The sequence below is a fragment of the Amblyomma mixtum genome, chromosome 2, assembly GCF_055824585.1.
Source record: "Amblyomma mixtum isolate Tamu chromosome 2, ASM5582458v1, whole genome shotgun sequence".
Taxonomy (NCBI): domain Eukaryota; kingdom Metazoa; phylum Arthropoda; class Arachnida; order Ixodida; family Ixodidae; genus Amblyomma; species Amblyomma mixtum.
Window position 1 is genome coordinate 3134319 of NC_143013.1, and position 71461 is coordinate 3205779.

General features: G+C 44.0%; 3 protein-coding genes across 5 annotated transcripts; 1 reads left to right on the top strand and 2 right to left on the bottom strand.

Annotated features, from left to right (window-relative positions):
- Window positions 1-7195: 7195 nt before the first annotated feature.
- Window positions 7196-44993, bottom strand: eIF2Bdelta (eukaryotic translation initiation factor 2B subunit delta). 2 transcript variants are annotated; one of them, XM_089570299.1, is made up of 14 exons: window positions 44890-44993; window positions 44343-44428; window positions 42514-43632; window positions 42043-42085; window positions 39798-40022; window positions 36172-36292; window positions 30794-30908; window positions 28760-28836; window positions 27447-27549; window positions 22439-22566; window positions 17696-17787; window positions 17505-17590; window positions 11785-11965; window positions 7196-7614 (listed from the first exon to the last, which is right to left on the bottom strand). In XM_089570299.1, exons 2-14 carry the CDS (start codon window positions 44352-44354, stop codon window positions 7412-7414), a joined length of 2505 nt encoding a protein of 834 aa, XP_089426425.1. In that variant the 5' UTR covers window positions 44355-44428; window positions 44890-44993; the 3' UTR covers window positions 7196-7411. The 2 variants fall into 2 exon arrangements, with proteins under 2 accessions (XP_089426425.1, XP_089426426.1); XM_089570300.1 differs by having other exon boundaries at window positions 44343-44392; window positions 44890-44979.
- A 1851-nt stretch (window positions 44994-46844) lies between these two features.
- Window positions 46845-51592, bottom strand: LOC149358245 (3-oxoacyl-[acyl-carrier-protein] synthase, mitochondrial). The gene is made up of 2 exons (XM_089570301.1): window positions 51480-51592; window positions 46845-48410 (listed from the first exon to the last, which is right to left on the bottom strand). Exons 1-2 carry the CDS (start codon window positions 51495-51497, stop codon window positions 47067-47069), a joined length of 1362 nt encoding a protein of 453 aa, XP_089426427.1. The 5' UTR covers window positions 51498-51592; the 3' UTR covers window positions 46845-47066.
- Window positions 51593-52155: 563 nt separating this feature from the next.
- LOC149358246 (CAAX prenyl protease 1 homolog) lies at window positions 52156-69587 on the top strand. Of its 2 annotated transcripts, none has more exons than XM_089570303.1 (10): window positions 52156-52547; window positions 52624-52770; window positions 54800-54883; window positions 54968-55084; window positions 56218-56370; window positions 58734-58875; window positions 60621-60772; window positions 65527-65637; window positions 66885-67028; window positions 68741-69587. In XM_089570303.1, the coding sequence occupies exons 1-10, from the start codon at window positions 52365-52367 to the stop codon at window positions 68957-68959; spliced, it is 1452 nt and encodes a 483-aa protein (XP_089426429.1). In that variant the 5' UTR covers window positions 52156-52364; the 3' UTR covers window positions 68960-69587. The 2 variants fall into 2 exon arrangements, with proteins under 2 accessions (XP_089426429.1, XP_089426428.1); XM_089570302.1 differs by having other exon boundaries at window positions 52158-52547; window positions 65512-65637.
- Window positions 69588-71461: the final 1874 nt, after the last annotated feature.

Consider the following 71461-nt stretch of genomic DNA (forward strand, 5'->3'; position numbering starts at 1 on the left):
GGAAAAAGGTTGGTAGATAAGACGTCTGAGAGATTTTGCTTTGGTACATAGACGTTCAGACTTAATCTGGACATCTATGGGAGGTTGGTGGTTTGCTGGGTAACTTACGTTCAACGACGCCAACGACGCGCTCGCTTCGAGCACACTACTACCCGAACGTCCGGAGCGCCCGCTTCTCAACGTCGCCATTTGTCGGCGGGAAGATGAGGTTTCGTATTTGGCTTGGCAGCTTGGCTATTGTCGGGCATAAGATGTGTATTCGAGCGTAGCAATACTACTATTCTCACGGCAAAACTCGAAGTGCTGTTAAAATTTCCATTCCAACCTAATATTTGTGGCAAATTTACTGAAGTGACACGCCATCTGTCAAACGGTGTAACACGCTACTTGTCAGGTGTCGTGTTTCGCCGATGACGACTACGACGCGGAACGCAGGAACGGGCGCCAAAGAGCTGCGCTCTAAAACGCGCTATTTAAAAAACGTCATCTGCGCGCAGACGAGAGCATCGCGACGCAGCCGCCGATTCAGAGGCAGAATACACGTTTTCGATCCAATAATAGCCAGGCCAAATAAGAAACCTCGTCTCCCGGCATTCCTCTGCTCGCCGTGGATGAAGTACTGTCGTATAGACGGTGGCGCCAGCTTTCCCTCTAGGCAATATTGAGAAACTTTATGAAGTCCACAATACACTACAAATCCCTCTCCCATACTTATCCTATGCCAGCTGAGGGCACTATAATCCAGCAACTTCCCATCCTCATCTGCCCATCTAAATCTCTGCCACGCTCCAGACGAATTTCTCTTCGAAATCGGTCAATCGGCCTTACGGTCAATCGGTTATTTCTTTTCCGTATTATACACACCCTGCCGAAGCCGCCGCGGTGGCTCAGTGGATATGGCGCTGGGCTGCTGACTCGAAAGGCGCGGGTTCGATCCCAGCCGCGGCGGTCGAATTTCGGTGGAGGCGAAACTATAGATGCCCATGTACTGTGCGATATCAGGGCACGTTGAAGAACCCCAGGTGGTCGAAATTTCCGGAGCCCTTCACTACGGCGTCCCTCATAGCCTGAGTCGCCTTGGGATGTTAAACCCCTATGAACCATAAACAAAACGATATCTAGTTCAACTCGTTTGTTCACCAACCACCTATGCTCTTCTATTCTTTCCATACCTTGATTTAACTTCATGCCTCTCCGTTATCCTAAAAGTTTCTGCCCCATACAGCGGAGTACAGTGAAAACAGCAGGCTGTTACTTATGACCTCAAAATTCTCTACCAAGCTTACTCTACTGTATAACAGCTCGTGTTGTATCTTGTCTCCCACTTTCGTCCTCGTTTTTGGCGCTAACTACATCATGAATAAGATTCAACTCGCCCAGCTTTCCACCTCATTACTGTACACCGCCCTTATTCTCCTAGCCATTTCACTCTTATGATGCGTATCTGCCTGCGCTAGATGTGCAACTGTACCTTTACCACTTCCAATACCTCGCTGGCCACCGTAAACTGTTGCTCCCTTTCTACACTGCCGAATATTAGTTTTCTTATTACTAATTCGTGCCCACACGCAACGCTGAGCAGAGGCCGAAACTTAATTCCGTCCGCAGGAAACCGCCCAGCTGTCCTAACGGCGCTCGAGAAAGATCCTAGACAGCCTCCACAGGCGGAGAACGCGATCAACAGCTCGCCGGTTTCGCACCACATTTTCCCGCCCCAATCGCGATAAAAGAGCTAGCTTGGGAAGCAACTGCGAACTTTGTATCAGCATGTTAGGCCCCGAGCGGGCTGATGCGAAAACCAAAACCCGAAGCCTTCGTCAACGGAGAAAGTTCAAAAGTGCACGGCTCGTAACTCACCGCCGCAAGAACCACACGAGCCATCACAGGAACCGCAGGCGCGCCCTCTAAGCTTGGTCGACAGCAAGTACAATAATAAAGTCTCTTGCGCGCAGCTTCCGTTGAATAAGAACGATGTATATTAAGAAAGTAACATTAATCACCCCCGGGGTCAAGGCGAGATGAAAACGAGAGGGAATCGGTGCGAGGGTGAGGGGAACCGGGGCAACAACAGATATCGCGCCTCGACGTTCGGGGGCCAAGGCAGTTCAAAGCCTCTGGCGTGTAAGTAAGAAAAATAAATGAATAAATCAGTAAAGACACTTGTAAAGAAGCGAGCGGTTGCGATGCGCAGCGACGCCAGGCGCCATCGCTCGACACTCGGGGTTCGCGGAAAGTAACACGCTACCATGTAAATAAACTGCTCTTCTCTCCTCCCGAGTTTTGTTCTCTCGTTTTTTGCTTTTTTTCGTTTTCGGCCCTCCAGCTCCCGCGCTTCCTCTGCGAGGAAGCAGGGATGATTTAGCGTCCAAGGCTCGTACAACGCTTACACACGCTACTCCGGCAAGGGCCGAGAACCCGGGCAGCGGCGTGGCGGGCGCGGTTCCGTTCAGTGGAGCGAAAAGCTTAACCAATGGCGTGAACGCGAAGGAACCGCCGCGTCACTCTGCTACTATGCGAGGCCTGTCTCGCGTGACCGTAAACCGCTGGAGAGATACGCAACCGACAAGATTCTGACCAGCTTGTTTCGATTGGGGAGGAGCCACCATACCGGAAAAAAAAAAAAAAAGTCGCTGCGACGGATTCTGGGAGTACACATACGCCCAAAGACGCCGAACAAGCACCAGTATTTTCGGAAGCCCCGTCCTTTAGGTAGCTTTTGCAATACAGCAGTTAATTCAGCTAGAAAATTTCTTTGCAATCCAGCGCCATCGACTGAGTTATAACACAAACGCACTACCAGGTGCTTGCTGCGCATGCGCTGTGGAGAGGTAGGTAGCGCGTGTTACTGCGCAACAGTTGCTCTCCTATATCTGCGCTATGCAAAAAACGTCCCATTACATCTGCGGCTCATCGGCCGAAAGTAGTAGATTTAACACGAACACACAGCCGCACACACGCCCTTCATTCCACCACGCTGAACAGAACAAGCTGCAACGCGAGTCCAGAGAAGAAGCAGAGACTTGCTCCTCGGTAGAAGAGGCCAGCGTGTTCATACTTCCCTCTTGCATCCGCCGGCGCCGAAGCGGAGAGATCGTGCGTGACGAACGAGCCCATCTTTCCACGGAACGTCACGTCCGTGACAAGTGGCCCGCTCACCGAGTGAACCCGAACATCGCGTCTCGAGCGCCTTTGTTCTACGCTCCTTGCTTACGCCAGCGACCTCTGCTGCAGAGTACAGCGGATGCTACCATCCGCTCGCCCATCTTTTTTAGCAACACTGGCGTCCGCGCGTTGCCATCCCTTGGTTGTTGCTATGCTGTCTAAGCCCATCGTTCACGTTAAATAACTGCAAAAACTTTTTCGTGGGCAGGCTGCACAGCCACCCCGCGCCGACTCTCGAATTCTAGGCATGCAGCTGCACTGTGGAGAACTAGGTGCTACAATAATGCATTCTGTAACTCTACAAAACTAACAGAATGTGCCTACCAATAGGTTTCTATTTGCTATTGGTGATAAAAATGTCTATTACATTAAGCTAAGAAAGTTAAAGGTGCACTGAAGAGGAATCTGAACTCGTCTTTTTGCCGCGGGAACTCGATCTACACGTTCCGAGCATTCTTAGAAACTTCGATTTAATTAGGAAGATCAGCCACACAGGGCAATAAATCGAATTCACGTCCGGCTCCCGCCTTTTTTTTTTTTTTTTTGAATTCTCCCTCGTACGGTGGGCGGAGGAGTCGACCAACGCGTGGAGTGCCTTGCAGCCAGCTCCGTGGAGGCTTTGCTTTCGCTTTAATTAGTTTTTTTACGTTTCCGTGAATAAATAGTTTCATTCGCAGATAATATAGCCGCAAAATAAGCCCGCAGAAATAAAAATACGCGGGGACTATTTGCTTCTACGGACTACTACGTATTACTCCGCCGATGGCAAGACCAGATTTTTGATACAGTGTACTGTATTTTTGAGCCTCTCCCGGGCGCGGCCATTTTGCACCGACTGGCGCGCCGAGGTGCGGCGTTTCGTTGGGGACTGCGGGGCTGCGGCAGTTCCGCGGCCGCGCCTGCATATAGCCGCGCTTCGGGCGCTAAAAAAACATTGTCGAGCATACTTCCGCTGCGTGGCTGTGTTGCAGGAAGTATTTACGTTATCAAAGCGATAACATTGACGCGTTTTAATGACATTTAGTTTGACATTCAAGTTAATTGTGCCGGCGCTTAGAACGCGCTCGTGCTTAATCGAATTCCGTCGGTGCTCCACCGCAAAGAAACTTTTTATTCAATATCAAGAATTAGGTGTGCGGCTAGTATGCAGTTCCAATTCCCATGCACTCTTATTCCTTCCTGCCGGCCATAAAGCCCTAAATCCCCCCCCCCCCCCCCCCCCCCCCTTCCACAAACGGCTTTCTTGTCGCCGCGCCAGTTTATCAACAAATTACCGCTGTGAGCTCAACTGAATCGCAGCGCCAACAGAAAACAAATTTTGTCATGGTTTATGCAACCTGGTGCATAAAAACGTACTTCCGCTTAATTTATAAAAGCTTGAATAGATATGAGCAGCTAATCCAGCTTTCACTAATTCTGAGGTCCGAAGTCGCGTTATTTTATTCAGGAGCTCTCGCCGCGTGTGAGAGCATTGCGTAGGCGTTTGGCTAAGTGTGGAAAATGTAATGAAATCGCGCATATTTTCCTATGAATAATGTAGATACCGCACCGCTGCGGTGGCTCAGTGGTTACGGCTCTCTGCTCTGGTCCAAAAGACGCGGGTTCGATCCCGGCCGCGGCGGCCGAATTTCGAAGTAAGCGAAATTCTAGAGACCCGTGTACTGTGCGATGTCAGTGCACGTTAAAGAAACCCAGGTGGTCGAAATTTCCGGAGCCCTTCACTACGGCGTCCTTCATAGCCTGAGTCGCTTTGGGACGTAAAACCTTAATAAACCAAACCAAGCTAAGGTAGATACCAACAGCAGAAAGATACTATATAGATAAACCTTTCCCCAGATACCTCTAACATGCGTGCGGAAAAAGCAGCTGAAATCGGTAGCGGTCGTGCTTACAATCCTCTGCATGAAATGTGTTTAATGGGAACAAGAGCAAGCTCAGCGCAAGGGTGCCGAACACGTACATGGTGATCGAAAACACGCGCTCCGTCGGGACAACCTTCAGTCTGCAGCTCGCCTATCCAGTTACTACTCCACTGAGTCAAATCAATAGATCTACATTCTGATGCATAAAATTATCATAGATGATATCGCACGTAAAAGGCGACGACAAACGACACGACAGCGCAGAAATCTGCTTAGAAGTGCCGGTTTCCAGTCCGTACACTACTTGGTCGACTACACTCGGATGTCACGTTAACGAGTAACTGCGCACAAGATAACCGCAGCACTGTCTGGAAGAGGGCAAATGTGAGTAGTGACGCACAGCACACACCCTCATACGTTAGCTGATGGAGCACAAAACGGCAGAAGCGAACACGTAAACATGCGTTCTATGCACGGCGCCGGCGCGACCCGCAGTCCCTCGGGCCGCGCGCGCCGACAGATGGCGACTGGCGTCGAGAGTAGGCGCGCGTCCGCAGCCTGCGTGCGAGGGTAAAAAAATCTGGTCTTGGGACTGGGTGAAAGGCACTGCCCGCGTTGGTCGACTCCGCCCACCGAACGAGGGAGAATTAAAAAAAAAAAGGCGGGAGCCGGAAGTTAATTCGATTTAATTAGGAAAATCAGCCACACAGGGCAATAGATCGAAGTTTCTAAGAATGCTCGGAACGTGCAGATTGAGTTCCCGCGGCAAGAAGACGAGTTCAGATTCCTCTTCAGTGCACCTTTAAGTCCCAGTGAGAAGCAAGACACCAAGTTCACAGAACCTGGTTAAAACTTTTGTGGGAACTTGAATTAGGAATGCCACGGTGCACAAAGGAAAATTAACTGTGCCTCCAAGCTTGTATTCATTGTGTTATTTCTGTATGGGTCCACTAAAACTGTTTGTGCTCCAAGTGTGCTCAGTCACCAAGTCAGTACACACTTTGAAGAAACATGGCACCCCGCCCTCAAACCAGGACCAGAAGAAAGAAAGACAAGTCGCATGTGCTGTCCGCAGACACAAAAATACCCTGCCACTAGTTCATCAAAATTAAAAAAAAAATGCTCCAATTAGTGTGCTACCAAAAATCCAACTCAAACTTGTCTGACCAGCAACTTTCATTTTAATTCAGCTGCTAATCATAAATATAGGTTCTTCTCTGCACTTCTTTTTTTCCCCCTTGATCCCTTTCCTCATGGCATGGCTCAAGTGTTTGCCAGAAGTGAGACAGCTACTCTGCCCTTATTTTCCTCATAACCTCTTGTCACTTTTTACAGCTCACATCAGCATAAACATGTTCTGTGCTACAGGTGTCTCCTATGTACCGAAGCTCAAAGAAGCTCGAAGCCAAGTATATCACTGCTAATTCTTTTGATCACATCTTCTGCACAGATTTTTAATAGTTCTCAGACCTAGTATGGGGACATCTTCATGTACATTATTCAAGCTTTTACATGAATTCCGCTCCAATGTACTAAAAGTGTAAAATGAAACGCGAACAGCGAAATTAGAACAACTTCGCCAAGGAAGGCTGAATTCTTGATATGTACTTTGATGGCACAAAGAGCACTGCACACAAGTGCTGAATCTGCCTTTCCACCCACAGCTTCCACCCTCGCCGTTCGATGGCGTTCTACGTCACACCAGCGGTAACTCGGGACGTTCCACGTCCGCCGCTTACGGACGTGGGTGGCGCTGATGAACACTCTCAAGGTTAGGTTATTTGTAAACATAAATACCCCCGAAAGCAGAAGGTTTGACAGCCGTCGCCGTAGCTCGGAGGTAGAGCACCGGACGCGTAATTCGGAGGTCGTGGGTTCGGATCCCACCGGCGGCATGTGGTTGTTTTTTCTTCTGCTTTTCTAATCAATTTGCTTTAAGCGACAACATATTCAGTAATATTCTTACTTGATCAACACCACAAAAAAAATAAATTAAAAAAATCCCCTGTGCTCCTTGGTTTCTGTGGCTGCATTTCTTTCGATGCTGACAGTACATAGCTCTCTTCTAGGGGTGTACCAAGGGTTAATTCGAAATTCCTTAAACACATACAGGTAAATTCATCTGGGATTCTAAATGCAAAAAGAATAAAGAGAACCCACTGCTACAAAAGTGCACTGTGCCACAAGACTCATTTATTATCATTATCATTGATCAATATATTACACACCACGAAATAAAAAGCAGAACTTGCTTTTTAGTCACGGGGCCGCCTGTGAGCTCTCACCAAAAAAGGTCAAGCCACAGGAAAGCCGCCATGTTAGTGAGGACAAGCAGTCTTATGCTAGTCACCACAATGTCCCTACATAAAAGGATCCTAAAAACACTTCTATTGGCTCGAAGTGTTCCGCATCCGCAACACCACAGGCACAGAGGTGCACGGCAGGATGCCCTTCTCGGTGATCACCATGTCCACAAACTGGGGCGCTGTGACGTCGTACATGAGGTTCAGAAAGCTCAGAGACTGCAAGTCCTTAAAGCCATCAGCCTTAATGTGTGGTGGTAGACTGGACACAAGCTGAGATGTTGGCCCTGCAAAAAGAAACAGAATCAGTACATGAACCTAATTTTTTCCCCTAGAAGCTTGCCCTTCAGTTACTGCTGAGTACATACAAAGCACATAACTATTTAGCTGCCAATGCCTCATTGCAACCCTATCAGGGAGGCTGATGTTTGTTCTGCTCAAAAAGGTGCATTTTTTTTTTAATTGCGAAAGCAATACTACTTGCACTTTCACGCCGTTGCCGTGCCGCGGCCGGTGACCACCATTGACCTTCATTTCACCTTGATTGCATTAGATTGGATTACATTAGATTGGATTAGATTAGATTACATTAGATTGCATTGGATTGGATAGGAGTGGATTGGAATAGATTATATTAGATTACATTACATTACAGTGGAGTGGATTGGAATAGATTGGATTGGATTGGTTTGGATTGTATTGGATTATATAACCGATGCATCACCACAAGTCTAACCACAAGCACGACCACCAGCTACACTGCCAGCTGTACCATGGCGTATGTATGGATATTGCTTTCGCAATTACCGGGCTTAACCAAGCTAAGCCACAGCGAATTTTATTCCGAGGAAATTGGATTCAAAAACCGAACACATTTTTTTCCACCATTCAACTCAAACTCATGACGTCATTAATGAAAAGGACTATGTGATCACCATTCAGAAGTTAATAGCAGTTTGAATTAGCCTCAGGTGTTTGCTAGCAAAAAAATGTGTTGGTGTAATTGCAGTTTGCTTGTGAAAACGGCTAGAGGTGGCGATACCTGTACCTAAATTTTTGGAGTGCAGCTTTTAGAAGCCCGTTCATGGGTTGAGCCACGTCACCGCCATCAGTGTAACAGAGACAAACCACAAATAAACAAATAAACACTGCCGCTACTGGGATTCGAACCCACGGCACCGCGAACAGATCAGCTTTGCTGGCCACTGCATGAGGGCGCTAGGCTATCACCGCAGTTGATCACGCCTCACGTTAAACTGCAACACGCTCTCACGCTGTGCGTTGCATACCGTTGTCTTCTTCTACTAATACTGCTATCGAATTAATATACACATTCTCGTGTGCTTTGCATTGAACATTGTCATCTTCATCAACTAATACTACTATCGAACTAATATCGTCGTCAGACGTGCCGACGACACAGCAAAGAAAAAAATAAGCCTACAGAGCTTGAGACAGACAGAGCTGTGCTCAAATTTCGAAATAGGGAGAATCCTAACCATCCTTAGAATTTTTCTGGCTTTTCCAAGGCAATAAAAGCTCTCTCCTTACGATCAGAATGTGAGAATCTATCGATGCAGGCCAACTTCAGTTCATCTTTAGTATCCCAAAGGGACATTCACTTGTCCGTGGGTGCTTAAGTGGCAAGACTGTGAACGAAGCAGCTACATAGTAACATATTAACATATTACCTCTACCCACAGACTCATTAATGTGTAAAACTGGTGCGCCGACTAAAAATGAACAACAGGCATCAAAATGCACATGCTAACCGCAAAAACAACTCTAAAAGAAGTGGCAAAGAGCAGTGTGCACATCAAAGAAATCAAAGCACGTCCTAGCACAATAATTGTTAGTTCAGCAGCAACTGTTCGGGAAAATGAAATAAAAAATTCACCTGTGCGTGTGGTAACATCTTACAGCAGTCTACCAGGTGTCCCGGCTAAATGTAGTCGAGCTTTTTAAAAGAGTGCCCCAGCCCCGCGAAACCACTTGGCCTAGTCTGCAATATGTTTTGCATTCTTCAAAGTTAACTAATTAGAAAGACTAATTGGATAACTTTGTAATCATTGGCTTGAGAAACAAAGTGCCAAGAGAGAAGTTGTAGATCGTCTTGAAAAGCAGCTAGCTGCGCTGTTTCCATCAAGGTGCAATTTGTGTAGCTTTATTTACTGGCCTTCAATGAAAGCTATAATGTGACCAGCTACTGGCTCACATCTCTGCCCCAGTGCGCACGCAAAGCCTCATCGGGGAGAGCACTCCAGAAAAAAAAAAAAAAGGATTTTGTTCTCTGAGACACATCTTGGAACACTGAAGTGGCACCTTTGTCAAGTGAAAGCATTTTCTCATTGTGCAAGTTATGGTTTAAGGCCACTAACAAGCTACATTGCATAAATGGTAGCTTGGTGCAAAGAATTCAGTCAGCTGTTTTTCAAGACAGTCTAGGTGGTGGCTCAGTGGTTATGACACTAAGCTGCTGACCCAAAAGACGCAGGTTCGATCCCGGTTGCTGTGGTCAAATTTTGATGGAGGCGAAATTCTATAGGCCCGTGTACTGTGCGATGTCAGTGCACGTTAAAGAACCTCAGGTGGCTGAAATTTCTGGAGCCCTTCACTACGGCGTCCCTCATAGCCTGAGTCGCTTTGGGATGTTAAACCCCAATAAACCATAAGCAACTTCTGTACTGACACTTTGTTCCTGAAGAGAAAAATTAATTAAATTTAGCTCATTAGTAAAGTTTGGAGAACAAAACTACTCCTGACTAGGCAAGGCAACTAACTCTCAAGAGATCTCAATTGGTTTCACGGGTTTAAGACACTCCATGCTTTTTAAAAGCTTGGTTACATTTACCTGGGACAGCTGCTTTATGCGTTCACACAAACATTCGTCTCCAAGCACAGCAGGGTAGCTGCACACATTGAGTCACAGCCAGGTATCTCATCAGCACTGATGGCCCTGAACAGATAGCCCTTTCCTCAAACTAACAGATGGTATACCATCTTTCTGAACAGACGATCTCTGTCCTAGATTTGGTTCATTGGTTTATTGGGGTTTAATGTCCCAAAGAAATTCAGGCCATGAGGGACGCCGTAGTGAAAAGCTCCGGAAATTTCGACCACCTGGGGTTCTTTAACGTGCACTGACATCGCACAGTACACGGGCCTCTAGAATTTCGCCTTCAGTGAAATTCAGCCGCCGCGGCCGGGATCGAACCCGCGTCTTTCGGGTCAGCAGCCGTGCGCCGTAACCACTGATCTCTGCCCTAGGATGCAAGCAGAACTGACATAATTCTCCTGCAATCAGAATGTCCAAAATGCAAGTGTTACAAGCCCTACCCCATGTGCTATGAGACGCCAGTTTACACTGAAAATCCCCAGATCACCCAACATTATCTGGAGCCCTCCATAATGCCTACTGTTTCTTTCTCCCTGCCCCTTCCTGCACAGCTCCACATCAAGGGAGACAGTTACTGCTTTCCTCGTAACCAAGTACTGTACACACTGGTGCAAGGGGCCCAGCTTTTTTTTTTTTTAAGGCTTCTGAAGACCACCACTTGCACAAAAGAGAAATTTTTCCATACAATTTTTCCAACTAGAGTGGGACCCAGGTTATGCACATCCGTTTTGCGCAACAGCACATATTAGAAGACGAATCAGCAAATGCCTGGTGGATCGTATGAAGAGATAACATGTTGAAAATCTGGAGGGAATGATGAACATTAGGAATGATCCATTATAAAACAGGCTGGCAGAGATTACTTAATTTATTTGTAGACATAACATCATCCCAATGTACTCTGAATAAGGTTTAAGGCAGAGACACGCACATACAGCAATGCAATTTGGCGCCTTGCGCAAAAGATTCGTGACCGTCAGTGCGAGGCAGATCTTGTGCCGCTGCTTTTCCGCCCACTTCACTGCTGAAAGTTCTTCAGAAAAAACTGTACCTTCATTTTTATGTAATGCCATGTTATTGCGTTGCTGGTAGGTGCCACGGGATCTGCCATTGCTCTCAGCCAATTTTTTTTTCTACAATTTTCGGATGCCATGTTGGGGAAGCAGCCTTTACACAAGTGTATATAGTATTACTGTACTTATTATTTCAGGTACTTTCTTCTTTTTTGACAAGTCCTCGAACTTAATCTAGAACTGCTATCATGATAAAACATGGTAGAAAAGATATAAAAAATATAACAAATATTCTCTGTCTGTGCATAAAATCAATTAATTCATTCATTTCAACACCGAGAATTAAATAACCAATGCTTTTCACTGGACTGAAAGGCAGCAACTACAAATGGCAGTAAATAGGAGGGGTAGAGCCTATTTCTCTTTTTGTGACAGGAACCTCCCAAATGTGCGGAAAACTTGCCCAGATCCAAAACCTCTCACCGAAATTGCACAAGAAAAACCCTCGCTGCTCACAGAGGCTTTCAATGCCACCAGGTTACACTCACCCAGTTCGTTGAGAGCAAAGGAGTCGGTAATGACTCTCTCAGAAAACTTGTATGTCTCGCAGCACACCAGCACGGGCACGTTCCTCGACTTGGCAACGAGTGCTATCTGAGAGGTACCAATGTGGCCCATCACATAGCCATTAGCCAGGAGACTACTGGCTCCAAGTACAACCTTCGTCACCTGAAAAAAAGTAAAGTGTTCTACTAAAAACAACAGTGCAGCTTTATCGGATGAGGTTAGAGCTGCGAGTTTCTGTTCTTGGACCGCTACTCTCTTTAAAATATATAAATGACTTGCCACATAACATTTCTTCTAACATTCATCTTTACGCTGATGACTGTCTCTTATACGAAATAATTAATGTCCCTAATGATCATCGTCATCTCCAAGAGTCATTTGCTATGTTTTGTAGTTGGTGTAGCAAATGGCAAATGAGAATTAATTTCGACAACCATCCTCATGTCTTTTTGTAACAAGTCTTCCGTTTCCCTTTTAAGTTACTCTTTCAATGGTCGTGCGGTAGACAGGGTTTTTCAGTATAAATATCTTGATGTCATATTCACGCATAACATGTCTTGGTCTAATAACCTTGATTAGGTATGTAATAAAGCACCCAAAAAAACTAGTAAGCAAACAAGAGAAGGGGAATGAGGGGCTCGTTATAAATATGAGAGAAGCCAACAGCCACAGAAACCAAGGGGCAGAGGGGATTTTCAATTTATTTATTTTGTGCTGTTGTTCGATTTTAGAATATTACTGAATATGTTGTCGCTCAAAGCTAATTTATTAGAAAAGCAGAAGAAAAAACAACCACATGCCGCCGGTGGGATCCGAACCCACGACCTCCGAATTACGCGTCCGGTGCTCTACCGCTGAGCTACGGTGACGGCTGTCAAATCTTCTGCTTTCGGGGGTATTTATGTTTACAAATAACCTAACCTTGAGAGTGTTCATCAGCGCCACCCACGTTCTTAAGCAGCGGACGTAGCACGTCCTGAGTTACTGCTGATGTGACGTAGAACGTCAACGAGGTCGTGGGTTCGGATCCCACCGGCGGCATGTGGTTGTTTTTCTTCTGCTTTTCTAATAAATTAGCTTTGAGCGACAACATATTCAGTAATATTCGAAAATCGAACAACAGCACAAAATAAATAAATTAAAAATCCCCTCTGCCCCTTGGTTTCTGTGGCTGCTGGCTTCTCATATTTATAACGAGCCCCTCATTCCCCTTCCCTTGTTTGCTTAATTGCTTAGCGAGGGCCTCGGTTCTGGCAGCCTTGACGCCATAGGAAGCATAAGAGGGTTCTCACGCAGCTTCCACCCTCTCCGTTCGATGACGTTCTACGTCACATCAGCGGTAACTCAGGACGTGCTACGTCCGCCGCTTAAGAACGTGGGTGGCGCCGGTGAACACTCCCAAGGTTCGGTTATTTGTAAACATAAAATACCCCCGAAAGCAGAAGGTTTGACAGCCGTCGCCGTAGCTCAGCGGTAGAGCACTGGACGCGTAATTCGGAGGTCGTGGGTTCGGATCCCACCGGCGGCATGTGGTTGTTTTTTCTTCTGCTTTTCTAATTAAGGCCGCGTCGCGGTAAAAGCTTGTCCTCCCTGCTTGGAGGGAGCCTAACCGACTCTGCAGGCTTTCTAAATAAAAGTTGTTCTCTCTCTCTCTCTCTTTTCTAATAAATTAGCTTTGAGCGACAACATATTCAGTAATATTCTAAAATCGAACAACAGCACAAAATAAATAAATTAAAAATCCCCTCTGCCCTTTCTGTGGCTGTTGGCTTCTCTAAAAAAAAAAAAACTAGGTTATCTACGACGCATGCTACCCAATTCATCAAAAGACACAAAGGTACAGTTGTATGGAACTCTAATCCGCCCTGTTCTTGATTACGCAGCTGTAGTGCGGAACTCATACAAGCAGTTTGAAATTAACATGTTAGAAGCAGTCCAAAAAAAAGCTGTCAATTTTATATGTCATCGTTATGATCACGATTTCTCACCCTTTTCTACACTTCTTTAATTGAATTTAACCATGCTCTCCACCCGTCACCACACTGAATCACTAAAACTGTTACATTGTATCGTCAATTCATTTCATTATCATTTTATTCCAACATCAACATTACAGATGCTGATGGCCGTGAACAAAAAGCCTCTAACTGGGCTTGACGGGGTTCACAGCCCTTAAAACATGGCATTGGTAACAAAAATAGAGTACAAACACAATGCATCAGACATGGGAGGATCTGCTAACTCGGTAAGGCTGTCAGATAAACCCTCCATTAACTTTTCACCATTATCATCTACAAGAAGTCATCACGAGCTAAATTTGATACCGTATTTTGCGCATGCTAATTTGTTCAAATTCAGTTTTTTTCCCGTTCAATAGAAGCCTGGAATTCTCTGCCTGGGTCCATTCGTTCATGTCCATTTCAAAGTTTTGTAACTGCCACTGAAGAAGCATAATAGCTGAATATTTCTACCCTGTCGTTAACAGTTCCTTTCTTGTTTGATATTTCTTTTGTGAATTGAACTTTATTGTAGTGCTCACTTCGTACATTTTGCTGTATCTTGTTACCTTGTTGCGTATTTTGCATTTTGTGTTTTTCCCACTCCTGCCATAGTGCATATAATTGCACTGCAGTATGTATAAATCAATAAATAAATAAATAAATAAGGTTCTGGCAAATTAACCATTCTGGAACAAACGTTGCAACAGGCAAAAAGACGATATGGGGCTGCCTCTGTATGGCCAACGAAAGAAACAAGTATACAATAGTCACCTCTTGATCATGAAAACACACACACACGCACGCACACACACGCACGCACGCACGCACGCACACACACACACACACTCTCTCTCTCTCCTGCACACTACCAAAATCATTGATGGAAAGCCGATAAACACGTGAAAAATTACCACAAAAATGAAAAAGCTATTTAAAAAATAAGCTTCCAGTTGCATGCACAACACCCATCCACAAATCTTTCCTTGCCTCTTATTTACAGCTTTCATCAAAATCCATTCTGGCTACTCTCCAAATTAATGAAGTCCTTCAGCTTCTTGTACCAGTAAATAGAGCTGGTCAAGGAATGCAGAAAGCTCTACCTCGACCACCTTAAAGTTTCAATTTTTTGACAATATTTTTGAAAAGTAATGAAGCATGCAGATGCCATATAAATCATAGCAAATCATTATAGCATTGCAAATTACTGACTTGTGTGCTCTATTTTCAATGCATGTGCATTAAAGATTAGAACTGCTAACAAAGGTAAGGTAAACTCGCAGCACAATTACGAGTGTGTAACACAAATGTTTAAGCGTTAGCTGTTGTGCAAGAGATGCTAGACGCTTTCACTTCCAATCTCGAGCTCGCTGAATCACTTAGGGGCCTGAAGGTCCTACAACATCCATGGCATTTCAGTGTATAAATGATTAAATTACTATGCTCCTCTGTGATGCTCAAGCGCTTGCTGGCTTTCCAAGCACACACTGGGACAGCTGGGAGTGCAGTAGTGAGATGAACAAGCCACCACTGCTGGCAATCCCGTCATGAGCACACAGCATCTTTGTTACTCCATCATAACGTCTGCTGCACGAGCACCTCCGCCAGGGCTCCCACCAAAGATAAACATGCTGTGATGTCATCAGTGCGCTGCCAAGGTCTGCGCCATGGACATCGACAACGAAAGCACGAAACTGAGGTACCGGCTAAGAAAAGCTAACGTTTTTGTAAAAGCAGAGAGGAGGAAAGTACCGTATTTTCCGGTGTATAAGACGCGGCTTTTTTTCCAAAATCTTGCTGGTGCATCTTATACAAGGGTGCGTCTTATATGCAAATTTTTAGTCTTTTTTTTGCGAGTTGACAGATTACTCAGGTTCATGCTCAAGATTTTTTCACCGAAAAAATATCACTACCAATAACGCGGTTGTAACACGGTTAATACTTCAATACCGGGACTGCCGTGCGCAACTTTTTTACGTAATCTTTATCATGAAATGGCGGGGATGACGACTTCCGGGATCACAAACGCGCGGCCGTTTCGGAGGCCCCAAGCAAAAGTAATGAGAAACTCCAAAAGAGGGCGACAATTGTGCTTCTCGCCATTTTCAAGACAAGCCAAGACAAGCAGGCGTTTTTTTTTAGTCACCTCTTTGCAACTTTGCTCAGTGTACGTAGTACGTGTTTCAGCCGAGCTGCCTCCAAAAATGGGTGAACCTTTTGATAGCGCATCTGAAGATGAAGACTTCGAAGGTTTCAAGTAGAAATAAAATGTTGTTATGGACATATGGGGATCTCTTTCGTTTTTTCTTTCTTTTTTGCTAAAACGTCGGCGGGTATGGCGTGAGTGTTGCCTTTTTCGATCACTTAGCGTTGCTTAAAAATTTCTCCCACGTACGGTGCATTTTGCGATAGTCGCACAAGCGTGTTTAATTAAGCCTCACTAGCCTAACTGGGGAAACTGGGGTGCGTCTTATACACGGGTGCGTCTTATATATGAACTTTTTCAACGACAGCTTGCATATATGGTGGGTGAGTCTTATACACCGGAAAATACGGTAAGTGCACCTGTGTGATCATGGATGTTGTGGCAAGATGAAGTCATATAAAAGAGTGATACAGTGGCATGTGTCGACATTCAAAAGGCGCTGGTAACAGCATAGTTGGCATCGTGCCGACAGCTACGGGCTGTGTCATCTGGTTGCATTTGCATAGCACGCCCGAAGGAGCAGCGGAAATGCAACGGGACGAATGCGAAAATCAAAATGAGGCAGAGAGGAAACAGCCAGAGGCCAACAAAGAAGTGCAGTGGCAGTAGCCAGAACCTCGGTATGCAGCTGAATAGAAGAGAGTGGCAGGAACGGGACTTTGAACGGGAGCTCATGAAACAAGCAAGACCACGAAGCGAGGTGGCAGCGATGAGATGCACGAGCAAAAATTCAGCACGTTCCAAAGGCTGAACACTGATGCCATGTGCGCCAGAAACAACTGTGGCCCAAAGGGCCGAGCAAAAAAGCTATATCCCATTTAGGTCCCCTAGAATGTCAATTTGTGTTGTCTTTGCATGATGCTAGCGCCAGTGATGCCACGCTCTAGAGGCAAAAGCGTCAAAACCACACACACCACAGTAACTGCACGTACTGGTGCCCACAGATGTGTTCATGATACACAAGCCACACTGAGGCCATATTTCTTTGCATCCTGCAACTGAGAACTACTGTCACAGACAATACTTCGAGATAAGGATGCATAGAAAAAAAATTAAACTACTGCATTGTCGACTTCCCAGTCAGCGGGTGTTCATTCCAGAGGATAAGCATCCAAGGACTTGTAATAAAGAAACTATAAGTGTAATGTGGAAACTCGCACAGTTAGCGTGGACGGGCACAGTCCTTGTCCCAGTGGTGCCGCTCAGCAGGCCAGCGTTCGCAAGCGCAAAACCCGAACTTCGTCGGCTTCGCCTATCTTCTTCCTCGCCTTCGTCGGCGCTAGCTGCTGGGGCATCGAACTCCAACTCTCTTTCTTACAAAGAATAAATGGAATGCCACACAGGTGTGGCAAGATCTTGACAAAAAAAAAATCTGGAACCAGGAGTTCCAGGGCTCAAGACAACATACAAAGGCAGCAGTTCTAATAAAGAATAATGACCAAGCCAACGAAGCATGCAAGCTCTTCACAGCACACAGGAAAATAAAACTGGGACATACCTCCTTCATGATGTAGGACACAGCCGTGATAAGAACGTAAGTACAACTGATCCCAAGATCGGACAAATAGTTCAACATTTCCCGACCTGCAAGTAAGGGAAGCATATCAGATTGTGTATCCTGGGATGTACACCAGAAAGAAAACACAAGCTTTCGCAATGCAATCATATCAAAATAATTTGAGCACCAACCTCGGTACTGCGGCCGACTGTCGACAACAATGACTCTGAACTTCTTCCCAGACTCGTGGGCCAGTTTGAGAACACCCTTGACCAAAGATGAGCTGCAATAAATGATCACAAAGTCAATGTGCCTATGTGAGTGATCAAGATGACGAGGCTAGAGCAACATTCCACCAATGAGGCTGTCCACACCTATCGGTTGGTCAACCTCACGATTATAACGAATACAAGGCGGCAGTGCGCAGCCTGTTGTCTGACGTGTTCGGTTCTTATTATCCTTACTTCTGGCGCCCCTCCTCTAGCTTTCAAAACACTTCAAGCACTACCTTGGCCATCATGGTTGAATCAGCAACACTGTGCGGTAGAGTTCTTAGCGGGATTTCACATGGAGCCCATTGTTGTTGGCTAAGAGTTTACTGTCTCAATGTAACAGTGCAAAAAGCAAGCAAATGATTACATATATCGCGTGTTGCGGAAATAGACGCGCCCCGTAAAATGCTTCTTTCAGCTAAACAGGCTCATTGTTCGAGCTCAAATTTCGCATAGAAATGGCATTTGGTAGGCAGAATTGTTTCATACCACGTTTACTTGGGGTACTTACCCGATTCGAACCGAATAAGTCGGATATTCACATCGTCTGCGGCGACGACGATAAAAAATTAAGCTGCTCTGTCAGCTATCGCACCAGTGGCGCCATCTCGTTTGTTGGTCGTGAACAATCAGCAAAGGAAGGGGTTTTGGGGGGTTTGAAGACGCTCTTTGAACTGGTTTTTTAATGCTCACAGAAAACTTCGCTTGCCAAAACTTAGTTTTCAGCAAGCTAAGTTTTCTGTGAGCATTAAAAACCAGTTGAAAGAGCGTCTTCAAACCCCCCAAAACCCCTTCCTTTGCTGATTGTTCACGACTAACAAACGAGATGGCGCCACCGGTACGATAGCTGACAGAGCAGCTTAATTTTTTTTCGTCGTCGCCGCAGACGATGTGAATATCCGACTTATTCTGTAGGAATCAGGTAAGTACCCCAACGTGGTATTAAACAATTCTGCCGACCAAATGCCATTTCTATGCGAAATTTGAGCTCGAACAATGAGCCCGTTTAGCTGAAAGAAGCATTTTACGGGGCGCGTTTATTTCCGCAACAGTCGATAGAAGCACTCAGCACCTTCAATGACAAAAGCTTTGCCGTTTTATTGCTCCAGTTCAGTGTACAGCCATTGGTGACCTTTTACTTTTGATGACGCAGCCCAAACTCTAATAATGCAACAGAAGCCATGAACGATGACAATGCAGTGAAAGATGGTTTATTGGTTTATTGGGGTTTAACGTCCCAAAGCGACTCAGGCTATGAGGGAAGCCGCAGTGGAGGGCTGCGGAAATTTCGACCACCTGGGGTTCTTTAACGTGCACTGACATTGCACAGCACACGGGCCTCTAGAATTACGCCTCCATCGAAATTCGGCCGCAGCGGCCGGGATCGAAATGTAGTGAAAAAGGCAGCACAGGAGAGGGATGACAAGGACTTTATCGGACCATTTTAACAATACAGATTTGCTGCCTACTAGGCATGTGCAGTTATAAGTTTTCATCAAAAAATTTTTGCTTTGCTTGCTTCATCATTAAACTTAAGGGGGGACCCTGGTCCTGAAAAGAAAATTTTATCAATGCAGTCACAGTTATGAAATTTTCGGGGCACATGTATTTTTGTGTGCTGATTATAGATGTGTCATTTAATTTCATGTAAGCACTTATGCAGTTTTCATGCAAGTATTTTGCGAAGAGTTTTGAAGAAAATTTGCTGCGGAAAACTCGCTGAAAATGTATGCCATTGGGTTCTCTTGATACCAAGGAATGCAATAAGGGTAAAATTATCATCCTGGCTATCATAGAACTTGTGTAATAGGGTACTGAAGCTGCCATTTCAGAAAGAGGAATACACTTTTTTCTTCTCATTTCTAAATTGACAACTTCAAAACCCTATAACTTGAGTTCTATGATAGGCAGGAAGACAATTTTATCTTTATTGCGTTCCTTGGTGTCAAGAGAACCCAATGGCATACATTTCAGAAAGTTTTCCGCAAGAAATTTTTTTCAAAGCTCTCCACAAAATACATGCATAAAAATTACATAAGTGCTCAAAGAATTGTTTTATACATGAAATTAAATGACATACTTAGAATCGGCACACAAAAATACATATTCCCTGAAGATTTCTTAACTGTGACTTCAAGAATAAAAATTTTTTTTTTCAAGACCAGGCTCCCCCCTTACGGGGGGACCCTGGTCTTGAAAAAAACATTTTTATTAATGAAGCCACAGTTATAAAATTTTCAGGCCACATGTATTTTTGTGCGCTGATTCTAGATATGTCATTTAATTTCGTGTAAAACAATTTCTTGAGCACTTGTGCAATCTTTATGCAAGTATTTTGGGAAAAGTTTTGCAGAAAATTCGCTGCCGGAAACTCGCTGAAATGCATGCCATTGGGTTCTCTTGACACCAAGGAATGCAATAAGGGTAAAGTTATCATCCTGGCTATCATAGAACTTGAGTTATAGAGTTTTGAAGTTGTCGTTTTTGAAATGAGAAGAAAAGTGTGTATTCCTGTTTCTGAAGTGGCAGCTTCAGTACCCTATAACTCAAGTTCTATGATAGCCAGGATGATAACTTTACCCTTATTGCATTCCTTGGTGTCAAGAGAACCCAATGGCATGCATTTCAGCAAGTTTCCTGCAGCAAATTTTCTGCAAAACTTTTCCCAAAATACTTGCATAAAGATTGCACAAGTGCTCAAGGAATTGTTTTACACGAAATTAAATGACATATCTCAAATCAGCGCACAAAAATACATGTGGCCTGAAAATTTCATTACTATATCTAGATCAATAAAATTCTTTTCAAGACCAGGGTCCCCCCTTAATTAGGGGTTGCTTAGCTTATTTCAAAATTGCGCAATGTGCTTGTCATTGAAGATGCTGAGTGCTTCTATGTGTAATCATTTGCTTGCTTTTTACACTGTTGCACTGAGACAAAAGTTATTGTGGGACCACAAAAAGAACGAAAAATAAAGTGTCCCTGCCCGTGCCACTATAATGCACACCAGTGGCATTTCCTGCTGCCGCTGCGCTTGCATGTAAACTGAAGAAACCTTCATATTTTCTTGATGGAACCCATGAGAATGTTCAAACACCAAATCATGCTCCATGTGAGGGTAAAATACTAATGTATTTTACCCTCACATGGTTAGGGGGGGACATGGGTCTCAGATCATTTTTTTTTATTTACAGACCAAATGCAATGAAACTGCACAGACTTATTCAGTTTTTTCTGCTGATTTCAAATATGCAATTAGTTTATTTCTAGGCCAATTAGTTCCTTAGATATTATATATATCATGCCATTGTCTGCTGAAGCAATAGAAAAGAAATGGGCCACTAGAAATTTAATTTTAATGTGTGGGTAGATACTACAATGTGTGAGGAATGCAACGCTGGAAGCAGTTTTCAGTTTTTTGTCCGTGTGGACAAATGGGCTTAATAGTTAGTTTCATGTGTGTCATGTTTTCTGGCACTGGATGTCTGGTCAACTCCCTTGAAAACTAACTATTAAGCCCATTTGTCCACACGGACAAAAAACTGAAAACTGCTTCCAGCGTTGCATTCCTCACACATTGAAGTATCTACCCACGCATTAAAATTAAATTTCTGGTGGCCCATTTCTTTTCTATTGTTTGAGCAGACAATGGCATGATATATATTAATATCTCAGGAACTAATTGGTCTAGAACTAAACAAATTGCATATTTGAAATCAGCAGAAAAAACTGAATAAGTCTGTGCAGTTTCATTACATTTGGTCTGTAAATAAAAAAAAATGCTCTAAGACCCATGTCCCCCCTTAAAAGCCTATAGCACATAACATAATATGGCCACACTACACCGTTCATAATAATGGACACTGGAACAGATGAAGGGGATGTTTGGACGTACTGCTGCCGTTTATCAATGTGCTTAGGCAGATCAGAATTTATGAATGTGTACGTATACAGACAAATAAAATTTTGCTTTGAAAAAAAAAAAAAAAAGTGCAGAGTCCCAATTACTAGGCACCTAGGTAGTATTTTACACAATGACATGACACGAAAAGTGTAAAACCTGTGAATTTCATTCAGCACTGCAAGTGTCACAAGTTGCAGAGTTCATTACTGACAACGGTAAGCAAGTTATACCGAGAATGTAATCAGTACCAGACAGTGGTTGAAAACCCCGCTGACTAACTGCATTGCCAAGGACTAACTACCGCAGTAAATATCCGTTCCACCTGCTAGTCAATGCAACAAGCGGTTGGATAAAGCTAAGATCACAACATGCAAGTCATATGCTTTTTTTTTTCAACTAAGATTAAGACATTCAGATGAGCTACATTCCTTCAAGAACACAACTGGAACCTTGAGACTGATGCTAACCAGAGGTGTCATACATAAAGCAGCAAGTTTATTGCATTTGATTCTAACGTGGCTTCAAATTATCTGCACTTGAGAGTCTAAAGCTGAAATATTTACAAAAATGGAAGCACAGTCCCATTCAACAATATCTGAAACATGTTCAGCTATATATAGTGAATATGTGGTGTGTAAAATCCCGAGTGAAAAATCATGCTCCAAATACAAACCAAACAACCCAGCATAAAAACTGCAGAATCAAGTTATCCCATGTCATAAGTGCCCCACATAGATGAACTAAAAGGTGATATTTACCAGCAATATGTCAGAATGACATCCTTGTCCATAATCTTTTGCTGTGCCTCACCCGTGATCTGCTTCTTGGCCAGACATATTTCCTCATGAACAAACCTGGTAATGAAGTCTGTGACGTCGTCCTTTACCTACACAAAGAAAAAAACACAAAATATTTTCATCACATATATACATACAAAAAAAAAAGAAATGCTATTACACAATTCTGTTCCTCAGAGATGTGTATGTGCTCTAAATACCATACTGGAAATTATGAAGTGTACCCTGTTTAAGCAAACTATCATCATTCATAGACATATTTGTATAATGACAGCAATGCCATAATTAGTACACAGAGTTTTCAAAACATTATGCGACACAAGAAAACATGCCGAAATGATGCAAAATCAAAAACACCTCAGAGTATGTAAGACTGCTTTTAGTACTACAAGCGTTATCAAATAAATGGCTCTTCATATCTATTCTTACAGAATATGCCACACTCTGCACGTTAACACAAAAATCTGACTTTATAACTGGTTGGGCAACTCCATGCACTACCTTCATGTAAATTCAGTGACTTATTTATGATACTGCACAATAAATTTAGCCTTCCAAGTTTTTTTTCCTTCTTTCTAACAAGATGCAGTAAGTATGAAAAACTTCTACTTCTAGTTTAATGCCCTCCAACAAACATCATCCCAAGAAAATGACAGCATCCTGAGTGGAGCAGTTGCTCCCCATATGAAGCTCAAACATACCATTTTCAAGACAATTTTCACCGCAAAGGGACACTACAGAAAAATGCAAAGCCACACTAGGCCAACAGATTAGTGCTCCAAGATGATAAACAGGTATTTTTTGCAGAGAATGGAGTTTCCGTACGCCAGGGAACTGGATGAAAGTGAAAGCCATGCAGGAACATCCTGGTGGGGCTCCAGCAACTGCACCTGGGGTGGTATTCTGCCGGTGTCGCCTTTCGCAACATGTCGTATATGGGCGGGGCCTAAAAAAGTGCGTACAGTTGCTCGAAGAAACGGAAAACGCCGCCGGCACTTTCGTCTGCGATGCTTTCGTTCACTCCGAGAAGCGACAATTTACCACTGCTGATTCACTAGCAGCAGTAGTTTCGTATCTTTGATAGCAGGAATATTTGCCATCACATGACGTCTAATGTTCAAAAAAACATTTGCAAATTTAATATAAACTCGCTTTACTTCATTTAAGTCTATAAAACACCGCGAAAAAGCTCCAAAACTATTTTTCTTTCGTTCCGGACGGTTGTGCTAGGTTTCGGCTGCGTTTCGGGCAGTTGCAGACGGTAGCAGTGTAGCTGGAGGTCCCATTAGGCTTGCGCGCTCCAGAATCGAGAGCGTATCTAAAAAACTAGGCTGAATTGCAGCTTAAACTTTATCGTCGAAGCAAGGTAAGTCATAGCGAAAAGTGACAACACCAGTAGTTGCCGGTAAACATGCCGACCGGAATCGCAAGGACTGCTGAATTGGCTGAAGCGGGCGGCTCTCGCTTGAAAGGACATCGCCATGTTTTCACGCCAAGGGCGCAAAAGCCGCAACTGCCGATTGCATTCGTACGCTAACGGTAGCCCGTCGCCCGCCCGAATCGCTTCAGCGCATTCCGTTGTTCGACTAAGCGTAGTAAATTGGGGCGACGTCACGATGACGTAGCAGGAAGGCGGATCCGTGTCGTCACGCCGCCGTCACCGCAGCTCGAGTCAATCAGCGAAGAGCGAATGCGACATGTCGCAAAAGGCGACACCGGGAGAATACCACCCCTGGTCACATGCACTTTTTGCTAGCCAACATGCGATTTTCACTGCCCACAACTGGCTTGTTGCTTTCTTGCAATGATGTTTGGATGAGCAAGTACAACTGAGCTAGGATAAAAGCAGTGCGCCAGCGTTGTTGGGGAGTGAAAACGTGAGGCATAGCTCACACTGCAATCTGCCCCCTTGGCCTACGTGAAGCCGTCATTGCAGCAGCTTCACAAGCGTAACTCTCGCTGGTGTTAATGCTATGTAGGGCTCGTATAGTTGATAGGTGTGGCAGTTTTGCTTCCACTCAACCCGGCGAATCGGACACTTTAACCGGGCTGCACATGCTCTAAAACTGAACAAGGTCTCCGTTTTCTTACCACTGTGTATAAATTTGCGATGGCTGAAGGTACAGGTAGTCAAAAAGGAACAGCTAAGTTAGTCAAACATTGGCTGAGCCAGCATGAAAGTGTGCCTGAAACTTCTGGATAGAGGGATCAGATAGGCACTGGTTTTTCCCAAATGCGCCTGAGCAACTCATTCCCTTCAGCCATATGCTGCATTCACTTGAATCACAGCACTATCATTGCTGCAAGCTCTCAAAAGCATCTCATGCTCTGTAGGGCTCAAATCGCCAGCAATGAGAGCTTCCTTATCTAGAGCAACAACAGGCTACATTTCGATGACCATCATCTAGGCAAAAAGTGTGCCACCACTACTACAGCTCGAACTTTCTGAAAATTTGGCCGACGGTTAGCCGGTTGCTCAGCATGAAAATTTAAAGCAGTCCGAAAATGTGCTCGCTGCATCATTTCTGAGTGCGGGAGGGGGAATCAGCACTTCATTCATGGGCAGTTTTTTTTTTTTCAGCTGCAGTGCACTCACCTACTTGCAGAAAAAAAATGCTGGTACGGCTTCAATACCATCAGTTTAACGTTTTTACTTCCCTTTATTTACCCACGACGATGATAATCCATCTGACACAAGAGTTTGATCCTTTGGGCATGACCTGCCTTTCGTGCACAGAGCAAGTGACACTCGCTCTTGAAAGAAATGACAGCCTGCCTCAATGCTAAAGCAAGGTGCAGGCAAGAAAGAGTCGGCAGGTAGCCTGAAACCTTCGTGCACTACAAAAACAAATTCAGCCAGATTACACCTTATATCCTTGGCACGCCTCGATTAAGATAGCCTGAAGATGCATTCTTGTGGACCAATCGCCTAGTTCACCTAATTCCTATTGTGCAACCTACAACCCAACAATGTGGTTGGAAATGTTAGCATACTTTGGCGGCCTCACAAATGGACAGGTCTCAAGCGTTGCTTTGAAGTTTATTTCAGTTCTCTACACCTGATGGTTTGAGACGCCCAAAATCCAGCCTCTACATAGTTTACTACCGAGTAAAACAATGGCTTCCACCCAACTACTCCTCCAAATGGAGCTTTCCATTCACAGATACACTCTTCTCACTTGTACGACTACAGTATAAAATTTTGTCACACACTCAGACGGGCTCAGTGCCTTTTTCCAGATGTCTGGATCACTCATTCAACGAGCACAGGCCGATAATTTAAGCAGCATAGCATTCTGAAGGTAACATACAGTAAAGATGACTTAGGCAAGACTAGAACGAAACAAATACTCCACTCCCAGTATCTGAAGTGTCTAAGGAATGTTCCCGTTATAGCTTCCCTTGTTAGCTACTATCTTTGCCCGACTGCCTAAAAGGGCACTCATGAGGTTCTGCAAACGTCAGCCAACGCCACTCAATGCTGACTGACATTCCTTCATCCCAGAGTGATAGTTAATCAAAGAGATGTTGACTGGTGTGTTCAATTACAGACTATGGGCATGAAAAAAAAGGGAGAAACAGACTTGACAAACTTTATTTAGTCTCACTGAGCCACTGAGACATACTGGCAATCTACCGTATTTACTCGCATAATAGGCGCACTTTTTTTCCAGAAAATCCGGCTCAAAGTTCGGGGTGCGCCTATTACGCGGGGTAAAATTTCCGGAAATTTGTCGACTCGCAAAATTGAACACACCGCGTAAACGCACTCGTGTACGGGCCGCACCCCGTTTTCGCGAAGAAAATGTAAAAAAAAAAAAAAAGGGTCCGTGTAAGGGCCGCACCGAAACTTTCGGAATGCACGCGCCGAGGCCTCCGCGATCGGCTCCGGCTGCGCGCAACAGGCGCTTGATCGCGGAGGCCACACACGCGCACAGGAGCTTTCAGACGCCGCCCACGGAGGGCACCCAAGGCCAAGCTCATCATCACCATCGTTTTCCTCCGCCGCGAGCCTTCGCTATCTATATCGCCATCAGCATCTACAGCTCTTTTTTTGTTGTTGTTGTTGTTGCTGTCAAGCGCTGGGATTTGCGGTAGCGCGATAGTTATCGTGGTTTATGGCTTTGCCGCGGAGCGTTGATGTTTTAGCTCGACGGGCAAGCACCACACGGCTGGGAGTTTGCTCTCAAACACGGCAATCGGAAAATACGACGTGGCCGAGAAGTGCAGCAGTTGCGACTGCGGCGTCCCTAAATTTTCGTACGCGACTCCAAGCGTCGAGGTTTTCGCGGGCCTAAGTCGGGAACGTTTCCGGCTGGAGATGAAGCTTTCCAAACCGACGTTTAAAGTGAGCACCCCTGAAAACTGTGTGCGGCTGTTCTACGCGATGTCGTTGTACGTGCTGTGGGTCCGCAGCAGCTGCGACGGCAGCAGCACTAGTAGGGACTAGTAGTCAGTTCAGCAAAAACTTTGTTAAAATAAAGATTGGGAAGCGGGGGGTGGCGAGGCGTCGGCTTGCAATCGTGTAAATACAGTACTGATCACAGTGCCAAGTTCGGGGTGCGCCTATTATGCGCGGAAATAAAAAAATCTGATTTTTCGCGCCCTAACTAGGGGTGCGCCTATTATGCGAGTGCGCTTATTACGCGAGTAAATACGGTACATATGCTGGGCACAGAGCTTGTGTAAGGTTGACACATTTACAGATGCCTTCGGCATAAAAAGGAACCTAAACACACTACACAAATACAGCAAATTTCCACCTCGTAACAAGAACAAAAACGGCAGCAACATTACACGCAGAACTTGACCACTAAGCGGAGTAGCATGCACAGAGCAGCAAGCGTTTAAACTTCTCATACAAAAGTTAAAACTTAAAAGCTTACAGTGAAAGCTTAGGCCCAAATCCCGGTTCAACAGCCCACCCTCATGTCACAAATGAAATGGCAGTAGGGCATAAAGTCCATACCTTTCCTGCCGGTTCGGTATCCTGGATCTCAGATATACGGGCCTTGAGAAATGTCACCGCATTCTGCATGCTCATGCTCAGGGGCCGACATTTGTTCAGGAACCTGCAGGAAAAAAAAAAAAAAACAGTATTCAAAAGGGGCACATACAACACTGCATGGCTAATCTAAACACAAGTTGTACAAAGAAAAGTACTAACCAACAGACTGCAAGTAGCGTCTACCACATTTTAATCCGCTGTGCTCATGCAGCAATCTACCTACATGGCAGCACTAAACTCATTTCTAGTATAAACACTCACTTTAACAAATGATGCAGATGTGCCGTTAAACGTTAAACTTAACGTAACAAAGTTTTGTAGTTTTCACAACTTTGTGTCCAGAGAACACCGTATATTTTTAGCATCGATATAACGAAGTAAGTGTTCCCACGATTTCAACACAACGAAATTTAACAGCTACCTTGAAACAAACCCAAGGAAATACTGTACTGCGAGCTCAAGCGGCAGAACGGAGAGTGTACCGAAGCGCGTACCGAAGCATGTGTATGAAAGTCAATGCCACATGGCTGATGAATGTAGACCACATAGGCACACGAAAATGTGATGACAATGGTCATACTGGCTAGCGCACCAACGTGGTGTTGAGCGAATCCACTAGAAGGAACGAGTCGGTGTAGCCAGCCAGGCCAGCAGCTCTCGCTATATTCTACCTCGCCCAAAATGTTATCTTTAGTCATGCTCTGTGCCCAGAGGCAGCGCGGTGCATTTAGAGACTCCCAAAGCTCGGTAAAAGGACCAGAAGAGTCAGGGATGTCGGGACACCTCACTCTGCATTTCTCAAACAATGCGCACTCACACCTAGAGTGAAATAAGTGACGAGGCATGGGGCGGGCCTGATTTCATTTCATCTGGTGTTGACTGAAGGACACTTCTTGCTTTCTCCAACACAGAGAAAGAGGGGTGAGGTGGGAATGGGGGAACCAACATGTCTGGCCGCCGCCGGCTTTCCTTCATTCACTCATAACCTTTCTGGTGGGTCGGACGTCCTCAATTCCTTTGCGCATTTTGTAGCCAGCTGGCGTTAACGTTGATGTAGCAATAAATGCCTTTCAGTGTCAGCCATTTTCGTCACTCCTTTGTTCCCTCAGAGCTCGGCCCGACATGGTAAGCGTGTGCTCAGTAGTGCGCACAATCACGGGATGGGGTCAGGAGTTTGAAATGTCAGCTATTTAAGCGGAGTAAATACATCCACAACCTATGGTGTCAGAAACAGACGAAAAGCATGAAGGCAAATCTAAGAGCGGTTTACTCACTCAATATTCTTGTCCAACTGTTCTCTCAGATCCTGAGAAACTCTTTTGCTGGCATCACAAGTGTAGTCATCCACAAGCTGCCAAAAAAGAAAAAGAAATGAAGCATGACCATGCTACTGAAATAAGCCATTTTTTAAGAGTCGATGAATAACAGTTTGCAAACATTGTCATTACTAGTGCTTTGATAATGTGCTTCATGAATGTTAACGACTGCACATTCCTAAACAGAGAAAAACATACAGAGCAATGGGTTCTCAGATTTCGAAAACATACTCTAATCCTCTTCCCGCGCACTCATATTATTTCCTTTCTATTGGTGCAGCTGACAATGGAATTTATAACAGAGCCAAAGCTCTAGCACCAGACCCTTATAAACCAGAAAAATTTATTAAAGTCCAGAGGAGGTGGACAAGTGTCCCACCTTTGCAAACCAGCATTAAAAGTCTCCATCACAAAAAAGAATGCGTTCTTTGGGTGATATCAAGTAAGGCTGTGACCTCTCTAAGCTGCACAGCCTTAGCACATAACTCATCTTGGCGCTGCTAAGACACTTCTTTGAGTGCCTCAATGCACTCCAGCCTCAATATGCCACCACAGTGGGTGGGGAGAGCTCCACCTACTTTTGTTCTTAGTAAACTTAAGTTGTCTCAGTATTTGCAGCTCTGCTGGCATTTCTCTGGCTCCAAAAGGCACAATTAGGTACTCCTCACAAATTTCAAATTGAAAATAAACCATTTCCACCCATCGCACAATTCAAAACTTAAGAAATTGATGATGATGTCGACAGCCTTATAAACACAGTGAGCTGGAAGTGGATGGCGATGCGTACAGTGAACTAGAAGCAGGGGGTAGTTGAAAAAGTGGGAGCTGCGTCGCATGGGTGGCTTGAAGCCAGAAAGGCCGACTGCCCTTTATACTTAGTGCTGCAGGCTGAGACACATTTTTCTTGCTTTCTTGCTTTTTTTTTCTTAGTCCCAATACAATCTATGCCAACAGGGATACTGGCATAGAGTTAAGGGGGGACACTGGTCTTGAAAAGAAAATTTTATTAATTTAGTCATAGTTATGAAATTTTCAGGGCACATGTATTTTTGTGCGCTGATTCTAGATATGTCATTTAATTTCATGTAAAACAATTCCTTGAGCACTTGTGCACATTTTATGCAAGTATTTTGCGGAGAGTTTTGAAAAAAATTTGCTGCAGGAAACTCGCTGAAATGTATGCCATTGGGTTCTCTTGACACCAAGGAATGCAATAAGGGTAAAATTATCATCCTGGCTCTAATGTTTGTGGCATGTTTTCTTCTCTATAATGATGCGGAAGACACTACTATGCATGAATCACCACGTGGTATTCACCTAAGACAGCTAAATAATTTATAATCGAATTTTTCTGTCATGCCATTTCGGTTTTGGTTTCAACAGCCGAACAATGGCTGTCACGTTAAAGTGTGGTTATATATATTACATGGGGCATGGAAAAACTGCAATATAATCGCAGCTTCAACGTTGAATTCACTAGAGTGCTGAAGCTAACCTTCCTCAGGAGCCGGAATGACAACGAATGTAGAAGCAGCGATTATATTGCAGTTTTTCATGCCTCACGTGGCCTATAACCACATTTTGACATCAGAGTCATCGTTTGGCTGTTGAAACCGGAACCGAAACAGCACGAGAAATACATTCAATTACAAATCATTAATGGTCATAGCAGAATACCACGTGGTAATCCATGCATAATAATGCCTTACACATCATTACAAAGAAGAAAACGCGTGCCCAAAAGTTAGGTGTCTATACTCCTTTAACCGAAGGACTTTAATGGCCAGTACTATAAAACACAACTGCTGTTATGCGCGTCTTGAAATGCGATTTGACAGCAACACAGCGTGACTAGTATGTCTCCCGTTTTTATCTACAAGGATAGAGAGATAGAGAGAAAGATAGAAAATTCTAAGTGCTTCGTTACCTAGATAGAACAGAAAGAGATGCAGTAAAATGCTAGAACTACTCAAATTCGAATATTCTACTTACAGATTTGAATGCTGAGAGCATGGCGATGCAACGGGCATTTGAACCGACGACGACACCTTCTGCTATCTGAAGCCCAGTTCGAAACACCGCCGGATGAATACAAGAGCCAGACAACCTGCAACAACAATGCACACTAGATCTCTACAAACTGTACAAATTCAAATGCTTTCAGGGCACACTGCATGTCACATACAAGTATCTCACTGTTAAACTACAGGAGGTGAGAGTTAAGAAAAACAAAACAACGAAAACGTAAGAAGTTCCCGTTTGGATGTAGAATATGTCTACTGCTATAGGATAACAAAACGACTCAAGAAAGTCTTCAACCAATCGTGCCAGGACTTTTTTTTTTTTTTTCAGTTCGATTTTGTCTGGCATCAACCACCTTCGAGCTTCAGCCTTGCTATAATTATAAATTTAGTGCAAATGCACAATGTCACCTTAATTTCATAGAAAGGAATGACATAACAGAACCTACAATATGAACACGACAAATCTGCATCAAGGAAAGGCTAATAATCAAAATCTAAGGCTGCTATGCCAATCATCATGGCAATGGACTTGCTCACCCAATACGCTGAAAGCGGCCCAGACTCACCCTCTAAGTGGGGTTGATGAAAGCAGAGGAGAACCACAGCTGAGAAAATCGGTATAAAATGCACACTTCATCTTTAAGTTCTCCGCTTTCACTGCGCTTTATGAAAAGATTCTTTTGGGAGAACACCGCTCATGAGGCACACCATGGATATCAAAGCGCTTCTCACGACTAACCAAGGAAGTGTTTCTAGAACCGTTAAGGGCCCTCAAAGACAGTTATGGGCAAACAAGACACTGCCACCATAAGCGAAAAGAAAAATAAACAAGACGTTAAATCCCTCTAGAGTCTGAAGCATATTCTGACAGTTACACTTTTATTTTTTAATCTTTGCCTCTGTCCCAACATAAGTTTTGTGGTGAAAGGCTGGCCTAGGGTGCTATTATAGAATTAACTAGGTGTAATGTCTCCAGCAAAAGAACATGACGTTTCGTGCCTTCGACAGTATTTACTCTTAATTCCACACAACAGGTAGATTTTCTTTTCTTTCGCATCCGTCAAAATTCAGCACTGGCTGAAGACTTTTCAAGCCATCACAAAATAACCTTTATACCCTGGTCACATTTCCAATTATCATGAGAAATAAAATGACAAGAAAAGAGGAAACTAGTGCCCCTATTTAGGCTGCCAGAGTTTAGCATTCGTGAGGCCTAATCAGAGTACAAATTCATCTGCAGCAAAAGCTTGTTAATTTGATCCTCAATAATCGGAAATCCAGATAATTCAAACTGCTGGGTTGGTCCTGGCCAATGACCATGTAAGTTGACGATGTCATCCATTCGTTATAGTAGTTGGATACAACTTAAGTCTGCATTGAAGCTCCGCCCACATTCAGATTCCACACATGGAATTCCTCCACGTCAAAAAAAGCAGTCCGTTTCTTAAACATTTCCTGTTACCTAAACAAGAAGCATATCACAAGAAAAAAAAATTATGAGCCATTCATTAGTACCTCGGTGCAAAAAAAACTGCTCAATAAAAATCATTTTTAATCCATGGCTACATAGTATGGTGATTAAAGAGTGCAATAATCAAAACCATTTTTACTTCTTACCCTCATTAGTAATTTTACAGCACTTGGAATATCAACGTTCAAGGTGTGAATGTAATGCATCGATAAACTTTGCGAAATTATAAATTTTTGAAGTGTGATTGAATAAATCTGCTTCGATTATTGCACACACTGTGCCTTCAGCTTCCCTTAGCAAACAATATGACATGTCTATCTGTCCTAGATGTTGAGATATCGACATACTAAGACAGCCAGATGTCCAAAATTTTCATGCCATTAAATTGTCTGCTCCAGCATAAATTCAGCCCACACGATAATCTGAATTTAATATTAGTATGGTCAAAATGCTGGTTTCTTAAGGGAAAAAATTGGTACGGTTGGAAAATAATAGCTGCAGATTCCACAAATCTCATTTTTTGAAAATCGATTTTTTGGTCATTTTTTGGTCTCAAAGACAAGTGTCTCCCCTTAAGTTGTATCATACTATAATTCGGACACTATGTGTCTCGAACCGCGAAACTTTTGACACCGCCGTGCTGTCCTTGAGAACAGAACAGCTGTATAGTTTCAGTTTTACTTTTCTGATCTTTGTGCCAGCCCGCACCAACAATGGTTGACCAGATCAGCCAGCCAACTGACGTTTTGGGCGCTGATTCGTGTGCATGTTGGCGCGTAAACTGGTGTTGTCTTCTCTTTCTTTTCTTCTCTCCGCTTTGCTTTGGTGTTGTTGAGCATTTCCTTCGCTTCCATCCGCGTGGTTCTGTTCTTCCAGTCCCCCAAAACTGCACACTCCTCACGTGGCGTTTAGTTTGTGCAGTGAAGCCTCCTCACACGTGACGGTGCCACTTGTGAGGGGGTGTGATGCAGTAGTGGTGGAGCTCCACCGCGTCGCACCATGATGGATGCCAAGGAGGCCCTTAGGATTTTGGAGCAATTCTGCTTCGACGCTTTCAGAGGTATCCCACAGTGAAGCATTGATGAAAATGTGAGAAACATTCACTGCCGCACCATTCTTATCTGAAAAGCAGGCACTCCTAGCTCAGTTTTGCACCAAATACATTTACTGTGATGCAATCAATTCTTGACAGTTTTTTGGGGATTGTTCTATAATTCAAACATTTTTTCCAGTCCTTTTAAGGCGGGACACTGGTCTTAGACCTATTTTCTTTATTTTTAATCCAATCCTAATGAAACTCTACCGCCTTGCTCAGTTTTTTATACTGATTTCAACAATGAAATTACCGTTCGAACTAGTCAGTTCCAAAGATAACTAATTTTATTTAGTCATTCATCAGCACCTCGGTGCAAAAAAAACTGCTCAATAAAAATACATTTTTAATCCATGGCTACATAGTATGGTGAGTAGAGAGTGCAGTAATCAAAACCATTTTTCTATTTTACCCTCATTAGTAATTTTACAGCACTTGGAATATCAATATTTAAGGTGTGAATGTAATGCATCGATAAACTTTGCTAAATTGTAAATTTTTGAAGTGCGACTGAACAAACGTGCTTCGATTATTGCACACACTGTGCCTTCAGCTTCAGTTAGCAAGCAATACGACATCTCTATCTGTCCTAGATGTTAAGATATCGACATACTAAGACAGCTAGATGTCCAAAATTTTCACGCCATTAAATTATTTGCTCCTGCACAAATTCAGCCCACATGATGATCTGAATTCAATACAGTCGAACCCGGATATATCGAACCCGCATATTTCGAATTATTGGCTATATCGAACACACAGATTACCCCCTTGAAAATACTATGCAAAAGTATAGGACAGTTGCGTTGTATATCGAATTCCATTTTCGCCGGACATTGGATATATCGAACGCCGCGCCGCGCCCCTGGAAGGTGCGCTTTCCCCAGACATTCCTGTCCGGTCCTCAGCCGCCTCAGCGGAGAACATTTCCGCAGTCAGTGGGCGCAGGGCCCCCTTTTTTTTTTTGTTCCCCGTTTTTGCGCCCCACCGGCGCGAGCTTTCCCGCTCCTCCTCTCCTCCTGTACCGCCGGCGTGTGCTCCGTCAAGGTCATTGGAGATCAGCGAAGAGAGAGCGCCGCATGGAGACGCGCGGCGACCACGCTTCTTGGGGAAAGAGAGAGAGAGAAAACGGTCGCTAGTGGGCGCATCGTGGGTCTGGGGAAAAAAAGAGAGCTCAGAAAAAAAAAAAAAAAACGAAGCCCAGAGCGCCGATCTTTCTCCCTGCTCTTTCTTTTCCCTCTGTCGTTCCTTCGCAGCCGGGTTGACTGCCGCTCGCATAGGCTTCGCTCTTATCGCTCCATCTGCGCCTCGCGTGTTTTTTTGTGTGTGTGTGCCTGTGTTTCAACACGCGACGTGAAGCAGGCCCCAGTAGCCAACTGTTTTGGCAAGGCAGGCCTTGAAGTGGCCGGAGATGAATGTCCGGAAGATTTAGATGACGATGAGTGCTTGGACGACGTGTTTCGCGACTTGTCCAATTTTCTCGGCGCCGTTCCGTCCGAAGTGACTGTTGAGGACTTTAACGCTGACAGCGAAGTTCAAGCGGTAGCTGGCATTCAAGACGCCGACTCCAGCGACGACGAGGGCACTGAACTGGCGTCAGCGTTAGCCTGATTCGGCGCTGTTGCGGCGAAATGGAAGGCACTGTGCTCTCGCACCTGGACAGTCTCGAAAAGATCGAGGCCAGTGTTTTGAACTTCGTTTCCCAGGGGAAAAAGCAACCCAAAATTAGTGATTTTTTTTCCCGCGAAATAAAGCGCTTTCACATTGCGCGCCCATACTATGTGATTCGCGGCTGTTCCAAACGGTAAGCCACAATTTGTTATGATCGGGAGTGCAGTTTTAGCCTATATCTGTATATCGAATTTTCGCTATATCGAACTATTTTCCGATCCCCTTCGAATTCGATATATCCGGGTTCGACTGTATTGTGGTCAAAGTGTTGATTTCTTGAACGAAAAAATTGGCACAGCTGTGGAATAATAGCTGTAGATTCCACAAATGTCATTTTCTGAAAATCGATTTTTTGGTCATTCTTTGGTCTCAAAACCAGTGTCCCCCATTAAGTTCGAATGAATGAATTTTTACTGTAGTGTCAATGTTACCCTAGTCAATGGCTTAGAAAGTGCGCACCATTCACAGACCACTAACACACGGAGGATCCTCAAATGCAAAGCACCTCAGGGTATATCTATCTCGTATACGCTGCCAGTGCTATTAGATAACTTAAACAAAGAAATGTTTGACCCTTTCCAGCATTCAAATACTGTTAAGAAATTTTTTCTGAACAAGTTAGTGTCATGATGCTGCATGTATTTTTGTGATGGTATTTTTTGTTTTTTTTTTCAAGGTGTGTCATTTTCTTTTGTGCTACAATGTATAGCGCAGAATTTATTGCCGCTTGTCTGTTGCAATGCCAACGTGAAAAAAGGGGGCAGGACCTCTGTCAAGCTTCCGAGCTTTTAGTCCTGTCTCCTTCTCTAATATAGAGAAAATAAAAGGCTGATTGATTGATTGATTGATTGATTGATATGATGAATCCTTTATGAGGATCAAAGTATGTTATGTAAAACACCTCAGGGTATATGACAAAGCCGTTATGAGGATCCAAGTATGTTATCTGAACAGCACAAGTTTTGGTCGTGGTACATGGTCAGCAAAGGTACGCCAAAATTCTGTATGATCTACAAGCCAGGGTATGTCAAGTGGAGATGCTCTGCAGCCAGAGATTTATGAAGCCTTTTAGGCACTGTTCATTTCTATGTGAGAAGAGGGATTAGCATACCCGTATGGCTTCAAGTGATCCACTGTTTCGGGGTTCTGATGCAGGTGCGAAAACAGGCGCAGAACTTCGTGTCGCTTGCCTTCAGAGGCTGGCTTTCTGATGACTTTCTTTGGAGGTGCCTCTGCAGAAGAAACAACACAAAGTTCAGGCTCACTCAAGGACAACTGTTTCTCGAAGTTGCAACTAAAACAGTGGCAAAGCTGACGTCACAACAACTGACCACCAAGACCAGTCTCCTCACTGCGCAGAAAACAACATAAGGAAAAGGTTTCGTGAAGCCAGGTTTCGGGCTAGCAAAAATTAAAGAATCCACAAAAAAGTTGCCTCTCACATTGTCTTAACGTATTGCTAAGAATGATTCACAAATGTTTCGTTACTTGAAGCATAGCAACCAAGAAATGGACCATGCAAAAATTGGCAATGCCATAACCACAGGTGCAACGCAAACTGCTGAAAAATATGCACTTTCTTCAAGAGAATTTTCACATGGCCTGAAGATTATGCTCTTCTGAGCTCACCAAGCAAATGATTACTTAACGTTTCGGTGACTCATGAAAATGCTGTAGTGCTCCTTAAGATTAATAACTTAATAACAATAAAAAAAATCTCCTGGACTGAACGACACTCCAAATGCTCATTTGACGTGCTATTCCGACATGTTTAGTTTATCACTACTACCGGTGAAAGACCAGCAGACAGGCTCAAAACACTCGATGTTCCAGTTTATAACAAAGGTGAAAGTTTAGTACCTGCTGCAAGCTTTCGTCCTATTTCGATTACGACAGCATTCTGCGACATTTCAGAGCATGTCATTAATATACAGGGTGTCCACGCTAACTTTAGCCAAGGGTTGAAAAATAAAATATTTGAGATAGGCCAAAGAAACCACCTACATACATCTATCAACCGGCTTGCGCATCTAAGGCAATTTTTTGTTTTGCAATTAATTGATTAGCAATTAACAATTATTCTAAACGTGTTACCCTCTTCTGTTCCAATACAGCATATCTAACGTTCCTCTCGATCTTGTCCAATCATACAAATACCTTGGTGTCCATATTTGTCATGATCTTACATGGAATACGCATATTTCAAACATCATATCATCCGCCAACAGAACACTAGGATTCTTAAAGCGTCACCTACGCTCTGCACCTCAGCATGTCAAGCTCCTCGCATACAAATCATTAGTCAGATCAAAATTAGAATACGCATCTCCCATCTGGTCTCCAAAGCAAGCATATCTCTGTAATTCAATTGAAGCAGTTCAAAACCTAGCAACTAGATTCATTCATTCATCGTATTCTTTTGATATCAGCATATCATCCCTCAAATCACAGTCCAGCCTACCTACCCTTGCTCATCGCCGCTACATTGCTAGTTTATGTTTGTTTCACAAGTTTTTTTACTCTGAGCTACGACAGGAACCCTACATCTGCGCACCACCACCACGCATCTCCCTCCGCACCGGCCATCAGCAGCAAGTGTCACGACCTCGCGCCCGCACCACTACATTTTCTTCATCATTCTTCCCCCGGACCGCGAACGACTAGAACGGCCTTCCCCGAGAACTTGCTGCTATCACATGCCAATAATTGTTCATCGAAGAAATCACGCGTGTGATAATCTTATATTTGTATAACTTTCAACTTATCTGTTAGTCATTCTGTTTTTCATTTCTGTGTGCCCCACCCCTTATGTAATACCCTCTAACGAGGGTCTTTAAGGTATTAAAGTGAAGTGAAGTGAAGTGAAATATTGACTTTAGACAGCAAATGTGAATAGTAAAGTTGGAGAGCACCTTCAGAAACCCCCATTCCATTGATTTGCGATAAAAAAAGCCTCACGTGCATCTTTTCTCCGAGCTGCGAAGAAAGCCCGCGAAATACGAAAAAAATCACGTGACTAGCGCATTCGTGTGCCACGATTGTGCTGCTCTCAACCGTGGCTTGAGTGAACGAAATCAACTGCTGTCAAGGCGCGACGACCTCAATGCTCCGGCAGGCCGATAGGTCAATGGTGGTTGCGGCGCCCGCGCGAGCGAGCGAGTCAAACGCGACGGTGCAAGTTGCAGCAAACTTGCTTATCTTCTTTTGCCTCTCAGTTTCGAATAAAACTCGTCGCATTTGTGTTTGTCACCTTTGGCCATTTCAAACTCAATATGCCCGGCGCGTTCGCTGCAACTTGCACCGTCACACTTGCAGACTGGCTCGCGCAGGCGCCGCAACCTCCGTTGACATATCGGCCTGCCGGAGCATTGAGGTGGTCGCGCCTTGCCAGCAGCTGATTTCGTTCACTCAAGCCAGGATTGAGAGCAGCACAATCGTGGCGCGCGAATGTGCTAGTCACATGATTTTTTTCGTGTTTCACGGGCTTTCTTCAGAGCTCGGAGAAAAGATGCACGTGAGGCTTTTTTTATCGCAAATCAATGGAATGGGGGTTTCTGAAGGTGCTCTCCAACTTTACTATTCACATTTGCTGTCTAAAGTCAATATTTACGCGTTTAGAAAAATTATCTTAATTGACCCTTTAGAAAATTCAGTCTGGCAACTCGGCAGGCATCATCATCAGCAACTTCTGTCGGCGCCGTGCGCCATATTTTGGGCACCTTGGCTAGCAGAAGCGCAGCTGTAGTGCTCTGCACAGCTTTTGCACTAGTTTCTACCTTGTGGCATGTCTGGTTGCGTTTGTGAAATCGATGGCGGAAAATTTGCAGTGGTCGAAGGACCTGACTGTCATCCCGGGTGGATTTTCGGAAAGGCTTTTGGACTCCTATTGTCCGGCCACACCTCTCAGCGAAGCTTCAAGCCGGTATTACTGCGATCCGTTGACAGTGCGCGTTGCTGTGCAGGTCGAATCTGCTGTCGATAAAGGAGGGCTAACGCTAAGACCAGACTCGACAACGAGCTGGCGCTCTGCAGGGCAAAATGCGTGTCGATCTGGATGCGGGTGCTCGATCAGTGGTGCCGGTGCGCTAGCCGTCGGTGCGAAATCACTCGCGTTGTGGCTGTTCACATGCATAGCTTGCCGACTTCAGATCAAGGTGACAGATCATGGGAGTGCTTGCTAAGCCGCAGGCACTGACCCAACGAAAACACACCGCTGCTGCTGCTGCACTCCGCCTATGTCGCCGTCGCTTGTTGCAGGTTCGCAACGGACAGAACGACGGTGCTCCTCACCGCGCCGCATCGTCGTGCTTTTTTTTGCACACGCGAAACTCACTATGAATGGTAGACCCGCGGATGCTAGCAAATCCAGAACAAGCGCACTTGAGCAACGTTTTGATTCTGTGACGTGCCGAAACAGACGCCAGCATTGGAAACAACGCATGTCCTCGAGTGCACCGAAGGTGGCACCTTTATATTTGTGCTCACTATACAGCGGAAGGGCTACACGGAAAATGGTGCTTGGCTGCATTCTGATGGAAGCGAAATGCACAAGACATCTGTGTACTACGTGATACCAGTGGGTGCCAAAAAAACGTCAGGTGGCTGATATTAATCCAGAGCCCTCCACTGTGGCATCCCTCATTGACCAAGAGCAGATTTGTTAAGACTCAGATACTATACCACACCATGTCTCACCGAGAATATGTTAAATATATGTAGATCTCAAGAGAAACCTACCCTGTGAAGGGGTATGCTGCTGCGGCTTTGCCGCATCCACTTTCTTGGCACCAGGCGGACATGACACACCTGTGATGCCAGCCTGCCCACCAGCTGCTGGTGTTTGCTCTGAAGGTTTGCTCGCCTTGTCACCAGTTGCCTGTGTCTTCGCTGCACGCTGGGCTTCCTGCAGGGCCCTCCTCTCAGCTTTGAGCTCTGCTTTGCTTTTCTCTGCCCCGCCTTTGCCTGCAAGAGTGACAACAGGTGTCACAGCAGTTCCACTCAATCTAGAATAGCAGGCTTCTCTAATACAGACATTTTTTGCTTTCAATATCGGCTCATGATGCGCAAATGCACTATTACACAACAGCATCTTTATTTTCATATGCTTGAACTTTAACCCTTTGAGGGTCGAATTATTTTGAAGAAAACTTTCCCAGGTGGTCAAATTACTTTATTGCGGATCTTGAATCAACAAAATGTATATAATCGAGAATAGATAGTAAAAAAAAATTAGGAACAGTACTTTGGTCACAGCATCACTCATAACTGGAAAATGTTCAATAGAATAGAATAGCAACGGTGATAAGCAAGCTAAGAGCAGCACCAATAAAGATAGAAATCAACTTTCGCCGCCTCTGCAAAACAGTGCCCACAAAGAGAAAACACGTTTCGCACGACTCCGTTGCGATCCCGCGGCGGAATCAAAACCGCGTAGGCGCGTTGCCACAGAGGCCGAGTATACCTCGCGAGCAACGGTGATAAGCAAGCTAAGAGCAGCGCCAATAAAGATAGAAATCAACTTCGGCAGTCCCTGCAAGATAGTGCTGACAAAAAGAAAACTCAAATTTCGCGCGACTCCGTTGCGATCACGCGGCGAAACCAAAACTACAAAAGGGGTGTTGCCGCAGTCTGTGCCGCCGCGCTAAAGCTAGACATAAGTTCTGCCTATCTCCGTAAGAAGGCAGCACAAAATTCAAACACTTCTTGTAAGTCTTAAGAGGTGGCAGCACCCCTCAGTGTGCACGCATTGCTCTTTTGGCGCAAAATTTCAAACGGAAGATCGAAACCGTACCCGTACGGCAGAGACCTTGCGGGACAGAAAACCGCCGCCGTACATATACGGCAAAAACCTTCAAAGGGTTAACTGTGCTGAAGAATCCATTAGTAAGCATCACGCTAAAGGCATGGTTTAGAACAGCAAGATCATGTACAGCAATATGATTCTTGCTTACGAGGACAAAATGACTGCAGTCAGCTGTCAATAATTCGAACTCAAAGGGATGCAAGTGTTTGGATTAAACAGAGTTTTGGTTAAAAGGAACCTTGTCAGTACATATGACGTTGACACGTCGAAAGCACCAGTTTGAAAAGACTGCAAGTTGAAATTAGGCTAGTTGGGTAACAAGATTCCACTGTGCTTGCCACACCAACACAGCTCCGAAGCAGTGTACAAAAAAAAAAAAAAAAATTCGAGGCAGAACACTGTAATTACGTTCGCAACAAAAAGAAATCTTAACATACCTTAAGAATCATAAACACACAATAATGTCATGCACTGTCATGAGAAAGTATGTCCTTATAGAACATTAAGCCTGTAAGATAGTGCATACAGCAACTAAGTTGATGTGTTACTGTTGGTGAAACTAGACAAGCCTTGCTGCAAACAAGAAAAGTAATGCTTATGAATGCACTGCAGGGTAGTTACTTCGTCTAGAATATTCATGTCCTTTCAAAAATTTGAAACACATTTGAGACCCAGCTTTCAAATCAAATATAACAAAGGAAGGCAGGCTAGTTGGTGACTAGTATTAGAGTGCATCTTAAGACCAAGCAAAAAGATGAGGGACAAAGAAGAAACCAACATGACAGACCGATTTCTTTCTTCCCTTGGTTAGTTTCTTCCTCAACCCTTGTCTTTTTGGATGGCCTCAAGATGCATTCTAATTTCAAATCAAATACAATTATTTGATCTATGATATTAGACACATTTTTAATTTCTTTTCTTAATGAATTCACACACCCCATCAGTGCAGTGAAAAGCACCCAAGAGGCAAAGAAGCTCCCTACTAGCATGGAAAGGCACGTGAGCTGCTTATGAAGTGCTTCAGTTCGTATCTACAATACAATAGCTGTGGCAAATTGGAAAAGCAAAATGCAACTATCATTCTTGATGTGTTTTTAACTGCATTGCTTTGATTGTCCATGAATATGTCCAGACCTTGAATATGTTCAAAGAGCTTTCATCTCCAACGAAAAGCCTCACCTTCGCCTTTCTGAGCAGCAAGCCGGGCAGCATTTTCAGCTTCCTTGAGGCCATATCAGATGAAAAATGAAATGCATGGCATTTAAGAACACAGAAGCAGAACAGCACAATAAGCAGTACAATGCACACAATTACAAATTAAACTGAGTTTAACAAGCTTCAGAGACATGGATGAGCTTGTATGTTTGGGTAAAGTGCTCCCAAGAGCATACAACAACAAAAAAAAAACACGTTTGTCGCATTCAAAACAGTTACCTACAAGCTTTAAAAACACATTAAATCATGCTAAAATGCTGTTTACAGATGAGAAAACAATCTCAACTTTAATTATTAGTCCTTGTACATACTCGTTACCAAACTAATAAGTGCAAGGGCGAAGTTGTTCTCAGAAATTCTGGAGGCAGTGATCTCGTGCATCCTAACATCATAATGCCATTATCAGCGAACAAGCATGTCTGAAATATAACTTACAAAAGCTGCCTTCCTTTCTGCCTTCAACTGTGCCTTTGTTTTCTCTGCTGTGACATTTGATGCTGTGTTGTTCACCGTGGCAGCCGGCGCAACGTCCTTATTCAGTGCACTATCTTTCTCCTTTTTTGCTTGCACTGGGGATGCCTCATTAGGTTGTGAAGCAGTAGGCTTGGTCTTCGGCTGTTTCTGAACAACCTTTGAAGCCTTCCCTTCAGGTTTTTGGGGATGTTGGTCACCATCCAACGCAACGTGATTGTTCACTGCTTTTGTCACGCCACTACCCTTGTTCTTCTTGCCAGTCTTTTTCCCATCAACAGCGTCTCCCGAGAGCATCATGCCAGAGTCCCGCAGTGCGCTGTTCGTCACGCTACCCAGCTTCTTTTCAATGTCTATCACACTTGTCCCGCATATGTCGATCACAATTTCAGAATCTGGGCCGGCCGATGGGTCCTGCAGAGCGTGGATAATTTTTTCATCAACAACCAATTCGTCTTCAGGGTTCACAAGAGTGATGCTGATCGAAGTCTTATCCAGGGATGCCAGGCTCTTTACGATGGCATCTGAGAGGCTCTCGAGGTGGCTCTGGGTGAGGCTGTTTGGGGCGACCTCAGAACGAGAACACTTCGACGAAGTTGGCACTGCTGCTGCTGCATTCGAGCTTTGAGCCGAGAATGCTTTAGCTGCTGGCTTGCTTGAGTGAGGGCAGATCAGCTCGAGACAGGTGATCTCCTTCAGGTTTTTGAGTTTGCAGCAGCCTGCTTCGGCGGTCTCAGCAGGTTTTTCTGGAACAGATTCTGCTGCTTGCTGTTCGGACAGCTGCTTTGGTTTCTTCTTTTTCTTTTTCTTCTTTTTCTGACCCACTGAAGCTTCTACAACCGGCACACCTTGTGGCTGCTTCTCAGTCTGTTGTGGCACTTTAGTAAGCACCACTCGAGCAACCGACTGAGTGCCACTTTCTTGGGCGCTATTCTTTTTGACAACAGTTAGTTGTGGCACAGGCTGAGCTTTGTCCTCTAGCGAATTTGACTGGTTTTTGCCTGTTTGCGATGCGTCTTTCGACACTGTCTGAACTCCTTTCTGAGCAGACTGCTTCTTCTTCTTTTGCTTTGGTTGAGAGATCTACAAAAAAAGGCGAACATTCGTAAAAAGACATGGCTTGATGAAAGTGAAATATTCGAGATTGAAAGAGAGCAAAAAGTAAAAATACTTTTCTGAATGAAGACAGCTGAAAAGTTCCTGTATTCAGGACCATGCACAAAACCATGCAAAAACAAGACTTCTCTAGCAAACTGCAGCTTCAATCTCAACATTTCCTTCCTAACAAATTTCAAAGTAGTAAAACGTCATCAGGGCTTCTACTAAGGGCATTTCTGAGTGCTTTCCTTAGTTTGTTGGCATATGTTGCAAATAAAGAATTTTCTAAAAAAAAAAAGCTACTTTTGCGGTCTCCAATAAAGAATACCTATAAGGGCTAACATAAGGGCTAACCAAACAGTCAACGAACCCTAAATAAAACGCTTCCACTATTATGCCGCAGATACTTAACACACGACAGCCACGAGCACGAAGCAAAACAGGTGTAGGCAATAAATATAAGGTGATTTCTTTTTTTATTTGCCAAGGCTACATTGCGGCCACCATCAACCAGCATTAGTGCATTACATAACACGCTTAAATGAGCTCTGGTGATAGTCAAAAAGGCATGCCAGGCATTGCGCAATCGTGAGTACGGTTAGTACAGGCAAAATATATAGATGCGGGTTAAAGGAGTCGTTCATGCGCCAGGCATTAGGATTGCAAGCAGGAATGCTTAGGGAATACTAGTTTACCGATGTGTCCATGACTGCCGAGGGGAAAGCTACCCCGACTTGATGATGGACTGTCAAAGAAGTTTCATGCCATGACGATACACAAACTGCGAAGCAATACAACACAAAGCACCCGCAACCCAGCTTGATGAGAACACTTTGCTACAGAATGTAAAAACTTGACACTGACGCCAAGACTGTCAAATCACAACGCAACCATATGCCGCTGAGCACAAAGGAGGCGCATCACAAGAAGTTATACCAACCATCTACAGGTTTCCTGGACTACTTTTGAGATACAAAACGAATATGCCGCTCTACCGTAACATGTAAACCGGCTAATATTAAACTACACGAGTGCACATAAGTATTCTCTTGTCGGAGCTACAAAATATTTTAGAAGCGTGTGTGCCACATGCCAACTTCAAATAAAATGCAATCACACCGCGATATTGCAAGTTCGCAGAACGCTAACACTGCAGCGGTTATGCAAACAATTCAATTCAAATTTCTCACTATATCTAACAATAATGCATTTAAGAAGCTCTGAAAAAGTGCTCGAACTTACTGGCGTTACTCTATTTTGCAGAGAAAGCGAGGAACAACGGCGGGCATGACGACTCGAGTTGGCTATGCTTACGATGGCTGGCGTGTGGCTTATTTAAGGGTTTGAGGTTGCTAGACGGTCAGAGGGCGACGACAAAAAAGAACGAAAAAGTTGAGAAATAATACGAAACATAAAAAATAATGTGTGCGTGTGCCATCGCTTCAGAGGCAACAACACCGGGCTAAAGATAAAGATAAAGATACCGGGCTAAAGATACCAAGATACACCGGGCTAAAGATACCTTTGCATGACACTGCATTTTAATACCAACTCGCGTACGCGCATATTTCAAAGCGTGAGCGTCGCTTGTGGTTATAGAAACATTTCTGTTGGTGACCGGAGAGCAGTTCAGCACCTTTTCAACCTGTTGGCCAGACGGAATTATATGGCTAAGCGCTACATAAACTTCCTTCTGCGCTCCTATATTTGGCAGCAACGGCGCGGCTACGGCAGTCGACTAGGTAGGCTTATTAAATGAAACCGAAAAAGCACGAGGTATACAGGTCAGCAGTCTCAACATTTGGGACGATACAGCATACCCTATCGCTAAGTACAAGAAGGACGACGGGATGCACGACGCGAGGCAGCTTTTTCCCATGACTAACTATTGTGATGTGCCTGCTCTTGTCTAGCCACTTCAGTGCGGAGAACGCCGAGCGCTACTGGACACTGAAGCCATGCAGTTACTTTAAATGAGTCATGAAAATGCGATCTTCACTGGTAATGTCTGAAAAATGCTTTTTTATTCGCTTGGCTTTAACAGAGGTGCACAGGCGAATGGATAGAAGTTTACCTCGAGGTACAACAAATTAAGTTACCCTTGCTCTGCAGAGCTAAGCATTTTAAGTGTTTCTGCGTGGAGGCCTTATTGTGCTTGATAACTGGCTTTTTGTCTTGTATTTGCTGTTTTCGTCAGGTTCTGATTGACCAGCAATTGTAAAATTCAGGTAATATGGGAAATAACACTGCATGATTTTGCCGATACCTTTCAAGGAGAGGTGGTGAAAATACGTACAGTCTTTGTCAAAAGTAAGGCTGCACGTTTTTCTTCTCAGTCGTATATTAAAGCTATTATGCCAGCCCTCAAGCACTAAATCTCTGTATGGTAAGAAGAACCCCTGTCGTCACCATCAAAGAACTTTTTGATCTTTAGGGAAGCCGTGAGGGCTCTGTTATACGAATGAGAAGCAAACCATGGGGCCTGGTTACTTTTGACAAAGACTGTACATTTTGTAGCTCGTGGAAACGAAAATAGAGAAAAAAACTACGCGTCGTATATTCCTACTACCGGACTACAGTGCTGCTTCAGATGTTGCGCTTAGTGTCCCGATGAATGCTGAAGGCGACTAGCAGCAGCTGCTTTTTTTCTTTTTTTCTTTAGCTCGAAGAGATGCCCGGGACGTAGTCCGGGTGATTGCCACCCGAACACGGTCCCCTGCATTCAATTTACGGGCACACCCACATGGATTGTCGCGTCCAGACTTCTCATAATGAGAGCCCGACAGAACGCGAACAAGCTGCAGACGTTGATTCTTAAACTGTTCGCCACGTGACTGAAGAGCAAACATTCGGATTAAGAGAGGCAAACTATCATATTTCGATGCAGAAATGCAGTACTAGCCGCGCAGCCGATCCGTCGCCGAACTTTTCCCGCTCCACGGCCGCTGCTCATCGCTTTGGCCCATATCTAAATGCGATAAACTTGTGGAAACTTGTGCCGCTGTCTTTCTTTAGCATTGCGGTTCAACCACCCGCACCACAACTCGCCGGAATATTGCAAAATGCGTTCAAAAACGCTCAAGCGTGGCATACCCAAGGCATGCGGTACCGGCTTTTGCCTATACAACGAAAGTCACTGCTGACTCCAGCGCCGCCGCATCTCCGTGACGTCACGGCCTGATGCTTGTCTATAGAGAGGCTGTTTCAAAGATTTTTATTTCATTCCCTGCGGCAAAGTTCGCGAATACATCTCATTTAACGAATGTACTTAATTATATAATCCGAACTTCGTCTCTTCTAACTTTCGTTGCAAACAACTAGTAAATCAACACAGCTTTGAACTGGGCATACGTTTAGGAACAGAACAAATGACCCAGACGACATGTAAAACGTTAAAATCTTGTTCCTTCACATCATATCTATTTCCTGTACTCCGCTAATACCAGTGAACCGTTTGTGCCACCAAACCCAAAGGAGTTTTTAATCGCAATCCTCCTGGCGGCATCTGTGGTTTCCCACGGCCTCGACCGGAGAGCCACAAAGTCTAGGTCAACACCAACATCCGGATGCACGAGGTTTAAAGTAGGCGGAATCACAGCATCGCGAACGGCGAGCACCGCGAACACACTTTCCATCGCACCGGCTGCTCCCAACAGGTGGCCCGTGGAACCTTTGGTCGCCGACACAGCAACGCTGTGAACATTGCTGCCGAACAAGCGGTGGATTGCCACCGCTTCAGCAGCATCGCCAATCGGTGTTGACGTGGCATGGGCATTCACGTAACTGACCTCCTGAACATCAACACCAGCGTTTCTCAGGGCGGATTGCATGCTCCTGTACGCACCCTCGCCATCACTCGCGGATGCCGTAATGTGAAAACCATCCCCAGAGAGCCCATACCCCAATATCTCAGCGTGAATGTTTGCTCCTCTAGCGACTGCATGTTCTAGTTCCTCCAACACAAGTATGGCAGATCCTTCAGATACAACGAAGCCCTCCCTGTCCTTGTCAAAAGGTCTCGAGGCTTTGGCCGGGTCTTCAGCGGTGCTCAGGGCTCGCATCCTTGCAAAGGCAGCAACACTGACGGGCGATACACTGGCCTCCGTGCCCCCACACACCATGACGTCAGCGTACCCGCGCTGTATGAAGCTGAATGCGTCTCCTATGGCATGCAGGCCTGTTGTGCAAGCTGTCGCAACTGAGTGGTTGGGTCCTCGCAACTTGTGCTCAATACTAATGTGTCCAGAAGCCATGTTTGTCAGAATCCTTGGCACAAAAAATGGGCTCAGTTTGCTGTAGCCCTTCTGCCTAAATACCATCCCGCTGTCAATGATATAATCTAGATCGGACATGGCCATACCAATTGCTACTCCAGTACTCCTACAGTCAGTGTCTGCATTAGGGTGCCACTGGGCATCATCTAGAGCTTCTTCTGTTGCTGCCATGGCATACACAGTTGCCATTGGAATGCTCCGCAGCTCCGACTTTGAAACAAATTTGTGCACATCAAATGGAGCAGGGTTCTGGGAAGCGTCTGTTGGAACACAGCCAGCTATCTTGCTGGGGATACCATCGAACTCTTTACCAAGCCGAACTATGCCACTTTGAGACTGTATGAGCCGGCTCCATGAGGTCTTGACATTGGCTCCCAAAGGTGTGACTAAACCCAACCCAGTGACAACAACTCTTCTTGTCTTTTCGCTGCTCTTGCTGGAGGCTCTCCTTGGAAGGTCATAAACTGGGCGGCGTAGCAGCCGCCAGACCTGCAATAGTGCATGTACATTAATATGTGTTGCACATTACTATTGAATATATATTAAATTAATAATTGCATTTTATAAGAACTCATTTCAGAGACAGAAACAACACAACTATGTAAGGCAAGCTTTCGGGCAGCTTCATTTAATTTTTACAACATAACTGCAGCACAAAAACACTCTTCACAAGGGAGGAAACATTGCATAAGGATGGAAGCCGCATTTATAACAGTTCATTACTTGATTATGTCTTGTCATCACTATGGCTTCCATATCCCTTTCCTGTTCCTGCTTAATTACATCAACCGCAGTCAGTAACTTCGTAGTAACTCAACTTAGTACTAGTGTACCACAGAGGTCCATTTTGGTTGCACCCTTATATGTCTTATTTGTGCATTGCTGCTGTCATCAACAGCCACCTTCATTCTTCTATGATGGAATGCACACAGAGCGTAAGTGTACTGGTGGTGGAAGTGGATGCCACTAGTATGGACTACTATATATAGTGATGTGGTCCCAGGAAGGAGGACATTTAAAACTTTCAACTGAATGTAACATTTTTCGATTCTGTCACTTAATGTGAAAAAAGTTCACAGTCCACGAGGCAAAACTTACTGAACACTCCTTGAACAATCTGCAACTGTAAATATATTATTGCACAGAAGCAATGAACCTTCACTGCAACGCTTCTTCATACATTGATGACAGTACAAATCTTGCATCCTAGCCTACACAGAGGCAGGTACCAACCTAAATTGCGCTCTCGTCAAATATTAACGTGGTGCCGCAGGAGCTAGACTAGAAGAAAGTAAGCTTATCAACTTTCACTATTTTGAAGGACAATGTCCAGCTGTTATTCTTCTTCTCTCACTTTCAAACCTGTTATAAAAGTAGATGCTTTCAAAAGTCAAAATGGCTAAGTTATCACAGAAAAGAATTAGTTTAGTTTATATTTTGGATACACATATCTGGAATGATATATCTTTGAACAGTCAGTTATTATGAATGACTCCTTTAAAAAAGTTGCTTTTGTGATGTAGTCCTACTAGAACACTAATGCTCATACACGTTCTGTACTAAGCGGTAGCACTCGTCCTTTGATGTTCTTATCTGGCCATGGCACAGTAATGTTTACAGCATTCTTAATGCTGCCAACTTTCTTGTCCTATAGTACTGAGTACCGTTCTGCAAGTGAAATAACCATAGCGTCAAAGTATAGCCCCTTAAAGGTAATACCAAATTTGAATGCACTATTCAATAGATGAGGTGCGTTTCCGAAGTGAATGCAATCGACCATGGAAAAATCGTCTGCCAGCTACTTCCGGTTCCAAATTTCTCCCATTCACTGCCTTCTGCAGAGCAATTGCCCAGCATTCGTGCATTGTTTATTCGCTAGTCTATTTGTGCTGCGACATTGTGTATTGCACAGCATCACCGTAAGATCAGCGCGTGCTGTGTATGAATGTGTCCTGAGCACAGAAAATAACAATTATCAAAGGTACGAATGTTTTCTCGTGGTTATAATATTGTCAGAGTAGACTGCCTGATGCAGGGCAGTCAGCTGTGTGCGCAATTGAACTAGTTTAACGCGTTGGTCATTATATATTAGTTTTTTTTTTGCTGCACCATGAAGGCAACGAAGGCTGAGCTTGCACAGTTTAGCAAACGATTGATGTATTTACCTCAAAGAGTGTAAAAGCTGCCAGTTGGCTAGCAGACTATCCATACATGCAACCGTGTGTACAGCGCGTCTCAACACACCGCACTGCATACGCACAAAAAGCATCTGACCGTTTACATTATTTTGGTTGTACTTCATGCGAAAGCACGCTATGAAGCAGAACAGAGTCGACGTCTAGTTGGTCTTGCGATGATGCAATACAATCAGCGGTGTTGCAGTGGAGATAAATTAATGTAAGAAGCGAATTAACACAGCGACTGCCGTGAAGCAAGCGAGCAGGGGGAGAAGTTTGGAACCGAAAGTAGTGGTAGCAGACGACTTTCCCATGAGCCTCTGCCCTGAATCTGGAAACGCACCTCACCCATTCATTGTATTACGACGTCATCACCCTCCATTCATACCCTCACCGTTCTTTTGCTTTCCCTTTCCCCTGTCCCCATTGTGGAGTAGCAGGCCAGGGTCACCTTACTGCCGGCCAATCTCTCCACCTTTCCTTTCGCTAAATTACTTCCTCGCTCTCTCTCTAGTGCACTATTTAAACAATACAGCTATTTTGAAATATCAGTAATGCCCAATGTTTCGCCACGCATATGTTTCTGGTCAACATCTCCTAAGGTGCCAATATTTCATTGTTTTACATGCATTGACTAGATGTGGCGAATGCTTGAGAGCATGTTATGAGCTTAAATAAAACTAGGTGAACCAATATACATCACTTAAAAAACAGCTTCCTTCAATATTCAGAGAGAAGTAAAAATACCTGTACTCGAACTTTTTGCTAACTGTCTGTAGCGGTTGCATTCCTTATTTTCCGTTGACAATATAGTTATTTTACAAATCAGCAACTTGGTAACAATTAGTGAAAGTAACTTTTCCTCTGATTTGCTTTTTATTCTTTTTTTTTTCGTTTTACTATTTAAATAACTCAGTTTTGGTAATTTGCGGACGGTTGCTGGGGGCAGCTAACGTGGTCCCTTATTGTCATTATTATTACTATTAATACCGATTTTGTAGTTGTTAATGCTGCTATTCACGCCCAACAACCCTTCGGAAAACGATGAAATCAACAGCAATTAGGTTATCGCCCATTAAAGACACAAGTGAAATTTCATGCGCGGATTATATACTACATGCTCCTCAGCAAAATAACATCTAACTGCTCTCTATTATTTGATGGCGTTTCTTCACAAGAAGCCGGTCTAATTAAAATGTCGTAGGCAGCAATAAACTGAAGAAACGTAGAAATAGGTTCACAAACTGCAAATATCACTGTCTACTGCGGGGGACGGGGCAGAAACTGCTACTGTGCGCCGTTCATTACTGAAAGCCCGAAATATGACGGAAAACGACCTTTGGTCCGTTATCCTGACATAACAATTCAAAGACGGACTTGCCGAACGTCGAAAGTGCATTTCAATAGCTTCTGGAGGAGCGCGTTCAGTTGTTATAGTTAAACTAACTTCAAGTACTTCCAGAAACGAAAACCAAGCGCCCGAGAAGTAAGCGCCCAGCCATGTTTTTTTTTGGTTGCCAGACGTACGGGCCTACATCATTGAAAATGAAACCGAAACTGCAAAAAAAAAAAAATGAGTCCGAATTTTCACGATGAAAACACCAACGTGTCGGGGTCAGCTTCACTCCTTGAGAGGTAATGGCAATGATTTTTGCCGCAGTGCCCCAGAGTTGTAAAAAAAAATGATCTAAAAGAGTGTAGAACTCTGGGACACCTATGTCTTCAAACTTCTGTCGTAATGTGGTGCTTGCTTGTTTCTGCAACTCAACAGATCTGCAAACTCAACAGCTCAACATCATCGACTCGCACAGCGAAGGGTACAAAGAAAATTTCGAACTGTTTGGAGAGGCTGCGGATCTATTGAAACCATAGAGTTTCTTACTATTCCTCCCCGAGATTATAATTAATGCACGAACGTCCTCGCTCATTTTTGTTGTTTTTTTTGTTTTCAAGATGTTCAGGTGATCACATATGTCTGTGAGAAATGCAAGGGAACGAAACCACTTCTAACATGGCGTTATTTAAATGAACCCCTTGTTAAGGCAGTAACAAAGCCACGCGTAGCCGAAGCATGCGTCAGGAAGCCGCTAGCAGCCGTTGCCTGTCGTCGCGTTGCCGCCGTTAACTGGCGGTCGCATCTATTGTTGATGTGTGAACGCCTTCGTACTTGATATCTTTTATCTGTGTATGTCGTGTTGCTTGTCTTGATCAAGTGACGCAAGAATTTGCCTGGTGCACAAGGCACACCAGGCGCTCTACGTTGGCGATGTTTACCTTGCCGGCTTTCTTAGCGCAGTGCTGCCAAGCAGCGATGGACGTTGTAACCGGTGTGCCACTCACCGCCGTTTATGCAATACAGCCGTATTGGACCGAAAGAAATATTTTTGCTTTCGCATTGCTCATGTCATGGCTAACCTACCTCTGGGAAACGTATCTGTCGTACAGGCAGGTAAGGTGCGGCGTGCATCTTGCGCACCGAGTATTGGTGTTCAGCCTGCATATGCAACGAAGCGCTTTTCTTTCAGTACAAGGTCTGCAAATCTACGCCCCGAGTCCCTTCTGAACTCACCGCTATAACGGACCAGGAGACGTTCTCAAAGGCGAGGTTGTACCAGCTCGACAAGATGAAGTTTGGTTTCTGCTCCGGAATCTGGAGTGAGCTGGAAACAACGGTTGGTTGCTCCTTTCACTCGCGCGTGCACATCGCTTTCTAAAAGTATTCTTTCAGTCATTGCAGCTTTCGTGCGTAAACCCTGTTTTCATTTACCAGGGTTGTACTTAGTGCTAACGGCAGTTCTTGATCGCTGCATGAGCAAATGTTCGTCACTAAAGTATTGCACTCGTTTGTGACTGCGTGGTGTTGCACACGTAGCGTTAACTGTGTCACCGCTTTAGGTTTACCGGCTGCGTGCAGCGTTGGTCCTTGAGTGATTGCACTAAAAGTCACGTTGGTTTCTTGAAAATGAATAATATATATACACGAGGGGGTACCCAAAAGAAACCGGACTTAATTTTTTTTAACTTATTTGTTCACATTTTAAGCACAGACCTTCAATCCCCTTCAAAGTATTCCCCACTTGCAATGATACGCTTGTCGAATCTTTCATTCCATTTTTCAAAACATTGTTTAAATTCATCTTTTGTGATGCTTGACAGTGCCTCCGTCGTTTTTTTCTTCACCTCAGCAACATGAGCGAAACGCTTTCCATTTACCTATTTTTTCATTCTAGGAAACAAAGAAAGTAGCACGGGGCAAGGTCGGGAGAGTATGAGGGTTGAGGAATAGGGGTCATGCCATTTTTGGTCCAAAATTGTCGTAGAAACAGGGCAGTGTGAGCAGGGGCATTGCCACGATGGAAAAACCAGTCACCCGACCGCCACAAATCTGGCCGCTTCCACCGCACACTGTTTCCCAATCTTTTCAAAACATCCAAGTAGAAAGCCTGGCTAACTGTCTGACCCTGCGGAACAAATTCTCAATGGACGACTTCTGTCACGTCGAAAAAACAAATCAGCATTGTTTTGAGGTTTGGTTTCACCTGACGAGCTTTCTTGAGACGAGGTGAATTTGAAGTTTTCCATTGGCGTGATTGTTGCTTTGATTCAGGATTCAATTCAGGAACACTTGAGTTGTCCCCATAGCATCATCCTTGTACGTCTTTCTTAATATTTAAAGAGTTTCCATTGAACTTTTTCCGAGCAAAAATCAGAATTTCACCGGCGCACGCTGTTCACGAAAATCAGCCATTGCAAAAACGACATTCACACAAAACAGTTGTCACTCTAAAACTCTGCATAAACTAGTCTGACCTCCTTCAATGACGGCACTCGGCTTACTGACTCTGGAATGTTCGTTCTATGCGCTCCTAGTGGCAAAACGCGGTACCACAGAAGCTTTGCCGACCAAAAAATTTAGTCCGGTTTCTTTTGGGTACTCTCTCGTATATATATATTCCATCAGACACGCATTATGTTCTACTATCGAGAAAAATCGGAAAATTTGTGTGTATACTTAAAGCCTCACATTTCACTAAATCAGCATGAATGGTTAAACTCGCAGAATTCACGCATGCCGCATACTTCCACGCTTGCGGAATTGCAGCCTTACTTTTCACGAAAACGCATTTATGCCCGTTAATTATTTTCTTTATCATCCGAAGCTGTCTTCCTAATGAAAACTCAGCAGCAGTGTCTTTTAGTAAAACATTCCACTGCGAGAGAGAAGAAACAAGTGACGGCACTTGCTAGGTGTTCCATGCACCCCTCTTCTTGGCCGATCCCCCTGTGTGTGGGTATGCGCCATTCTACGAGGTGAACAACAACATGCAGTTTGACAATGTCCGTCTCTATTGCGTGGTTTGGAAAAGCGGTTATTATTTCTAGACACGAAATGGCCCCGCCATTCTATCTAGCAGGGATTTAAAAAGTAGCTGGCATCACTTACTTAATGAAAACAATGCTAGATGCTTTGAGAAAAGTTTTTAAAAGTGACATCCACAGATGAAGATGCCGTGCCGCGAGGAGACATATACAACAGATTTCGCGCATATATTTGTTGTCGCGCTTATATTTGGCGATCTAATAGCTATTCCACATAACATGTTTCCTTCAGAGTGCATAAAAAGACCAGCAGCTTTTGAGAGGTTGTTGACAGAACTTAAATTTTAACGAGAAGTAATTTTTTTCTTGTATTTCTTGCAGGTTGTGCTGTTGTTTGGTGGCTTTGCCTTTTTCTGGCACTTATGTGAGAAACTGGCTGCCAAGGCTGGTGCAGAACATAATGAGGTGATTTTAAAATCTCTGGATTGCTTATTCTTATGTGGCAATATCCTGCATTGTTCTGAAAATTTATCCATTTTCTCTTCGCAGCTCGTTGTCACATCTCTCTTCATTTTCGGAGGATCTCTGCTGTCGACACTGCTTGATTTGCCTTGGTCAATCTACTACACGTTTGTCATTGAGGAGCGTCATGGTTTTAACAAACAGGTGACAAAACATTTGACTTTGCTGCACCATTTGTGCAGCGCTACTTTCTCACTGACAGTGATGGAGAACCCGCCGCGGTGGCTCAGTGGTTACAGCGCTCGGCTGCTGACCCGAAAGACGTGGGTTCGATCCTGGCCGTGGCGGCTGAAATTCGATGAAGGTGAAATTTCAGAGGCCCGTGTGCTGTGCGATGTCAGTGCACGTTAAAGAACCCTAGGTGGTGAAATTTCCGGAGCCCTTCACTACGGCGTCCCTCATAGCCCGAGTTGCTTCGGGACGTTAAACCCCAATAAACCAAACCAAACAGTGATGGATATGAAGTGGCGGAAGATTTGACCCCAGAAGATGATAACAAAGTGTCGCACCCTTGAGAAAGCCAGGACGTGCTTCTGCTACATTGAGTATTAAAGCATTTAGTTGTGCTAGCTGCTGTTTTCTTTCTAAATTCATTATTAGTACTTGCAAAATGGCAGATGCAGAGGAAACACGAGACGACTAGCAGTTCTGTTGTTTTGGGTACTGCCTGCATTAGCCATTTCAATACTAGTCATGAATATAATATTCTGCAGTGGGCTAAAATACAGTCTAGTTCCTACACATTTTTAGCTGGTTCAGTTTGCCACTTTTGAAGTGCGGCAAGCATAGGCGTGTACATGCGTCTATGTAAAGGGGGACCGAATGCTCATGGCAGTGTCTGTTCATGCTTTTTGGGTAGCAGAGAAAAAGCGGGGGACAAATTTGTGCCCCTCTTGCCCCCCTCCCTCATGCCAATTAGGGGTGCTTGCCATCAGGATGTCTTCTGCTAAAAGTTGGCCATATATTTGGAAATTGTAGTGGGCATTTGATGCTGTGGACTGTTTTAGTTTCAGCCTGTGCACACAGCCATCTTTGGCTGTGTAGACTGAACCTTCACCGTTATGCTGCTCTCTTTCAGGCTGTCTCCTCCAAGCTCCAGCCTAATTAAAGACTAAGTCCTACTGGCTTGTTTCACCTGCACAGACATTTTAAATATAGTACAGCTGAGTGCAGCAATCAGGAAATTGATTTGTTTTTAACAGGTCTCTTATTTCCAACGTAGCCATCCAGTACACTGAAACTAAACTGATTTTCGTTTTCTGGCTTTTTCTTTCCAGACTCCAGGATTCTTTGCAAAAGACAGGATTAAGAAGTTCTTCCTGATGCAAGCTGTTGTTCTGCCGATCTCTTGCGGCATCGTCCAGATTATCAAGCTGGGCGGTGACTACTTCTTTATCTACCTGTGGTTCTTCACACTGATTGTGTCTATTGTGAGTTGCCTTCCATCTTCATTTGGGTAGTGATAGCGCAGATGTTTCTATGACCTAAAAGCTATTTCTTCCGTGCGTTAATGAATAGGATTGCTTTTTCAGAGTACGCATTTCTCTGAGTGCTTGTGTCATTTTTTTCACAGTGCAGAATGTTTGATTGGCTAGAGCCTAGAAGCCAGCTTGATGAATTCACCATTACCAGCTATAACCAGGGCCACAGTATGGTTCTGCCACTGATATTGAAAGTCACTGTTAGTCATTGATACCAGTTATTTGCAAATAGAACGACATGTGGCCATGCATGATTACATGCACATTTAGGGCAATATTCAGTCATTATGGAAATTTGCTGGCTATTACAGGAAGTTACGTTGTGGTGCGGGCACTCTGAATTTTCGTGGCAGTCTGTGCTGCTTACTATAAACGAGTCTTCTTCACTTTGATTTATGTCTTCATTCATTAGTTGCTGTTTCAGAATAATCTATTGGTTTATTGTTCCGATTCTGTGTGTTGTCAGGGTGGATTTCTGCAAGACAATTTTTTATGTGTACTACAACTGGTTCATAGAAATGGGCTAATTTTGCCCCTGTGGAAGTTCAGCCTTTTACAAGATTTAGTACGTACTATTAAACAGCAGCACACAACCGGTTTTACAGGCTCATGAGCGTGAAGAGGCTTGTGGGTTTTACTTCATACATATAGTTTGCTGGAGAGTGAGACTGCGTCTTGTTTACTACTGATGTGTAAATTTGCAGTGCACATGAAAAGCAGCACAGTTTAATGTCTTTTGTCACAAGGATTGCAAACGAAAGAACAGTCCTTACTGATTCGGACTTTGTAACTATCCAGCTACCTTACTGGGTGCGAGAGAAAGAATTTTTCTTGCTAGCAAGCTATGTGGCACCAGTACCCAGCTTGCTCTTCCGCTCAATTATTTGTAGAAATTAAATTTTGAATGGTGCAGGGAGCTATGGAAAGGAAGGCAGGGGTTATTTTAAGAGACTGTGAGAGAGCAGAGAAGGTTAGGGAACAAGCGGGAGTTAATGATATCTTTGCCGAAATCAAAAACAAGAAATGAGCATGGGCAGAGTATGCAATACAGTGAACAAATAAACGGTGGTTCCTTTTATTTATTTATTTATTTATACATACTGCAGCGCAATTATATGCGCTATGGCAGGAGTGGGAAAAAACAAAAAGCAAAATACTAAAGGTAACAAAATACAAAAAATGTACAAAGTGAGCACAATGAACAAGTGGCCTAGTGGTTTGAGCGCCCGTCTCGGCTGCGGGAGGTGGGTGGTTCGAAACCCACCGCCGGACACCACCGGTAAAATGGGTACAAGCGTCCGCCGGCCTGGCGCTCGGCTCTCTTTAGGGGTGTACGTTTGGGAGAAGCAAAAAAAAAAAAAGGGCCACAAATTGGGCTTATGCCGCACGAGGCGGACTTATGGTTGCTTGGCGGGGGAACTTATCACTCATCCGTCAAGGCAACTGTTTGGTCTAAGACCCTTTTCCCAAGAATCTCACCCTAGAAGAGCCGAGCACCAGGCCAGGGGAAATCTTGTACCCATTAAAGAAACCGGTGGGTACCCGGCGGCACTGGGGATTCTAACCCAGCACCTCCCGAATGCGAGGCGGATGCTCTACCACAAGGCCACGCTTCGGTCTACACGACTCTCTGCCCACAGTGACGGGATTTGAAGGCGCAGGCTCCTTTCCCAAGCAATGTAGCCCTAGTAAGCCGAGCACCAGGCCGGGCCATAGCTTGTACCCATTTTGAGAAAACCGGTGGGTACCCGGCCGGTGGCGGGAGTCGAACCCATCACCTCCCGAAGCCGAGGCGGGCGCTCTGTCACAAGGCCACGACAGGCTGCATTCGACGGTAAGGGGGAAAGATGCAAATAGTCGGATGGGCAGTTTATATTTGGGAGGTTGCTTGGATAGCGTGTCTGCAGCTGTTGCAAGGCAGGGTCAATTGGACATTAGTGGAAGAGGCCTTTGTTTTTCGGTAGACATAGCGAATGTAACATGGATTCTGTGTGTGCATATATGTACAGCCTTTGTCAAAAGTAACCAGGCTGCACGGTTTGCTTCTCATTCGTATAACAGAGCCCTCACGGCTTCCTTAAAGATCAAAAAGTTCTTTGGAGGTGAGATCAGGGGTATTTCTTACCATACAGAGATTTAGAGCTTGAGGGCTGGCATAATAGCTTTAATATACGACTGAGAAGAAAAAAACGTGCAGCCTGATTACTTTTGACAAAGACTGTACTTATTGCAATGAACTGGGTTTGTACAAGCCAATGCAGTATTGTATTCTGGAGCATATTTCACCTTTGCTTTTGCACGCCATTTTCCAGCTTATCTCATTCATCTACTCGGACTACATTGCACCTCTTCTGGACAAGTTCACGCCACTGCCTGCAGGGAATCTGAAAACCAAAATTGAAGAGCTGGCAGCTAGCATCCACTTCCCACTCAAGAAGCTCTTAGTTGTCGAGGGTAAGCACAACTACCATTGAGTGAGTGTACAACAGAAACTATCACTTAACAGTGCATCAGCAAACATGGTGATTCACTTGAAAAGCATTTCTTTCATGTTATCTTGAGCTTCTGAACAGAAACTATCACTTAACAGTGCATCAGCAAACATGGTGATTCACTTGAAAAGCATTTCTTTCATGTTATCTTGAGCTTCTGAACAGAAACTATCACTTAACAGTGCATCAGCAAACATGGTGATTCACTTGAAAAGCATTTCTTTCATGTTATCTTGAGCTTCTGAATCTGTGTGCGATTCTAAGCGATGTACTTTTCTCGTAAGCAAGTGTGATCAACGGGGATTTGAGAAATAGATGTTCTTTGTTGGCAATGAAGTCAGCGCTTAAAAACATGCTAAAGACTGATGTAACCTATGTAGGATCTTAAAGGGACACTTGAGATGAACTCGATCCAAATTTTGTTCACAGCAAAATTCGAGGTGGTTTTTTTTGGCTCTGTTGCTTTTAATTCAGCAGCAAAAAACACAATTATCGCTGAAAAGTTTGGAATTGAAAATGAATTATTTTTTCTGCCGGTGGATTCAAACTTCTGATGTGGGCATTGATGTCAAGAGAATTACACACTTTATTATCGCTGGTTGGAAGTGGGTGGAGATCTGGGTCTCTGAGATCTGCAAACAAGAAGAGTACTTGATGTTGCACAAGTAGCTTGTGGAAACAGCTTGCAGCAGCAATAACTGTTTTGCATTTTTAGTCTTTTCTGGCTTATAAAAGATTTCCGTTTTTATTGAAAGTAGTCCCTTTTTTTATTAGGACGAGGTAATCAGTTGAGTTTGACCAACTTAAATTTCCTTAGTGTCCCTTTAAAGCACACTGAACGGGAGTACTTGATCAAGCTAGACTGATAAGTTAGCATTAAATGGTAGAAAATGTGTCATTTTTAACAAAGCCAGAGCTTTGCTAAGTCAGAAAATTGCATAAAAGTTAAGTACGCAAGGTGATGCCCCTTGTGGTTTCCTGCAACTGTGCTTGATGATGCGATTTCTTTGCCAGCCATGTTTGGTTCAGTGCTTTCTCTCCCAAAGCTCATTCGCTGTCAGTGGGCAAGTATCAGTATAATAAATGGAAAGCAGTGCATGAAGTATAGCCCAGAATGTCAGGAGTTTTATAATAAAACAACGTAGATGGACAGCAACACAAGACAAATCCGACCACATAGTCTTTCACCCCACATTCCATGCACCCGGCTTGTGTGTAGCCGTTGTGCACAGCAAGTTGAGAGCAAGAAGCTCCCAACTGAATTCATGCTAAGAAGTGGTGCCTCTGATTGCTGGAGAGTTGTTTTGAACACACTTTATTAAAATGACGCCACCTTCCCAGGGTATTGGGCCTGTGAATGCGGTAGGATATTGGGAATATCATTTGTGGTTTTATCTGCAATGCAGTCACTTTTCTGCGAAAGAAAAACAACAACGTAAAACTTGTGGTGTTCTTGAGGGATAATCTATTCGTCTAGCCTTGCGTCTCGCTTAGTTCGCTATTTTCCTTTTGTGTTCTTTTAACAAGCAACACTAAAGGAAAATAACGACCTAAGCATTGATGGTGTTCTCGAAAGAGATGCTATTCGTCTAGTCTTGCTTAGTCGCCTATTTTCCTTTAGTGTTCCTTTAGCAACAGTTCCGGGACAGGTGATGGGTGGCCTTGAAGAATGGCTGTACTGATCCTGTGAATAACTTCACATTCCAGGGTCGAAGAGGTCGTCACACAGCAATGCCTACTTCTTTGGCCTGTTCAAGGAGAAGAAGATTGTGTTATTCGATACCTTATTTGAGAAAGAGGAGCTGACCGAAGGTGAAAATGGCACGGTGGCTGGCGAAGAGGATGCATCTGAACGCAAGGTACTTGAAAGAGCATAACTCTTGCTTTTATTGGGTGTGTTTTCTTCTACATGGTGAGCAATGCTGCCTGGCTAAATCTCAAGATATCAGGAATCACTGCGCCCAGGCCACTGCAGTATTTTTTTTATCACTGTCTCCTCACCTCTAGTGACTTATTTTGCTTTGTGATGGCTTATTTTTTTATGCGTGATATTTAGTATGAATGTCATGATTGGCTGGGGGATGCATACCTGCTGTAATGGCGCAGTGGCTACAGCATTTGGCTGCTGAGCCCAAGGTTGCAAAATTGAATTCCGGCCACGGTGGCTGCATTTTGACGGGGGTGAAATGCAAAAATCCTCATATGCTGCGTGGTGTCCATGCATGCACCTTAAGGAACTCCAGGTGGTCACAGTTTATGTGATGAGGTCCTCCACAATGCAGCTTTGGGATGTTTAACTGAAGTGCACCACTTTTTTGAGAATTCCGTGATATTCCAGGATTAATTCTGTTTAGTCTGTGGGCAAAGCATGCTAATTTTTTTTTGAGCTAGCGTTGAAAATGGTGATGTAATTGCCGACTAAAAGTTCATCTCCTCACAGCATCGGGATTGTGCGGAGAAGCTTAGTCATGACATCACAGATGGGGAGATTTCAAATTTCTTCTGCCTTCGTCTAAACTCTGTCGTGCATTAAAACTTCCTGTTGGGCGAGTTGGTAGTTCATATTGAATTAGAAATATTATAGCGCAAACAAAGACACGGACAAAAAAGAGAGGAAACACACACACAAGCGCTAACTGTCAACTGAATTTATTCGGTGAAAGCCACACCTTTTATAGGCCGAAGGATCGTGAGAAAAAATGACAAAAAAACAAAACAAAGGTTGAGTCAGAGCCATCAAATCGCGAGCGCATGCGCGGGTAGACAAGGGCATCACACTTCGGTTTATCTTCCATCTAAGTAGCTGCATTAAAATAGTCAATCTCAGCCTGGAACAGAGATAAAGAAGGTTCGCTGATGCACTTGCTGCCAAGTTTCTGTATGTGGTAGGCTTCTAGGCTTATCCGTGCTGTCCTGTCTTTACTTTTGCCAAGAACCTTTGTCTCCTCAAACCGGGCCACGCATGCTCCACACTTACTTACATGTGCAACAAGATGCTTGTATTTATCGCTTTTATTTTCTAAATTTAGGGCGTGTTCCCCTAGACGGTCGTTGACACAACGTCCAGTTTGGCCTACATAAAACTTTCCACAAAACAGGGGAATGGAATAAACCACTCCAGTGGAACACCTTACAAACGGCTTCTGATGCTTTTTCAGGCACTCGCGCTTTTTTGCACTGCAAATGCGCGGACAGAGCTTTCCCAACTTGTTGGGAGCCGAGAACAAAACTGGTACTCCATGCCTGCCAGCAACTTTTTTGAGGTTGTGCGAGATTTTGTGGAGGTAGGGCACAACTTCTGGCCTAGGGGCTTTTTGAAGAGCATCAGCCATTTTTTGTCTCGTTCCACGTTCGAACTTCTGAAGGATGGCCTCAGAGACTGCTGTCAGAACCGACCAGGGAAACCCTGCAGCCACAAGCCGGCTTATCTGATAATTAAAGCTCTGGAACATCTGATGTGGGCACGATTTTTGGAGAGAAGATTCCAAGCATAGCGACGCTATTCCTCTCTTGATAGTCTTGGAGTGCGCCGAGTCATACGGCAACAACTCCTTCTTTGCTCGTGGGTAATAGCCCCAGCAGACGTGTCCTTCACAGAACGTTAATTTAAGGTCTAAAAACTGTAAAACCGAAACTTCGGGCAGTTCATGGGTAAAAGACAAACCAAGACCGTGTTTATTAAAAGTATCTAAAACATCACCTACTGTAGAGGGGTAGGTGATGGTCTCCTGCTTTGTTAAAAGTACTAAAAAATCATCTACATATCTAAAAACTTTTAAAACTGTCCCCCCCGCCTTGAAATGCTCATCCAGCCGCTTATCTACCTTAGCTAAAAAAATGTCGCAGAGAATAGGGGCTACACATGACCCTATGCAAATGCCGTTTCGCTGCAAAAAAGGCTGGTCGTTAAAAACAATAAAAGTAGCATTCAAGTAAAACTGCAATAAGGCTAAAAAATTATCTACAGACAATCCTGCTAAGTTCTGGAATGACACGTCGCCGTTTTGCTCAATGCATTCCTTAACAGAAAGTAAAATCTGATTTTTGGGCACGGAATAAAAAAAAAAAAGGAATGTTAAGGAATGCATTGAGGAAAACGGCGACGTGTCATTCCAGAACTTAGCAGGATTGTCTATAGATAATTTTTTAGCCTTATTGCAGTTTTACTTGAATGCTACTTTTATTGTTTTTAACGACCAGCCTTTTTTGCAGCGAAACGGCATTTGCATAGGGTCATGTGTAGCCCCTATTCTCTGCGACATTTTTTTAGCTAAGGTAGATAAGCGGCTGGATGAGCATTTCAAGGCGGGGGGGACAGTTTTAAAAGTTTTTAGATATGTAGATGATTTTTTAGTACTTTTAACAAAGCAGGAGACCATCACCTACCCCTCTACAGTAGGTGATGTTTTAGATACTTTTAATAAACACGGTCTTGGTTTGTCTTTTACCCATGAACTGCCCGAAGTTTCGGTTTTACAGTTTTTAGACCTTAAATTAACGTTCTGTGAAGGACACGTCTGCTGGGGCTATTACCCACGAGCAAAGAAGGAGTTGTTGCCGTATGACTCGGCGCACTCCAAGACTATCAAGAGAGGAATAGCGTCGCTATGCTTGGAATCTTCTCTCCAAAAATTGTGCCCACATCAGATGTTCCAGAGCTTTAATTATCAGATAAGCCGGCTTGTGGCTGCAGGGTTTCCCTGGTCGGTTCTGACAGCAGTCTCTGAGGCCATCCTTCAGAAGTTCAAACGTGGAACGAGACAAAAAACGGCTGATGCTCTTCAAAAAGCCCCTAGGCCAGAAGTTGTGCCCTACCTCCACAAAATCTCGCACAACCTCAAAAAAGTTGCTTGCAGGCATGGAGTACCAGTTTTGTTCTCGGCTCCCAACAAGTTGGGAAAGCTCTGTCCGCGCATTTGCAGTGCAAAAAAGCGCGAGTGCCTGAAAAAGCATCAGAAGCCGTTTGTAAGGTGTTCCACTGGAGTGGTTTATTCCATTCCCCTGTTTTGTGGAAAGTTTTATGTAGGCCAAACTGGACGTTGTGTCAACGACCGTCTAGGGGAACACGCCCTAAATTTAGAAAATAAAAGCGATAAATACAAGCATCTTGTTGCACATGTAAGTAAGTGTGGAGCATGCGTGGCCCGGTTTGAGGAGACAAAGGTTCTTGGCAAAAGTAAAGACAGGACAGCACGGATAAGCCTAGAAGCCTACCACATACAGAAACTTGGCAGCGAGTGCATCAGCGAACCTTCTTTATCTCTGTTCCAGGCTGAGATTGACTATTTTAATGCAGCTACTTAGATGGAAGATAAACCGAAGTGTGATGCCCTTGTCTACCCGCGCATGCGCTCGCGATTTGATGGCTCTGACTCAACCTTTGTTTTGTTTTTTTGTCATTTTTTCTCACGATCCTTCGGCCTATAAAAGGTGTGGCTTTCACCGAATAAATTCAGTTGACAGTTAGCGCTTGTGTGTGTGTTTCCTCTCTTTTTTGTCCGTGTCTTTGTTTGCGCTATAATATTTCTAATTCAATCTGTCGTGCATCGTTCGATATTGCCAAACAACGCTCTGCGGGCTTTTTCCTTCAGTGAATTTTTCCTTCAGTTGCGTTTTTTTTTGCTTCAAAGGAAGTGTTTCTACGTTGGAAATGTACTGGCACCTAGATGACGTCATCGTATGCCCCCCACTTGGCGCTGTATGCTGTGGAGAAGCCTGAAAGCTCTTTCAGTTTCAAATGGCGATTGTGTAGCTATTTAAAATGCTAGCCCAAAAAGGCTTTGCATGCTTTACCTTCATGTTTGACAAATTCGATTCGAATCCTAAAACCACTTCTGCAGTTGCCCTTTAAGCCGCACCTACGATATTTGGTCCGTGGTTCTCTTTTACAACAGAAGAAGATAGTGTGCTCATGAGCAGTTAAGAATCAGAAAGTTGTCTTGGCGTTGTAACAACATAGGCCATCCATTAGAAGCATTGCACATAGTGAACTGGCTATGTCCTTGTGCTCGTGTACCGGCAATCCTTGCTGTACTAAGAGGTGGGCGCCGGGCGTCAGATTCAAGGAAAAATGTTTCAGGGCCCCTTTCTATCATCTTAGCTGCCTGATCTAACAATATGCATGGCACTTCAAGTGCTCCTGGCAAGGATAAAGGCAGGTACAGATGTACTCTGCTGCCATTATTGCCTCTTGTCAAAGGTGGTAGTGGGTGCTTTCATGTTACTTTCAGCTGTGGGTAGAACCAGAGCATTGGAGAGTGGCCTGAGAAAGTCTCGGGACTCTGCGGGATGTGATACTTAGTATCAGCAAGGTACATCTACAAGTGGGAGAGTAATTTTTTAATGAACATGGAATCTTAGCATGATTACTTACTTTCTCTGCTTAAACAAAGCTAAAGGGTTTGTGTAACTTGAGCCTAACACATTGTATGTGTCACTGCTGGTGACAAAGTAGCATGAGAATTTAATGTCAGGAAGGGCTGCTTGTGTCTGTTTTTAATTAGCTACAAAGCACTGTTTGCCTGAGACGTGTAAGTTATGAAATTAGTAATTTTGAATTGTTTTTTATCTGTTTTTATCTGATTTCATCTCTGTCTAGGCGCTGCCTGAAAAGAAGACGCATAAGAAGACTGGCTGCAATGACGACGAGATTCTGGGGGTTCTGGCCCATGAACTAGGTCACTGGAAGCTTAGCCATGTGATCAAGAACTTCGTCATAGGCCAGGTGCAGTGCTAAATTCATCTGTTTGCAATTACTAAAGTACCACCATCACATGTCGCATAGAATGTCAAGAATATCACAGAGCCGCCGCAGTAGCTCGGTGGTTATGGCGCTTGGCTACTGATCCGAAATACGCGGGTTCGATCCTGGCTGCGGCAGTCGCATTTTGATGGAGGTGAAATTCTAGAGGTCCGTGTATTGTGCAATAGCAGTGCATGTTAAAGAACCCCAGGTATTCGAAATTTCTGGAGCCCTTCACTACCGTGTCCCTCATAGCCTTAGTCGCTTTAGAACGTTAAACCCCCATAAATGGCATAGAATTTTGACACTCCTGTCAAACATTTTATAATTATGTACCGTATAAATTCGTGTAAGGGCTGCACTTTGAAAAAAAAAAAAAAAATTGTGCTAATTTTGAAGGCGTAGCTCATACATAAATAAAAAGAAAGTATAACCATATTTTTTTTTCTTTGCTTGCAAAAACTACTGATTGTAGCACTGCTTGTATTTGTCTACCTCTTTCTAGCCTGTAAAATTTTCCATGAGAGTAGCCTCTTCTTTTATGTGATAGCAGTAATCTGTAGGTACTGACCAACTACAGTTTTTCATCAATGTCTTTTTAAAGGTGCCTTGAAAATTCATCTTAGGAGCGAAGACATGCTGATGTGCACTACTGTTACGCAGTCTAAGAAAGCATCCACACCTTCATGTGAGGTGTCTTTTTCAATGTCATTGTATAGTCGCAGCACGTCTGAAACCTTCAGACCCACAGAACGTGTGCTCACAGACGTTGTAGAGGAAGCACTGTGCTCTTGATGAGAGGGCATGCTCATGTTTGAATTGCATCAGCTGCAGGTTGATTGCTTGGAGTGTCAGTTCATTACACCAGTGTCACAGAGGTTACCAAAAGCGTCTAAACGTTTGTGCATGCGACACATTGCTGCTTTTGTTTATACTGGGATTAAGAAGCTAATACTCCGTCATTGAGCAAAGTTGTTGTAGTACTAAACATTGCTCGTCGGTACGATCTGTGATCAGCGACTGCACACATTGTACTCTGTGGAAATGTAGATTAGATTCTGACATGTTGCAATGGTAATCTCCGAAGAGATTATTTTTGTGATCTTAAAGTTTCAGTTGGTGTGTGGTTGCAGTAGCTCGTTCACTTGAGTCAGTTATGCTACTTTCTGTTTTTCTGTGGAGGTGCCGTGTCTTTCAGCTCAGGCTTCTCTTTTGGCTTCGTTTTCCAGGTCCACCTGTTCTTCTGCTTCATGATCTTCTCTCTTCTCTGCACGAACGAGGAGGCGTACAAGGCATTTGGTTTCTACAACTCCAAGCCCATTTTCATTGGGCTGATGCTGATCTTCATGTACATTTTTTCACCGTACAACACTGTGAGTGGACCACACACACAGCAGTGAAGTTTTCTCTTTAGTGTACTTAAGGGGGGACACTGGTCTTGAAAAGAAAATTTTATTAATTTAGTCATAGTTATGAAATTTTCAGGGCACATGTATTCTTGTGCGCTGATTCTAGATATGTCATTTAATTTCATGTAAAACAATTCCTTGAGCACTTATGCACTTTTTATGCAAGTATTTTGCAGAGAGATTTGAAGAAACTTTGCTGCAGGAAACTCGCTGAAATGTATACCATTGGGTTCTTTTGACACCAAGGAATACAATAAGGGTAAAATTATCATCCTGGCTCTCATAGAACTTGAGTTATGGGGTACTGAAGCTGCCACTTCAGAAACAGCAATACACACTTTCCTTCTCATTTCTGAAGCGACAACTTCAAAACTCTATAACTTAAGTTCTATGATAGGCAAGAAGACAATTTCACCCTTATTGTATTCCTTGGTGTCAAGAGAACCTAATGGCATACATTTCAGCGAGTTTCCTGCAGCAAATTTTCTTCAAAACTCTCCGCAAAATACTAGCATAAAAAGTGCATAAGTGCTCAAGGAATTGTTTTACATGAAATTAAATGACATATTTAGAATCAGCACACAAAAATACATATTCCCTGAAGATTTCGTAACTGTGACTTCATTAATAAAAATTTTTTTTTTCAAGACCAGTGTCCCTCCTTAATATCTGGTTAGACCTAGTGGGTTGTTTTGTTTTTGAAATGTATTTATTCTGGTAGTGTGCAAATATTCCAGATATTTCGGTCTTCAGATAATTTGCCCAGAAGCAAATTATCTGGAGGTCGAGTTTAAAGCGTCAGGACAAATTGGTCTTCGGATTATTTTAGAATTTTTTCGGTTCCTCGATATTAAAATTAATGAGGTTTTACTAGCCGTCATATTATTTTTAGCTGCCAGTCATGTGTCATTCATGGATTTCATCTCGTTACTCACTTTGAAGATTGCATTACAGGTTGCATAGTGTTATGCCGTCTAATCAAACAGTAGGCATTTCTGGGCACATCACGTTTTTCGTACAGTGCTGAGTTAGTTTAGTTTTATTTATTTTAGTTTTCAAAAACAATACAATATTTTTAAAAACACAAGTGCGACAACATTTGCCTGTTTACCTTCTTCTGAAATATTGTTCATACTGAACAAATATTTGATATTCAAAGCCATTTTAGTTCATGTTCGTAGTTGATTCACATTAGAAAATTTTTATTATCACACACTGTAATATATTCCTTCTACTTCCTGTCACGTTGCATGATTATGCATTATTGGGACAATTTTTTTTCTTTTTACATCGCTTTTTTTCATTTTCCGGCAAGTGCAAGCAAGGCAATAGGCTTTGTCATTAACGAGTTATACGGCACTTTTTTTTTTAAATTTAGTATTTAAAGAAATGCATTATCTTTAATCAGGCAGCTGTGCTGGCAGCTACTGTTTTACTGTTTGTGTTGCAATGGTAGTGATGGCGGAGCACTTCTTTTAGCCATGTTGACTACAGTTTGCCGAGTGGTGAACTATTGAACTGCTAGTGCTAGTGTACTCCCTTGTCACTGCCTGCTAAAAACAGCAAGCTGTCTTTTGGCCTGCCAGTTCTAGTTTTGAGCCTAAAAGAAAGTCTCAGTTCTTTTCTGTTCATTGAATTCTCCTGGAAACTTATCCCTGCCCTGTGTTCCGTTCCAGCTCGTTGACTTCTTCATGACATGGTTGAGCCGGCATTTCGAGTTCCAGGCGGATGCCTTCGCACGCGGCATGCATCGAGCTTCATTCCTGCGAAGCGCACTCATCAAACTGAACCGGGATAATCTCAGCTTCCCAGTCTATGATTGGCTGTACTCAACGTGGCATCACTCGCACCCGCCGGTGCTCGAACGAATTCGTGCACTCGGCAAAGTTGACTAAATCCCACTGCCGGCCCCGAAAGTCCTGGACTGCACTGAGTGACACTATGTTTGCGTGCATTCGTTTCATGCTATGTCATAAGCTGTGCAGCAAGAGGCTGTACCTGTCAGCGGCGTTTGTAAATGGAACCAGGGACAGTGCCAGGAAATTTGTAGTGAGGTGGCGCGGAGAGGCCGAGCGGGGGGAAGGGGGGACTAAATTTTGGGTTAATATGATGCCAAAGCCTGGCAATTTATTTCAATATTATGTGGAAATTTTTTGTCTGACAGCTGCCACCCCTCACTCCCCTTGGTGTTGTCAGTCATGAGTGCTTCTCAGCCTTGTATGTTGGGAGGAATGCCGTTAGTATGGCATGACTATTTTTAACGAGGAAAATGCTGGAATCTGAAATTTAATAGCTAGATTTGAGAGTATTTATCTTGTGTGCCATAAGAAAGGATGCTTTTAATGTGGTTTATTTTTCTCTTTGCTTACTGACAGCATACCTTGCTGGTTTTAGTGAAATATTTTCATTTATATTATGATAATTTCCGTATGGTTGATTCATCTGTTGCAGTATTCTGTTTTAATGTGGTTGTGGAAGCAGTTTCGATGTCTTTGTGTGGTAATAAATAATTTTTTGCTTAAATTCGGGTTTTCAAGAGTGTTGATTTGCAGTGCACTTTGCTAGTGTGTTGTCATGCAGTGTTGGCAGCTCACAGAGAGTTCAGCATGTTCAAAAGGGAGACTGGTTATTGGGCAAACCTGTTCCTGCAAAAGGAACTCGAAGGTGGATAGGCAGAATCATTGGTTGTTGATGAAATGCCTGCGTCCCATGGCCGGTCTTCATTTAAACACATTATTGCACGTCTGTAGGTTGTTTACCAGTTATAGGGATGGTTCAAGAAATGACACGAGCATGTGTTGGGAATAGCGTATTGCTGTGAATGCGTATTATATGAAATGCATGACAAACAGCTTTCCTACATGGTAAAAGCAAACTGTTTTTTGTGGTGAGGCAGTGTATGAACAAGCTCACTTGTAACAAACCTTATGGTCGTGTGTATTATGTTCGTTGTGTCCGAAGTTCATATGTAGTCGACTTCCCACATTGTAGCCAAAAGTAATAAGTTGGTCAAAAGTGGTCTCGCGCATGTCAGTGGACCCAGTCACAGCACTTTGAAAGATATTCAGTGCTGTCATGTGCTCCTCGACGAGATCTTTGCTGCCGACGAGCAGCTTTTGGGGCGCACTGCAATCGAGGATTAAGCATCCACATCAACTGGCGGTAGTCAGCTGTCTCGCCTTTTCTGCATTTTCCTGGCAGTTTAGAAGTGTTAGTATATCGTGTACAGTGGCTTAATGAATGCATGACTCTGCAATATCAATGTTGTCATGAGCACCAACAGAGTCATCCAGGCGACACAGGTTCAGTTAATTGTGCAATTTGACAGCGTCATTTGTCATTCCTATACTCGCAAATCCCACACTTTAGGAAAGTAATTCACGATGCATTCCGCATGAGTTTCAATCATTTCCACAGTGGTAACAGATTATAACCGGGGTGTTGCCATCTGGCCGGTCAACTGCTGGAATGCATTGGATGACGCTGTGCTGACGTACCACCTTGAGCGTGTTGAAAAGTGAAAATTAGTTTTTGAAGAAATGAAAGGGTGCAATAACTGTCTCGCATCTCGGTGGGCACCTGAATCGCGCAATAAGGGAAGGGTTAGAAGAGGGAGTGAAAAAAGGAAAGGAAGAATACGACGGCATGATTTCCAAGAGGACACCTCATGCACTTTCGAGCGCTAGTGCGCATCAGGCACTTCTCTTGACTTGAGTCCCACTACGCCGCTTCGCCCACAGAGTGTGTCATGAGGAAACATCCTGAAAAATCAGGAAAAAGGCATAGGAGAGGGGTTCCAATGAGGTCGCACTCCCATAAAGCGCGAACGTCGTATCTTAATTCAAGCCAGCTAGCATAGTGTCAGTTGACCCTGAGGGTCCTGCATGATATTGGAAGTGATCTGCGACAATCTTTCATGTCGTTAAATGCGTCTACGTCCTCTCTGTGAAGCTCTCTGTGTGCAATAAGTTTGCAGCAGTACAGTTCTGTGCCGTGATAACTGCACTGTCTGCTCAGTGTTACGATTTGGCGGGTAGCCACCCTCAATTATTGCACCGCAGCTCGACAGCAAAACAGGCTGGCTGCATTGCACAAAAGAATGCGACTTGTAGCTTTTCGTGACGGATGAAAACTGTCCCAGTGAACCACAAATATCTACTGGACATCCGGTTTAAATCTGAATGTCCATGGGTTACACTGGATGTTCGTAGGACATCTGCCGGAAGTTGTTTCTTGGAAATAATTGAAGTCCAGTGTTAATGAACTAATGGTGTCCGGTGGATATCTGCTTTTGGACATCCGCTGACAACGGACCAGTGGATGTGCCACGAATTCGCTCTTTCTGGACGTATGAATTTGCCCTGCATGGGCGCCGTCGTGGGCTGCACTTTTTTTTC

Coding starts and splice junctions, on each gene's coding strand:
- eIF2Bdelta (XM_089570299.1), bottom strand. Junction 42,086..42,513: donor CAGAAAGGAAGGCAGCTTTT/GTAAGTTATATT, acceptor TATGGCCTCAAG/GAAGCTGAAAATGCTGCCCG. Junction 30,909..36,171: donor GATCACTTGAAGCCATACGG/GTATGCTAATCC, acceptor TTGTTGTTGCAG/GTTGTCTGGCTCTTGTATTC.
- LOC149358246 (XM_089570302.1), top strand. CDS start 52,365: ATGTTTACCTTGCCGGCTTTCTTAGCGCAGTGCTGCCAAGCAGCGATG. Junction 58,876..60,620: donor GAAGCTCTTAGTTGTCGAGG/GTAAGCACAACT, acceptor TTCACATTCCAG/GGTCGAAGAGGTCGTCACAC. Junction 65,638..66,884: donor AGAACTTCGTCATAGGCCAG/GTGCAGTGCTAA, acceptor TTCGTTTTCCAG/GTCCACCTGTTCTTCTGCTT.